This window comes from Tursiops truncatus, chromosome 13 (genome assembly GCF_011762595.2).
Source record: "Tursiops truncatus isolate mTurTru1 chromosome 13, mTurTru1.mat.Y, whole genome shotgun sequence".
NCBI lineage: Eukaryota > Metazoa > Chordata > Mammalia > Artiodactyla > Delphinidae > Tursiops > Tursiops truncatus.
In genome coordinates, this window is record NC_047046.1 from 31239248 (window position 1) to 31311336 (window position 72089).

Consider the following 72089-nt stretch of genomic DNA (forward strand, 5'->3'; position numbering starts at 1 on the left):
AGAAAAGTAACCCATCATCCCCTCGTACAAGTAGGTAATGCAGGTGCAAGTCAGGGCTCCCCAGGTAAGGAGAGTACGGCCATATCCTGAAATCTATCGTTAGCCTTTTACAGGCTTGTGACATCAGATTGATCAATTCCGGCAGACTCAGACACGGCCAGTTAAAGGAGCAGACAGACAAGAATGGCACATCTGAAAGGAAATTATTTCCCGAGTGTCAGAACATGCTAGAAGCAGGGAAACCAGTCTGGCCATGAAATATCTGGGGTAAGGTTGGTTATGTTTTAGTATAGAGTAAGCGTGAAGCACTGACTCTTTGAGATCGTGAGATGTGATGAAGAGAACAGACTCTGCAAAGACAGCACCAGGGTTCGAATGCTGAGCCTGTCACCTCTGTGTGTGTGATGGAGGGCAAGTCACTTAACTCCCTGCGACAGGTTTTCTCATCTGCCAGCTGGGGTGTGAGCACCATCTGTGTTATTTGGGTTGTTGACATTTAAGTGACGTGTTATATGTAAACTATGAGATCCTACGGATAGTGCTTGAAACAATCCCTCATTCAGCAAATACTTACTTAGTGCCTATGGGCCAGGGCTTAGCATTATGGGAAACAACAGTGGACCAGAGACAGAAGTCACGCACACACACGCACACACATCTCAAAAGCTCGTGGACTTCACATTTTATAGCCAATACTCAATAAATGTTCTCATTTTATAGCAAACACTCAAATAGTTCTATGAAAAATCTAATGGACTTTTTTCATCACGAATGTCACAAGCATTCCAGGAAGCCTAAATCCTGTCTCTCCAGGCACACTGCACAGAGGATGTGACCACCTTGGGAGAATGTTCCTAGTTTTCTAATGAACGCTTTCTCTTCCTTGAGTTTAAATACAGCTTAAACTATAGCTTCACCAGTGGCCAGTGAACCAGAGACTGGGGACCACACACAGAACCTCCCAGCCCACAAGGCCCCTCTCAGGACAGAGGCCCTGCCAGGATGGGGACCTGCCCTGATCACTGTAATTGCAGCAGGTACAAGTTTTTGGCTTCGATGTGACACTTGAGCCCGCCTGTCTTGATAGCTACAGCCCCTCTTGACCTTCAGTGGGACTTTGTCCCCAGTTAGTATGTGGAAGCTGTGAATGAAGGTATTGTTGGGGCCTCTGCTTCTTGGACTTGGAGTAGCTGGTGGCTGAGGGTTCAGCCGCTGTCTGTCTCCAACCAGTCACAGAGGTGACACCCGACACCTGAGACACTGCTGTCCCCTGTCCCAGGGGTAATGGGCCAACCAAAGTTGCTGACCCCTCCTCCAGTACGTTCCAATTTCCTACCGTTAATTTCCTTCACATTTAAGGTTGCATGCACAGCTATGCAAATTAGCAGAGGTTTATATGCTCAGGATTTGAAAGAAATTGAGCTGATCTAAAATGAACTAATGGACAAGTAAGGATTTAACTAAAAATTTAGAACACACTCCACAGCCTGCCACCAGGGAAAGAAAGGTTTAAAAAAAGAAAAAAATGTTATATATATATATATATATATATATATATATGAAATATTATAAATATATAATGGTTAAAATATTTGATAGTTTTTAAGCTACCTGTGAGGTATAGCAGTATTACATTATGGTATATATTACATTATATCTGTATAGACATATACAGTATACATGTATCTATACATACACATATAACCATGTATGTATAAGTTACTGAAACGATATACAACTTTGCTATATAAGCACAATCTACACTAATATGTATCATTTAAAACAAAATCTACACGGTTAGCTTTCTAAAAACTTAATTAATTAATTAAATTTTGGTTGCTTTGGATCTTCGTTGTTGTGCACGGGCTTTCTCTAGTTGTGGCCAGCGGGTGCTACTCTTCGTTGCAGTGTGCGGGCTTCTCATTGCGGTCGCTTCTCTTGTTGCGGAGCACAGGCTCTAGGCGCATGGGCTTCAGTAGTTGTGGCTCAAGGGCCCTAGAGCGCAGGCTCAGTAGTTGTGGTACACGGGCTTAGTTGCTCCGCGGCATGTCGGATCTTCCCGGACCAGGGCTCAAACCCGTGTCCCCTGCATTGGCAGGCAGATTCTTAACCACTGCGCCACCAGGGAAGTCCATTTATGGTTAGCTTTTGAAGATGATATATCCATGATAACTTTTAAATGAGATAATGAATAAACAAAATTATAGATCTATAGAGCTGAGATGCAAATCAAATAACTATCAGCTTGGTTCAAGTTCAGAAATTATTTTCATGTTCCGCAATTATGTTAGAAAAGCTTCAAGTTTACTTGCTGTTTGAAATGTGTTTTCTCATTGTTTTCAGTTTGCTGAATTGAGTTAAATTAAAAAAAAGTTATGACATTTTCAGTTGGTTTAGATGGAGACTCTAAAAGGTGCACAGGACTTCTTTTGGTTCCATAAAAGTTGCTGCCAAAAACCCATGAATTTCATTATAATTTAAAGATTCTAGTTTCTTCCATTAAATATTCTACAATAATAAGTAGTAAAATGGACTTATTTGAGTTTTTATTTGTGGTATCAGAGGGTAATTGCAAAGAAGGGAAAAAGTGATATAATCCACAAACTGGATCAGAAACCCCAAAATAATTGTGTTTAACATTTGCAAGATTCATGTATCCACTGTGTAAGAATTAGAAGAAAAATGTAGAATTATCTCTGAAAAAGCAGAAAAGTGATTTTGAAGTTTGACTTGCCCCTTCCCTGAATATTTTTCTTATTAAAAGAAAGTAGGTGTTATAACTTTTGTTATAACTCAACTTGAAATAGTATTACGGTTGCCTCTATCGGTAATCTGTTTGGAATATTCTGAAAGACCTCAAGTATTTTTCTGTTTTTCTTCTAATTGCTAAAATCAGTGTTAGAAAATTATAATTTTTGTATTAGTTTCAAAAGCCTCTTTAAATGGAAGTGACCCAGCACTTAAAACACCACAGTCTTTAAAAAGTAAACCTAATACCTCCTCCAGGAAAACCGTATTTTTCAACATGATACAGAGACATTGATGTTGTTTACTTTTTATGCATTTTCCTCTTAATTTTCAAAGATCACAGTGACAGAATCATTAAAATAATGGTTAAAAAGAGCTAAAAGAGACAATTGAACTAATGCTTGTGGCAGACCACCCAGGTGTAGGATAATGTCTGCAAGAGATACAGAGAACTGTAAAGTTCTTTCTTTTCCAAATTTTTCGTTCTCTGTTTTTATTCCAACTGATTAAAACAACTTCCAGTCAGTGGTGTTTTAAAGACCTTGTTTATGATTGAACATGGATTTGTAGACCCGGAAGAGTCTTCAGAGATCATTCAGTCCTGCCTTCTCACTTCACTGGAGAAGTGAGGGAAATTGGGAGCGGAATCACTTACCTGAAACCACACAGGTGGAAACCACAGGGCTTAGCCCAGCGCTCTGCCCCGCCCCCAGCACATACACATGTGCTAACGCTTCTATCAAATTTGCATTGTCCGAGGTTCCGGAGAAAAAGAGAGGGCGTATCTGGTCTCCCCACCGTGCCTCTTTTCTCAAAGGCTCAGAGCTAAGCTTAACCCCAGCCCTATCTGCCCCTCCCTGGCATTAGGCAAATGAAGGAGCACATACTAACCTTTCATGGATAGTACCTGTGCATGACATAGACCCTGGACGATCTTTCAAAATAACCCCGAAAGTTCTTTATACCCCTGTGGCCCCCTTTCACTCCTCACCATAAGTGGAAACACACATTTGTGGCTTAAAAAAAAAATTGTGGGAAAAAGGTGAATGGCTGGCTGTGTCTGTGGGTAGACGGAGGGATAGGCTGTAAAGGGGCAGAAGGAATCTCCCGAGGGTGACGTAACTGTCAAACTCAGGGCATGGGGCACTTGCCATGGATTGGGTTTTTGAACATAATTTCTCCATAAAGTAGAGTTTAAGAAAACTACTTAAATTCCTATCGTAGGAATCCTACGATAAAAGCTTCTGAATGAATGTTTCTCTTGTTATCGAATGAATAAAATAGGCTCTATTATTGTTTGATGTAGGTTTAACAAGATTGTCAGAAGGTAATTTTAAGAAAACAGCATCGCCTCTTTATACGATATGGGAAATGAAAGATTTCTGATCATCAGCACGTCCTAACATATAAGGCTGTGTCATTCAGTTCAGGATTCGTCCGTTTCCTACACAGGAAAGGACTGAAAACTGATCTTCACGGTTGTGAGAAGGAAGAAGCCCTATCTTTTTACTTCTTTACTGACTGGAATGTCCACTCAGTCCACAGGCAAAAAAAGAAATACCTTTTAAAAGCTTACTACTTTACTTATTTTCCACTTGACCTGATATCTAAAAATATATAGCAGTGCTCTAGTCTCCCTTTGTCCATCACGGCAGGTAATGAACCCACAGTCTGGTCAACTATCTTAAATCCACCAGTTCACTTCTACATTTCAGCTCGCCATTTCCCATTGCCTCTGCCAGAGTCTCTGGGGAGAGCGTCTAAATGCAGTGCCCTATTTTTGTGCAACTTAATGCTCTTAAACTTGAGCCTATCTCTTCGATCTTGGATGAGGTTTGGTGTGAAAGGCACAGAGTCAAGGCAGCTGAAAAGGCCTCTATACTTCTCCTGTAAGACCATGGAGAGTATGTGATACAAAATGGGAGAATTACAGGTTTCCTACATTAAATGGGTGGAACTTCGCACAGCTAAGAGCAAGTAAGACCAGTTAGGCCCTTTGCCAATGCGGTTGGGTCTCTCCGTAACAGAGCAGAACACCCTCTGGGGAAGATGCTGTCCCCTTGCAGAAGCAGGACACAGAGGGCAAGAAATAGGGTCTTGCCCACCCACACCTGGGGACAGGAGGACCTGCCCCTGGCTTCCTCATCTCTTCTGCCGGCCAGTCCAGGACACCTTTCCTTCTGCCCTGGCTCACTTCTTTTCTTTTCCTGTAGAAGCTCACCTGTTTATAAGTGTGACTCATGAGAATTCAGGACCATAAGCAATTTAATGATCAGAAATTAGGTAAACAAGCTAGATTTTTCTCTCTCTGAAGCCCTTTCCCTAGTGTTATCAATGATTCTTTGTGTAGTGGTTTATTTTTCCCTTTGATCTGGTGTATTTTCATAAAAGGCTGCCATGTTTTATGCAATTTTTTTCTCTACTGATATATATTTCATCTATGAACATAAAGGATGGACATAAGGAGGGATGTGCCTGAGGGTGGAATGGAGATCAAAAAGGGGATAAGCAGGGCTTCCCTGGTGGCGCAGTGGTTGAGAGTCCACCTGCCAATGCAGGGGACACGGGTTCGTGCCCCGGTCCGGGAGGATCCCACATGCCATGGAGCAGCTGGGCCCGTGAGCCATGGTCGCTGAGCCTGCGCGTCCGGAGCCTGTGCTCCGCAACGGCAGAGGCCACAACAGTGAGAGGCCCGCGTACCGGGAAAAAAAAAAGGGGGGGGGGAGGGATAAACATACAAATCATGGCAAATGTCATAAGCCAGCATTCTTGTTTTATGCTGGTGTGTAGGAGAGGTGGAATGGGGCCAGCCAAGGGAAGGACGTGGGCCTTGAAGCCAGACTTCCCTGGAAAGCAATCAGACTCTACTACGTACCTATTGGGTGACCGTGGGCACACACATTAGCTTTATTCAAGAATATTTTTGGAGAATGAATGAATATTCAAGAATATCCTCGATCAAGAATATTTTTGGAGAATGAATCAATAAAATTTTCAAAATTGAAATTCACAAAAGTAAAAATCACTTTGATTTGCAATTCAGTGTAAGTTCTAAGTTCTCTCATAGAGAATTTATTTTAATAATTTAAATATTCTTTAAATAAACTACTTAAATATCTAGCTTAGTTTATTTTAGAAATAAGAAAAGTACTGAGGACTTCAATTCTGGCCAAGATGCAGTGGTCCTGTTGTTTCCTACTCCCACCAGCCTTCCTTGCTCTTAACTACAAATCCGTGGACAGCACAGGAAGATTCTGGAAGGTGGAAGGCAGCCTGGGGAACTTGCACCTTTCTCTAAAATCTGCCCGATCGGAGGTTAATTTCTGCTTTCTTTCGATTCATGTTGACATGATACGTCTCTTCCCATTTTTTTCTTTCAACCTACCTACACACAAATATATTTGATGTTTATTTTAAACAGTATATAGCTGGGTTGTTAAATAAATTCAGTCTGCCCATCTCTGTCTTTTAATTGGTGTTTTAAGATGAACTGAATTTATGCTTAATTTAATTATTAGTATGTTAAGGCTTAATGCTACCACTTTACTGTTTGTCCTCTTTTCCTTTATTGCACTTTTTCTGCCTTCCTGGGGTTTATTTGAACATTTTTTATAATTATGTTCTGTTCATTTTCCTTTCTTCTATTCCACTTTTCTGCCTTCCTGGGGTTTATTTGAACATCTTTTAGTATTCTGTTCTGATTTGTGTAACATTTTGTTTTGTTTTGTTTTGTTTTCAGGCTATGCTGTGCAGCTTGCTGGATCTTAGTTCCCCGACCAGGGATCGAACCTGGACCCCGGCAGTGAAAGCGCCCGGCCCTAACCACTGGACTGCCAGGGAATTCCCTGTAAAAAGTTTTTGTTTTTTGTTTTTTGTTTTTTTTTTGCGGTACGCGGGCCTCTCACTGCTGTGGCCTCTCCCGTTGCGGAGCACAGGCTCCGGACGCGCAGGCTCAGCGGCCATGGCTCACGGGCCCAGCTGCTCCGCGGCATGTGGGATCCTCCCGGACCGGGGCACGAACCCGTGTCCCCTGCGTCGGCAGGCGGACTCTCAATCACGCGCCACCAGGGAAGCCCAATACTTCTTTCTTAAACCTTGGTATTACAGGGAGATTCACGTGGAGCTGATCTTTTCAGAGCAGGGAGCGGGGGGCATAATGAGAAATATTTGAAATTTTATTGAAGTAGAGTTGATTTAGAATGTTTCGTTCATTTCTCCTGTACGGCAAAGTGACTCCGTTATAGATACATATCTACTTTTTCATATGCTTTTCCATGATGGTTTATCACAGGATATTGAACATAGTTCCCTGTGCTGTACAGTAGGACCTTGTTTGTCCATCCTATACATACTAGTTGGCATCTGCTAATCCCAAACTTTGTGTGGTCTCCCCAGTTGGTTCCTATAATGATCCCTAACACATCTCTAGCAGACCTTAGTGCTCTGGGAGGGCAGGTGGAAAATGACGTCATTTCACAAAACAAAGACAAAAATGCCGTATCAAATATATCCGATGCTAGATTTTTAATTGTACTCACCCCCTCCCTACCCTTTACCGGAGGTGGTAGTCACCTGGGCCTCAAATTTAACTTTATAAGGAAACAAGAAACAAATGTTTGGGATGTAGTCGCTGTGGTGACAGTGAGAGGAATAGACTAGCTGGATTTTCCTTGTCTTCCAGAAGTTTTCATTTAAAATTCCTCCTTTCCTAAGTTGCGTGGCCGTGGATCCAGACCGTCCATCTTGACAGCTGAGTTTCATACAACATGTCCGCGTCTATGGGAATTAGTTACTGGCATAACGCTCTTAGCAATGCTGAGTTTTTCCTACTGAAATTGAAAATATGTCAAGACCCCCCAAATCTCCCAGGCAGTAATTAACCTGAGCACGCCCCTATATGGTTTTTGCTAGTCTAGATAATTTGTAAATATGGCACAATCGCTTGAAAAGTTTTAGCATTTAATAAAATAGTCAACGATGATATATAGATCCAGCTACATAAAATGCCTCTTACCAAAGCACGTACTAAAAATTATATTTAGACTGCCGCTTCCTAAGAAAACAGTTAAGGCACCATATCAAGTAGCACATACTCCTGCTATAACTGAATGAAAAGGCAGTGTTCTCTCAGCGAGACACGCCTTCGGCAATTCATTCCATTTGCAGGCGTCTCAGGTGCCAAAGCTGCTGCTAATTGGGTTTTCTATCTCAGCTGACAGTCCTGGTGGAGTGCCATGCTTTTACTTCCTTGCGCTCTTTAATGTCACGATTCAGAACTTTAGGGGAAGTGGGATTGTCTCTACCTGGTGCACAATGTAAAAGGACAGCCAGATATTTGATGACCCCCCCCCTCTGTTTTCTGGGGAAAACAGTTACTGATACAAACTGTAAAAATCGCTCCCAGAAGATTCTAAAAATTAGGCAAATTTTAGAGTGTCATCACATCAAGGATCACCCTTCCTCCATGAACTTATCAGAGCCCACAAGCACCCATCTCATGCCATTCACTGTGCAAAGCTCAATTACCTTGCCGCCTAGACTAAAATGCAGTTCCCGGGGGTTGGGGAGGTACCAGAATTCCAAGGTGGATGGAAAGGCATTTCAACCTCATTAATATTTCCGGTGAACTTCCATTAATCATGTTCCATTTCAAGGACTATCAAGAATACTTTCTGAAAAGTAACCCAATGAAGTGATTAACCAAACTGAAGCTTTAAGAGGACACATTTCTTCGAGATCTTGATTAGTGAAAGCAAGTGAACTAGGACGAGGGACTGAAGGAAGAGAGTAAGGGCCACGTGCTGGGCTCTGCTGGACTCCCCATGGACCTTGCAGCTTCTCACGTGGAAAGGATGTATTTTTCTGTGCAGATGCAGGGAAAAGGCATTGCACCCTTCAGTATGGAGTCAAAGTTTACTCATGTCGTGTTTGAAATGTACCTGTTTCTTAATGCAGTGGGACCTTCCTTTCCCCATAAGGCAGGCAGATAATGGAGCAATTTTTCATTTGTGCGATCAGGGTTCTTTGTGTATAGTTGGATGCATAAGCAAGACATTGACAAAGCGAAAGAGGGTCTGTGTGTTCTTGGTGACCTCAAGAAGTCGATGGTGATGATGTGCTGGGTAATTTGGACTCGGCTGAGACGCCCTGACCCAGAGGCTGGGATTTGCATCTTGAGTTCCGGTCATATCGTATGTATTTGATTCCCATCCTTGTCTCCTTTTTCTGAGCTGCCCATGATCTACAACAGATGGTTATCAATTTAAGACCAGCACATCACGTATTCTGAGCGGTTCACAGTGACTGCAACACAAAGCACATACTTATTAGTGACATAAATCAAGGGTTTCTGCTCCTGAATCAAGATTCATCCGTAATCTAGACCTGGAAGAGGAGAGCTGGGAAGCAGTGCTGGCTATCCCTGTGGTAAACACCAATAACTCCCTCCCCTGAACCCTGGCCATACAGTGTGGATTCTGTTTCCGTGGGAAGAAAGAGCAAACAGCAAAGTCGGCCCAGGGTTTAAATCAGTTAGGGCCTCAGAGGACCCCAGATGCGGGAGCTTTCTTAACTATGATACATTTTCATGATAGAGAAGGAGGCCTGGAAAAAAAGAAAAAAGAGTTGTGACCAGCATAACAGATAACACAGGGGCCTTCTGTACAAATAACAACCTTCTGCCTGCCAGATCTCTTCTGATGATGGAGCTAACTACGATTTGTCTCTCCGAGAGCCAGGCATGACCCAGGCCAGAAATTTTGACGGCGGCTGTCTCCTCAGCAGCAAATGGAAGAATTCAAGGTTGCATGACTTTCAGGGCCCGAGTGAGTCGACTTGAATTTGAATGCCGAGTCGACTTGAATTTGAATGCCAAGCGTTCCCCCAACGGAGGTGAATAAATGCTCACAGGGCATCTGAAAAGCTTGTAGGTGCTGGGAGGTGGTGGGGAGTTCACTAAATGAGGCAAGAACAGCCGTTGCTCATGAAACTCCTTGTAGACCCTTGACGGGGAGTTGCAGCCCAGACCCGGTGAGGCCCAACCCCTGGGAAGGTCTCCGGGAGAATCAGTGGGCGACGGCGTAGCCTAGGGCACCCAGGGCGTTCTGTCACTGCACCTGCACCCTGGACCAGGGACTCTCAGGGATGCTCTTCACCTGCGGCGGGAGCAGTGATGATTTCTTATCGGGCTCAGAATCCCGTGATCTCCATGAAGTCTACCGTACCCACTTAGAGGATTAAATTACGAACGTGGGAAAAAAAGAAAAACTAGGTGTCTTTGAGCACTGTGAATTGCCTTTATTTATAATAGAGGAGCAGGGGACGTGTCATTGTGACCGGCACAAAACAACTGCCAGGTCAAAAAAATAAGCTGTTGGAATAAAGGCGTCCCAGTGCCTGGAGCGTAACTCCCAAGACTGTGCTCTGTCGGGGCGGGGGAGGGTCAGCGTGTTGAGTGTACGGGGTTTGCGTGTGCACGCACATGTCTTCCTCCTAAACCACTTTCTTAAGGACTCCCTTGGAGGCTGTTAAGCCCTTGCTGATGTAATGTCAAATGCTGAATCCACTTTTTCCCCTCTCTCTTGTACCTCTAGAATACTCTGGTAAGTCAGTAACTTTTTGCTTACTGGAAGGAGGGTTAAAATGTGTACTGTTATCACATGCGGGCCTTTTTCTTCTCCCGAACATTTGTTCACAACATGGGATAAGCCATTTAATCAGGATCACATTCTTCTAGTTTATGTCACTATATTTAGAGATTTACATTTCTTTCTTGCAATTTCCTTCGTACACAATGCCATGCCAAAATAAAAAGCAGGTGGGCTAGGCTCCTGCACTCCCTATCAATCAGATGGTGTCTCCCATCTAGTCAAGAGCATCAAATCAGCATCAGAAAAAAGAACAAGCTTCAAGCTAATCACCACTGAGGAAGAAGAAGCCAGTGGACGCGCTTCCACCCGCTCCCATCACCGCATCTTCACGACGGCCAGCACCTGTGCCCGGGTCCTCAGCCTGCCCCCGAGGCTCTGGCAGAGTTGGCCCTGCTCCTCTCCGAAGCTGGACTCTCCTCTCAGGCCCCTCTCGTCTACCCCTGGGCATCTCTCCCGTGAAGCTTCTGCCTCTTCCTGTTCCTTTGATCAGACGCAAACAGGTTTTCTTCCCATCTTAAAACTGGCCCCACTCCAGTTCCTGCTTCATCTCTGCCCTCCCTTTACAGCAAAAGACCCCAGAAGAGGACACTCTGTCTCACATCCTCCTTCCTATTCTCTCTTGAATCTGATTCATTTGAGTTTTTGTCCCCACTTCTGCACCAAAACTGTTCTTGCAAAGGTTACCAATGGCCCCCATGTCATTTTCTTGTTTTATCAGTAGCACTGGCCCAGTTTCTCACTCCATCCACTTGACTTTGGGGCTACCATGTTCTGCTGGTTCCCTTGAAATTCTCTGCTGGCTTTCTTTTCCTTTTACCAGTTCTCTTTGCAAGATCCTTTTCATCTTGCTGACCTCTTGCTTGAAGTGCACGGGGTCCCAACCCTTTGTGATCTCATCCATGCTCATGGCCTTAAATATTATTGTAATAACCATGTTTTTTAGTTCCTGCATGTGGATGCCTTGACATCTGGGGCTTTGCTGACCCTGGAGGGACTGCCCCTCCCGGGGCTGGCAGATTCCGAGTTGTAGTAAACAGCTCTCCTGCCTCAGAGTCCACCTTTCAAATGCAAACCAACCGATCTAGAGCCACTATCCACCTGCCCTAATCATCCTGGGGCCAGGTACCAGACATAGAGACACAGCCTCTGCCCCAGAGCCCACTGAAGTTATTCCAACCAGCCAGCCCTAAACCTGCTTACCCTGCTTTGCCCTTTCTTTCTCATGGAAACCACAATAAAGGCTCTTTCCCACAACTTCCTTCTCTTTCTGTCTGCCCACCCATCTCACCTTGGTGCTTCCCCCGTGGCCCTACATGCCATGATTCCTGCTTCTACAGAACTATGAGTATAATAAACTCTTCCTTCATGATAATTATTTCTGTGTCTGTGTGTCTTACCATACCTGATTAAAACAAATCCCAGATACCCTTAAAACAGCAATAACCACACACACACACACACACACACACACACACACACACACACACACATTCATACACACACACTCACCCCAAACTCTTCGTCTCTACCCAGACCGTGAACACCTGCCTTCTGACCATCTTCACTAGAAGTCAGATAGCAGATGTCAATGCTTATATCCAGGCCCTGATCTCCTACTATTGCCCCCAACCTGCCCCTCCCCCAGTCTCCCTGTATCATTTACTGTCACCATTTACTCCCCTCTTTCTCTGCTATCTCACATCTAGTCCATCAGCAAATTCTTTTGCTCTGTCTTCAAGGGATGTCTAGAGCCTTCTTTTATAATGCCATGCCAAAATAAAACCCCCTACTGCTGCATGGTCTTCAGCTCCTAAACATATACCTAGAATGCAGTATATGTTCCATAAATAGGTATTGAATGACTGTCACAGTAAATGTATTCTACTTATTCTATGATCTGATTAACTGATCAACTAATGTATGTCCTACGTTGTTACAAATGGGGTAACATAACACTTTATTTCAGTCTTCTTAGACTTGACAAAAGATTAAAATTTCTTGGCCCAATGTCAGCTGAGCCCTGAGATCAAGATGAGATTGCTTCCAATCCAATTCCATTCTTCGTAGGGTCCAAACCCTTTCCAAAGATTTCCATGAGTTCCCAGGGAACCAGATTCTCATGCTCACCTCTGACCCCAGCTTCCATGGAAATGGGTGAGTCGGATCTTTCTGCAACATAGAAGTTGACACCTGACTCATTTTTCACTCTCACAGCCCATTCTGAGTGTAGCTCAATTTACTGAATGATTGTGATTCAAGAGGAGTGAATAATATTTCAGAGGCATGACGGTTTCAGACCGAACGCCACAAGTCCTTGTTCACTCAACAGTGGGTTTTTTAATGGCAGTTCACATCACACGTCACAGTTCAGCATCACACTTTTTCCTCCCTGTGTCCCCCATCTCTTTCCTCCTACTTTGCTACTCCACCCCTAACTTTAAAATTCTTCTCATTCTTTGCAGGAGCAGAAAACATGGACCTTCCATGTTGTAAGTAAGACCTTCCTCCTAAGGTAGTAGTTGTGGGTTTCTTTGTCTGTTTGTTTCTACTATAAATTACTTTTCATTATGAAAAATTTCAGAAAAATAAAAAAAGAACAGACAATGAACATCCATACATTACACCATCCAGATCTAATCATTGTTAATATTTTGTCATATTTCCTTCATCTATAGTTTTGTCTGGACCATTTGAAAGTAATTCACAGGTATTATGGCACTTACACCTTGAGCATCATGTTCAACAAGTGAGGACGTTCTTGTACGTAACCACAAAGCAACTTCCGCCTCTAACATATTAACAAGATTCCTTAAAAGCATCGAATGCCTAGTTCATGTTCAAATTTCTCCACTTGACCCCAAACCGTTGTCAAAGAGCAATTTTATTGATTTATTTATTTGCTTGGTTGAACCCACAGTTAAGACAGCGTTCTATTGTTAGGAAACATTTTCATTTGGTTGCATGCTTTTCCCAGCGCCTCTCCTTGTACGAAGTAGGGACAAATACAAGTAGCCAAATGTTCTTTATTAAATTACCTGTTGGAGTAAACCAGGACCATTAAAGCGGTGTCTCTATTTTACATGGCTGTTTAATGGCATAAGATGTATGAACTCATTTGTTAAATTGGAATCTGTGAACAAAAACAAATTGGAGGAAGAGCAACAGAGACAATGACTAATGGAAACAGTTTCCAGACCACAGAAGCCGGCGCTTTAGTAGAAAATATATGCAGCCCCGAGGAAAGGCTTTCCGGGGTCCCTGTGTCTGTTACCTAGCAACAAGCCCATTACACAGGGCATACCGGAGTCCAGTCAACACGGCTCAGGGCGAGCACGCAGGTGTGAGGACCACATTTCTCCTTTTCTACTATGTTGATAACTCAGGTCTATAGCTTTCTCTGACAAGGGCGAGTGTCTGAAGAAACCATCCCTGCGTAATGCTTTCCCCGCATTAAATTCCTAACAGAAGAAAATGGCTTTAGCTTAATTTACTGTGCACATGTCAATACTTATTTGTCCATATATCCATCTGATAAGAGTTAAATACACCATATGAAACAGAAAATCATCCAAACTCAAATTAGTTTTGTTTCGTGATGCAACAGTGCAAGACCCATCCAAATTCATTCCTAATAGCAAATGAAGTCTGGGTCACAGATTTACTGTTATTATTTTTTTCCTTTTAAAATTGCTTTTAAGTAAATGACTGCCTTTTTTCAGGTTTGCCCTCTTTCTACTATTAGGGTGTTAATATGAGCCGACAAGATAACTTCTCAGTCATCTGTTTTTTGCCTACAATTTGTCAGGGCAAAAACGTTTGTTTTGCTAGTGCAGTGTTTTAATAACGTAATTAGCCAATGGTCCTCAATAACAATACCATCCTTTTTAAAAGTACTCAGGGACTTCCCTGGTGGTGCAGTGGTTAAGAATCCGCCTGCCATTGCAGGGGACACGGGTTCGAGCCCTTGTCCAGGAGAATCCCATGTGCCGCGGAGCTACTGAGCCCGTGCACCACAACTACTGAAGCCCACGCACCTAGAGCCCGTGCTCCGCAACAAGAGAAGCCACCGCAATGAGAAGCCCGCGCACCACAACAAAGAGTAGCCCCCGCTCGCCGCGCACAGCAACGAAGACCCAAAGCAGCCAAAAATAAATTTATTTTAATAAATGAATAAATAAATAAAAATGCTCAAAGTGCTTTTTCAGTACTGCTTCTCACTTATCTTTTAGCTAAGTCGAGCTACGATATGCATGAACCAAACTCAGAATAGGAATCCAAATCTCCTGATCCCTGGTCTAGCTTTCCATTCATTCAACTGTATTTTTCAATTCTGTGTGTGTGTTTTTTAAGTTTTTTAACTGTGGTAAATAACATAACATTTAACATAACGTAAAATTTACCATCTTAAGCTATTTTTAAGTTTCCAGTTCAATAGTGTTAAGTTCATTCACATTGTTGTACAAACAACGTCTATAACATTTTCATCTTCCCAAATTGAAATCTAATTCACATTCAATGACACCTCTCCATCCCTCGGCATCCCCCCACCCAGCACCTGGCCATCACTGCTGTGCTTTCTGTCTCTATGAATCTGAGTACTCTAGGGACCTCCTCTAAGTGGAACCATACAGTATTCATCTTTTTGCGACTGGCTTATTTAACTTAGCATAAGGTTCTCCAAGTTCATCCATGTGGTAACATTTGTTAGAATTTCCTTCCTTTCTGAGGCTGAATTGTATGGATAGACCACCTTTGTTTATCCATTCACTAGTCACTGGACATTTGAGTTGCTTCCACCTTTTCACTATTGTGAATAATGCTATGAACAAAGGTGTACAAATATGTCTTCAACAGTCTGTTTTCAATTCTTTGGGGTATGTATTCAGAACCAGAATTGCTGGAACATGTGATAATTCTGTTTAATTTTTGGAGGAACCTCCACACTCTTTTCCATAGTGGCTGCACCATTTTACATTCCCACCCACGGTGCACAAGGGACTATGCACACATCCTCTTAAACGCTTGTTATTTTGTGTATTTTGATGGCAGCCGTTCTAATGAGTATGAAGTGGCATCTTACGGTGGTTTTGATTTGCACTTCTCTAATAATTCATGGTTGAGCTTATTTTCATATATATATTGGCCATATGTATATGTTCTTTGGAGAAATGTCTCTTCAAGTTCTTTGACCATTTTTTGATCAGGTTTTGTTATTGTTGTTGGGTGTAGGAGTTCTTTATATATGCTGGATCTTAATCTCTTATCAGATATAAGATTTGCAAATATTTCCCCCCATTCCATGGGTTGCCTTTTCACTCTGTTGGTTGTTTCCTTTGACACAAGTTTTTAATTATGTTACAGTCCAACTTATCTTTTTTTACTTTTGTTGACTGTGTTTTGGTGTCATACCCAATAAATCATTGTGAGATCCAATGTCATGAAGCTTTCTTCCTACATTTTCTTCTAACAGTTCTATAGTTTTGTCTCTTATGTTTAGCTCTTTATCCACTTGAGTTAATTTTCATATGTGGCATAAGGTAAGGGTCCACTTTCATTCTTTTACATGTGAATATCTAGCTTCCCAAAACCATTGTAGAAAATACCGTCCTTTCCCTGTTGAATGGCACCTTCCTCAAAAATCATTTGATCATATATGTGAGGGTTTATTTCTGGGCTCTCTATTCTATTCCTGTACCATACTGTTTTGATAATAAGTTTTACAATCAGGAAATGCAAGATCTCCAACTTTGTTCTTTCTTCAAGATTGTTTTGGCTATTCAGAGTCCCTTGAAATTCCATATGAATTTTAGAATTTTTTTTTTCTATGACTGTAAAAAAGTCACTGAGATTTTGATAGGGATTGCATATTTGAAAGTTTTTTGAGGTTGAAGAAACTCATTTGCCTGGTACGCTGTGAAATCTCCAAAGGTCTGCAGACAATGAAAGCGGGACTTAGAATTTACTTAAAAGGCAATGGCCACATTGGCCATATTTTCATTTTTTAGGAAAATAATTCTTGATGTTTAGAGGGCTCTGAGATTCCAGAACAACAGTAAAACTCTAAATAAGGTTTACTATTTGCTATAGGCACTATCGTAAGTGATTTAAATGCATTAAGTCATTTAGTCCTCACAACAGCCTTATGGTCTAGATACTATTATTAACCTCATTTTACAGTTGAGGGAACCAAGGCACAAGGAGTTTAAATAACTTGCTCAAAGTCACAGAGCCAGTAAAGGACAGAGCTGGTAGTTGAACACAAGCCACATAATTCCCAAGTCTATGCTCTTAGCAGCAATTCCACCCTGTGCTTTTACATTGGTTGTTCATTCATTCGTTCATCCAAGAAATCCAGTTGCAAGGCCCTGGAAATTCACTGGTGTGTGACGTAGCACTGTCCCTGCCCTCACAGGCTTATCCTCATGTCTGATGGACGTACTAGCCAAAAGCTTATGGTTGTTGCTGTCCTATGTCACTCTGGTTACACCAAATTATATTAAACCTGCAGGGAAGGTCACTGACAAACTGTCAAAGACCAGCCTTTTTGTTAGAGAGATATGACTCCTCATTCACTCACTGATTGACTTATCAAACATCTCTTGGATACCCTTACTATGTGCCCAGTGCTGGGTCAAAGTATGTTGCGGAAACAAGGATGCAAAGAACGTGCCCATGCGCTAAGGACTGGCTTTTATAAAAAAGAAGGCTCAGGTATTTGGAAAGCATAGTGAACACTCCAGCTGTTGAATTAGGAGGAGGCTTCCTTTCTGGAAAAGGCCCTTCATCCTCCTCTGTTCATCTGCCTGCTTAGGAATAGATATGCAATTGGTATACGACCTTTTATTCTGTAGGATCTATAGGGATACTTTGACCCAAGCCCCTCTCAGACAAGCCTTTCCCTTCCACGGGCCACTCAGCGACTTATCTTCTAAATCCTTAGTATTCCTCATCTACATAACTCTGGGCCAGCACTTAGGAGCATCACTCACCAAAGAGCCACGTGACTCTCTAAGTTCCACTTAATATACTATTGTGGAATTCCCTGGTAGTCTAGTGGATAGGACCCTGAGCTTCCCCTGCAGGGGGCCTGGGTTCGATCCCTGGTCAGGGGACTTAAGATCTTGCAAGCCATGTGGCTTGGCCGAAAAATATGTATATATGTTATTGTGATATAGAAATGAGAAGGCATGAGGGGCCATTGCAGCACCCCACCTGTATCCATGGCCCTCTCCACTTCAGTACACTGGGTTTACAGCTCTCAGCACCCAGATTTCCTTTCTGGAAGCATTCACTGGCCTCCAGAGTCAACTTCATCCACCCATGGTAAAAGCCAAAGTGCCGAGGGACTGTGAGTCTGGGAGCAGCCCTCAGCCAATAACAGCTGGTGGATGTCTGGAAGTGCGTCTTCTACCCTGGCTCCTGGTTTCTACAGCAGGATGGAGCTCCAGGCACCTGCCACGGGAACTACCTTGCTCTTTCTTAGCTACCTTTTCTTCTCTGTTCACTTTCTGTCCTAAAGCTGCTTCCTGGGTGCCCTCTCAAGGGTTAATTGCACCTGAACCTTTGTCCATCCAGGGGATTACATCTGGGATGCCCAACCTAAGACAGGGCATGTCTGAGAACTCCACCCCAGTTGCTCAACAGGGTCCTGGTACTGTTTCCAGTAGGCCCGTCTCATCCACACGTGCATCCCAAGCACAGCTGTTCCACGACAGATCTTCATGCAAAGAACATCTTGTCTTCCTTCAAGCAGAGACCAAGAATCTCAGGTAGGTACAGATTTGCCCTTGAGAAGCTTTCATTACTCCCTCCACTACTTGGCCTTCCTATGTCCGTTTACTCATTCCATCTGGATGCATTGTTTTGAAAGTCCAGTGTGTACTGCTCAAGCAGGACCCAGCAGGTTTGCTTCAGTGCCTCTGGTCTGCAGGTTATAACAGCTCGGGTGGCAAGGCCGTTCACGGTGTCATTGTTTTATAATTTGTACCGCGGGTGAAATCTGTGCTTGAAGCTACTTTCCTGGAGGCGCCAGCGGTCTGGGGAAGCATTTCTTCCTAGTTGCCCCTATGTCTTCTATGACGGGAAAAAATTCTGCTGAGTGTGGGGAGCGCCATCCTGACCTCCCAAAACCTCCCTTATTTTTTTAAGCTAGAATGGCTTCCATCTAGAGAGGAACGGAGGGAGATATACTGTGTTGGCAAAGCAGGGAAGAAGGCAAGCATCTGAAGATAGAAATGATGGACATGTTATTGGGGAGGCGATGTTTACAGAGTTTAAGAGGGAAACTCACAGAAGGGAGGAGAGAAACAAGCAGGAAGTGGGACCCAAAAAATCCAAATGTGCTTTCTGTCTGCTTCGCTGCTCTGCATTTGACCCCTCTGCTTGGAAAACAAACAGGAAAGAGGAAAAAACACAGACAATCTAACAGCCTCCAACGTCCTGGTGGAGAGCAGCCCGATACTCCTCACAGGGCCTGGCAAATCATTCCTGCAGCACTTCAAGTGTTCAGACGATTACTGCCAAAGAGTTGCGCTATGATTTTCGTTTCTCGTCACACGCCACACCAACTGACAGTGTCAAAATCAGAGTCTGTTTCAGACTCTGGGTTTATGAAGTGGAGGCTTAAAGATTTCTTAGGAAATGAGAGGGAGCCAAGACCAGCATTGGGGCTCTATTTGACAACTGCATTATTTTCCATATTTTGCTCCCACCCTACCCCCCTCCTTTTTTTCCCCTCAGGGCTGGTAAATGACAAAATGAGTTTTATCTCCCTACCTCTTTGAATACTCTTTAACCAAAAAATGAATTGCAGCAAAGCAAAATGCTTTCCTGTTTTCAGATTTGCGGGGCCTCCTACCATTGAGGGAAGTCAATTTCATCAGCCTGATGGGAAAACACTGTGTCCTTTTTAAATGGAATCGTCCCCTCAGAAACCAAAGTTCCAGAGAGGCAAGTTACCAACTGTGCTGGCGCTGGTACAGGATTAAAGATGGGGGTTCCATCTCTGTGTCTGCCGCCCCTCCCCATGTCTAAGCCACCAGCACACAGAAACCACCTGATGGGCTTCTCATCCAGGGTCATCAGGGCTGGGAGAGCCACGGCCAGGAACACAAACAGCGCAAAGCCCCTGCGTATCATGAAAGGAGCATCCAGCCCAGGGCCTGGGATAAACTTTGCGGAAATGTCCCCAGGATCCTAAATGTCCACAGAGAGCAGATGGGAGCCCTGCTTCTGCAAGGTCTTCTTCCAGGGACACGTCCATGTGCAGCGGCCGGGGATGAGCCTGGATTCCCTCTGAAGGAGGAAAGGCTGAGCTGATTTTACTTCTGTTCCAGTCTCAGCTTTTGGCTGTGACTCCGACGCAGAAGGAAGGATGCAGCCTGGGTGGGAAAAAAAGAGGCTGTGTTCGTTGCTGTCCTGTGGGTGTGGCTGCGCTCGGCCCTCGCTGGGCAGCTCTCCCCATCTGTGAAATGGGGTAAGGATGTTGACCTTGGGTGAATGTTGGACATTTAACGTATGCAGGCAGGGCTTTGAAATCGAGACCAAAAGCTGTGATCTGAACACAAAGCATTGTTGTTATTTCTCTCACACTTCTGTCCCAGCCCCGTTGTTCCTCACTGTACACCCTTATCCAGGTTTTTGTTCAGAAACTGTTGCAGCTCATCCGGCAACATCCACGCCACCAAGCCTCCGGCTTCCCGTGTCCTTCAGAGGGTGGCCGGTTGCCCTGACAGCACAGGGACTGCCCCTTGAGCCGACCTGACATTTTTGCTCATTCATTAAACGAAAACTTTAAAACACATACAGAGATGGTGATTTTCCATAGACACGGGGAAAATTTCTGCTTTAGAATAAAAGCTGACTTTTATAGAGGCGACTTTCATCTTCTCTCCCAATGTACGCAGGCTGGTCATGGCATCTTTCCGTAAGGATCCCAAGGCTTTGCGCTGGGAAGGTGAGTGTTTGGGGTTTAGGAGGATGGAAGGTCTCCAGTCCTTCAGGACCCCAGACCTCAGGGGCTGAGGATGGGGGAGGGGACTCTCTTTACTATCCCCTCTCCTACATTGCCGCTGTAAATATCTCCTTTTTATTATTATTTCTGCTGTTTTTCAATTTGGCTTATGGATGCGGTTAATGCTGTACCTGAATGTTAAGGGAATTGCGTCCTTGTTAAGATTCTGACCACTTGGTGAGGTTTGCTTAGGCTTTTCTTTCCCTGAAATAAACGCACCTGGTGGATGGCAAGGGGGTTATTTTTCCCCTGGATGCCCTGGTGAGTGTTTGGTGGGAGTGAGTTATAAGCACCAAAGCAAGCATCCCCTCCAACATTGAACGTGCTTTCATGTTGGCGGAGGAAGATACTCATCTCCGTCTGCAGTTATGGAGGAGAGTGCAGGGAGCCCCCCACTCTGGAGCAGACAGGCTGAGTCTGCATCTTCATCCCCTACGAACAAGGAAGGCACAACACAGCCGAAACCGATGGGAGCCCATCCCCCGGGGGGCGTGCCCAGAGTCAGGGCATGTGAGCTGCTGGGCACCAGCTGTGTTCCCATCCTGTCCCAGAGGGGTGGGTTCTGGAAGGAAGCGGTACTCATTCAGCAATCAAAATCCCAACGCCCTTGATGACAGCCTTCCATAGAGTCTTGGGAACAGAGCCAAGACATGCGTGTGTGTGTGTGTGTGTGATTTCTCAGCCAGCACTCCATCCTGCCCTTCAGAGCCCTATATCTGATGGCCCACATCTCACCTCTGCTGATGTCCCAAAGCACCTTTAACACAGCATCCTCAAAACCCACCCCACATCGTTTCCAAATTCCTTCTTTCTTTCTCCTTATTTGAGAAAATCATGTGCTATTTGGGATTAGCAGATGCAAACTATTATATATAGGATGGATTAACAACAAGGTCCTACTGTATAGTAGAGGGAAGAATATGAAAAAGAATATATATGTGTGTAACTGAGACACTTTTCTGTACAGCAGAAATGAACACAACAGTGTAAATCAACTCTACTTCAATAAAACTTTTTGTTTTGTTTTGTTTTGTTTTTGTTTGTTTGTTTTTGCAGCACACGGGCCTCTTACTGCTGCGACCCTTCTCGTTGCGGAGCACAGGCTCCAGACGCGCAGGCTCAGTGGCCATGGCTCACGGGCCCAGCTGCTCCGCGGCATGTGGGATCTTCCTGGACCAGGGCACGAATCCGTGTCCCCTGCATCGGCAGGCAGACTTTCAACCACTGTGCCACCAGGGAAGCCCAAAAACTTTTTTTAAAACAGGAAAATCATGTGCTCAGCTGCCCGAACCTGAAATACTGATAGCCCTCCTCCCACCCTGTTTCCTTGGCTGTCAGTCCACATCCACTGAATCACCGGTCACTTGGATTCTGACTTATCAATACCCTCTCCATCCTTGCCCTGTTCTCTATTCCTCTTGCCGTCAGCTCGACTCAGGCTGCCCTTCTAACCGGGATTCCTGCAAGCAGCCCCCAGTCTGGCCCTCTGACCCAATCTGCCCGTGCAACGAAGAATAACATTGAGAGTCACACCACCTTCAGATGAGGGGCAGGCCTGTCATGTGACCTGGAAGGCTTTGCGGTCTGATTCCTCTGACGTCCCCGGTAGCTCCAATGTCCTGGCTGTCGTGAATTCTCCGCACTTCCTCAAACCATCCCTGTCCGTTAAGTGGTCTTTGCTTGCGTTTTTCTTCCTACCAGCACCGATCTTCCTCGCTCTACACCTAATTCTAATTCAACCTGCAGTTCCTGGCTTAGATGCTACTTCTTTCAAGAAGCTCTTTCTGCTCAAAAACCCTCCAGGTGGGCCAAATACCCTTCCGACAGACCCCTCATATAATGCTCACTGAGCACTCCCGACCCAGAGATCAGGCCAATGAGAAGGATCACGATGGAGGGGGGGGACCTCCTACAAGTAAGGACTTTTCCTAAATGCCCGCCCCCCGCCACAGCTGACCCCCCATCCTGAAAGGACCTCAGAAGCCTTGACTCCCAAGCCAGCACCTCAGACCCTCCCCACACATTGGGCTCTGCTGTAACGGCCCGTTTACCCCTGAGTCCCCCGTACAAGACCACAGGCTCCCTGAAGGAGGCTGACTCTATATTTTGTTCATTTTTTAATTCCCAGCATAGAGCGCATTCCGAGCATCTAGTCAGCACGTACATATCTGTTCTATTAAAAAAACATCCACGAGTCTTTTTACATCCAGTTCAATGGTTTTCAACTATTTATGGTTTCCTTTCCTCTATTTCTCCTATTTTATTTTAAACTCTGTGCCTGGATGTTCAAGTCAGCACATCCACACATAGACCCACAGGTTTTTTCCCTACACAAAACTGTGGTTCATCTTACCCAACTAGAAAATAGTTACCAGTGAAGCTGGAGCTGTAGCAACCACAAGAACAGCGATGGCCAACACTTACTGAGCACTTGCTGTGTGCCGGGCGCTGTCCTAAGCCTATATTTCTTATTTCCCTTAATTATCACCAGAACCCGATGGAGGAGGAACGATTAATGTGCTCACTCCAAAGATAGGGCAACCAAGGTATAGAGGAGTGAAGTCTATCCCATAATTAGGAAGTGGTAGAGTGAGGGTGCAAACCTGGACAGACCGACTTTCAAATCCAGCCTTTGAATCAATAAGCTACTCTTTGTAGAGTCGAAATTGAGCTAAAATATGGTATTGTGAATGTTTTTGCCTGAAATTTTCTTCCGGTGAGAATCACATAGTCCTGCCAGATTTGTGTCACTAACTCTGCATAGGAGGGAGTGAATTTCAGAGAATTTTTCCCTTCAGGGAAATTTTCACTTTCTTCTGAGGACCTGGACCCAGAGAGCCAACTGCATCTTGTGAACAAAGGCGTCTCGGGTCTTTTCAGGATGGGGGGTCAGCTGTGGTGGGAAGGGTTTTAGGAAAAGCCCTCCCTTGTAGGAGGTCCCTCTCTCTTTCTAGCCATAACCCTTTTGATGGACTTTGTCTCTGGTTCTGGAATGCTGTGTAAGCATTCAGCGTAGGGTATGGATGTGAGGATTGGAAATGAGAACTTCTTTCCTGTTTACCCCCAAACACGGTGGCAGAAAAAGGCATTAGCTCAAAATGTTAAGCCTAAGTTGGGGGCTGAGACAGCGCCCAGGAGAAAAGTGTCTGAAATGTGCAGGGACCATATTTACAGACAGTACAGAGAGGACGGACAGGTTGACCCCATGGGAAGATGGAGAAGGCATAGCAGTTAGTCCAGGCTTCTGGGTACAATTGCCACATCACGACGGCACCCACTTGAGGGTATGAGGCTTTGGGATGGTCACTCCAGGATGGAGACACCCCGTGGATGACCTCCCCCTGGGGCCTACAGGGGCCCTGCTGTCTCCCATCTCCCCATGAGCCTAAGCCTTGCTCAGAGACATCCTGCCTCCTCTAAAAATCCCTTCTGTCACTGGTACCAAGCCACCTAGTAGGCAACAAGCTCCTTTTCTCTCTTCCCTTCACCTCTGATCTTTCTTCAGTTCTCAGAGACAGAAGGCTTGAGGAAAAGGAAAAGCAATAGGGTTTCCTAAAGAAGCCATAGTCCTCTACCTGTGCTCAAGTTCAGACACATCTGCTCCTAAGGTAGCAACTCCAACTGTGATGGGGGAAAGATTAGAAGCTTCGATTTGAACTTCAAGATTTTAACCAGTGGGCCAGGCTTGAAGAGAAATTACTAGGCTGATTTCTGGTGCTTTCATGCCAGAGTGTTGGGCCAACATTTCTGCCAGGGAAAGTTGGCTTCCAGATGAGGCAGCTGGCATTAACTGTGTCCAGATAAGTCAACTCTTTTGTTAAGCACCTACCCTGTGCCCGGATCTGGACTGGATCAACTCTGAGTGTCTGGCGGCGGCAATAGCCACGTTTGCCTTTAGCCTGGAGATGGCGGAAGAGAAGGCAGTGATGTCGTGAGCTCTGAACATCTCTTCCAGGGTGTATATTTGTCCAGCTCATTGGTAAAGTGGCTTCCTTTAGTGCACTTTTTATTACAGGTCATACTTCTGCCCCCCTCCATGAGGCTAAGAGGACAGTGCAAATGGGCCACAGGAAAACTGAGGGGAGGTCAAGAGTAGGCAGCTCCTGGACATCGGACTGGCGGAAATGTACTCAGTTATTTTTAAATTGTCCACACACATAGTGCTTATCATGTGGTCGGTCCCTGCGAAATGTTCAATATATGCTCATTTTAGCCCATGACACAGCCTTGTGAGTATTATTATTACGATCCCCCTTTGACAGATAAGGAAACACAGGCACAGAGAGGTGAAGTAACTGCCCATAGTCACACGATGTGGATTTATTTGGCCAACATCATGGACCAAATTCACTTGCCAACACTTACAAATTGGGAGATTTGGGGCACAACGTAGAGGAGGGAATCCGAGACACAGGGAGGTAGGAGCTTGGACCTGGACTAATCATGTGTGACCTGCGCATCCGTCCCCCACCCCCACCCCCGCCCAGCTGCCTCAGGAAGGTCTGGAAGACACTCTGCACTAAGGCATAGAGACTTGTATCAACGAGGGGAAACGCCCACGTCCATGAAAAGCTCTAGGGTTGCCCCTTTTTGTAGGCCAGGTGTGAACGCAGGGGATCTGGTCGTTCAAATGGGCTCCTTGATTTCAGTGAAGCTGAGGGAATCCTGCAGTTGCAGAGACCAGATGGGCACACACCTCATGTATGATGGTCCCCAAACAGCAGGTATACACCCAAGGCCCCAGGAGGCAGAGTCACCATTTGCAGGATGATTACTGAAGCCTTTGGCCCAGATCCAGATGCAATATCTGAAGTGTTTGTGTCTGGAATGTTGACTTTTGACTGGGGTCTTTCAAATGGTAACTAACCACACCTGGAGTATGGATTTCTAATTTGAAGGGTCCTTTAATGTTAACTGCACCTAGGGTGTTGATTAAAATGAAACCGTACACACATATGAATCCTACCGAATGCACTGAAGTATTTTAAAGTAAATTAGAGGCGATAGAATCAACAGCCTTTCTCATGTGATGATACTCAGCCACTCTGAGGGACGGGCCCACGGGCCCATTTCACCATAGTCCCCACCGCTCCCTAGAGTCTCCCTGCCAGAGCGTCGGCTGCCCTTTGTCACCGTGTTTGCTCTGTCATTTCTTTCACAGATGTTGTCAAAGGAAAGTGGAATCTTGATTGTACTAGGTCTCCACCCAAAGAAGGAAAATGAAAATTAGACCTGGGAGGGTTGTATGTTTCAAGAAAACTAGGAGAGAATATAGTGATCTTTTATTTGCATATGGTGCCTATACAATCAATGTGCAAAGCAAAGACAGTCCATTTGGAAAGAGGACAGTTTAAGACGTTGTGGGGAATGGTTATTCCAAAGATGGCTGTGGCGTTATCTCCACCCCATAGGCTCTCCTGTAATGTGACTGGTCACCCCTCAGCAACATGGGGCGTTTACAGTTGAGGAGACACAGGTGGAGGGGCTTGCTCTGAAGCCACTCAGGTAACCTGCAGTACGACCAGATCCCAGGCCCGGTTCCTCTGATCCCAGCACAGTGCTCATGTCAAAGTAAAAGGGAGCCAAGTTACAGTGGAAGCAGGCTCCTTCTAGAGTGATGCCTCATGGGGGAATGCAAGCCTGAGAGAGATTGAGAATCCAACCGGTGGTCAAATTCAAAAGGGACGTTGGAGATAAAGGCAAGCTGTTCAGATGCAAGAATGTAGAAAGTAACAAGGAGACTTGAATCCGGGCTGATCTGAGGGATTTGCTTGGCTAATAAAATGTAGAAGGAACATTCTGGGACTCCTGGGGCAAGGTCTCCTTTGAGTCAAGTCAACCCATAGAGACTTGAGAGAAAATAATAAGCTGCTGTTTGAAGCCTTTAAGTCTGGGCGTGGTTTGTTATACAGCAATAGAAGGCCAAAATCGAGTCCTTATGAGGATTATAATCCCCTTTCTACTGACTTCTGCCTGGCCCCAGTAGGCATGTGAGTTGAGGACTTCCCATTTTGGAGTTTTGTCCTTGTTGGGTACTTGCTGTCACGCACCTGTCTCAACAGGCATTTATCCATCATGAATATTCATGGTGCACACACATACATACAGTTGGCTTCCATGGAGCAAATGTTTTCTTCCTGGGGAAAGAAGAAAAATTTCCAGCCCTTCCCTAATCATTCCCTACCACAGAGATGGGTTCCTGGGCCCTATAGATGCCCCTTCAAACAGGTCTTAGGAATAGTAGTTAATTTGTTTTTCACTTTAACAACTAGGTTTGCTTCACAGTTCTTCAAAAGACTTCTCAAAAGAGGTTAAATGAAGCTGTTTCACGATGGGGTACCGTGGTCCCTCCTTGGCCATACCATGGTGGGGTAGATTCCAGGCCTTTTCACCGTAACCTCTGGTGACCCGCTAAGAACCATCCCACTTGCCATTTGCAGCAACAAGGATGGACCTAGAGATGATCATGCTAAGTGAAGGAAGCCAGACAGAGAAAGGCAAATACCATGTGATATCACTTACATGTGGAATCTAAAATCTGACACAAATGAACTTATCTATGAAACAGAAACAGACTCACAGACATAGAGAACAGACTTGTGGCTGCCAAGTGGGGGGAGGGGAAGTGGGGGAGGGAAGGATTGAGTGTGGGATTAGCAGATGCAAACTAGTATATATAGGATGGATAAACAAGGTCCTACTGTACAGCAAAGGGAACTATATTTAATATCCTGTGATAAACCATAATGGAAAAGAATATGAAAAAGAATGTATATATATGTATAACTGAATCATTCTGCTGTATAGAAGAAATTAACACAACACTGTAAATCAACTAGACTTCCATAAAATTTTTTTAAAAGAAGAACTATCCCGCTGACAGCCCTTCTCCATCCCTACCCCTGCTGACCCCTCCTCCTGGCTTAGCTCCTCATTCTGTAGGTATGTTCCTGTCTTCATCTCCAATCTGCCCTTTGCAACCGGAACCCAATCCAGTTTGTCTCTCTTTCTCTCAACAAGCTCACCCTCATCCACCAGGCTCCACCCTCCAGCCAGCTCCCAGGAGCCCTGGTTGCTTGGCCTACTTTGCCATGAGCACTGTTCTGGGATAAGGAGAACTGGGTCTGGGACCCACTGGTGCCCAGAGAAGCCAGGTGGCTTCCCAGAAGGACACCTCAATTCTGTCTCTCCCCTTCAGGGAAAAGGAAAGAGTGGCCCGAATCCTGGGCTGCTTCTGACTCCGCGTTCTCACGCCCACTTTCCTCTTCCTCAGCAGGCGATGCGCTTCTCTCTCACACCCTCTTGGTCTGTTGGACCATCAGGAGCCTTTGCGTGGTTGTGTAGGGATGGGGTTCGACCACAAAATATATCTCATCCCTCTCTTCCGAATATATTGCTTTGCCCTTCGCCCTTGGCAGTCTCAGACATCCCAGGGCGCGGCTGCCAAGACGACAGCCAGGCTTGTTGTGACTTTGGTGTTTCAGAAAAGCGATTGCTTAGCCCCGTCCCACGCTAATCAGATGGAAATCACATCATAACCTTTTTTCAGAACGCGACAAAACAGTTGAGTTCAAATAATGCCTTTACCAAGACTCTAATCTATTGTTCCAAACAATTCAACAGCATTCCTATCAGAGAAGGCCATCTTTTTCCTGCCCAGGGCCAGGGAGCCCCACTCTGGGAGACACACAGGCAGACAGGAAGCCACTCCCCTTCCTCTCCCTCCATCTGACCTCAATGCCAAAGCCCGGCTCCGGAAAAGGCCTCGGTGATCCCAGATGCTCCGGCCCCTCCACTCAGCGAGAACTGGGGGCCGCTGGGAGTGGCTGTGTCCCCTGAGGTCTCGCCCTCTGCACAAAATCTGGTCACTGTAAGCGGTCCCCCACTCTGGTGTTTATCTCCGTCTCTTTCCTGAGTCCAGCCAGGCCCTCACAGCTCACCCATGCGATCAGCGCTCTGCTTCTTCCCCTGCAGATATGCTTGGGAGCAACTTCGGGATATAAAGCCTTCAAAACAATGAGCAGCGTTTGAGCTAGTAGGGCTGAGTCCTGAGCAAACAGCTGGACCAAATACGTCTTTATCTGTGACTGTCTCCAATTTAAACAACCCCCAAGATGTTTGTTCAAAACCCCGGTCAGATCTGGCTGTGCTGTGTTGATGAATTCCACGCCACCCCGCCTCCCATCAGCTGCAGGGAGAAAATGACGTCTTTTCCTGAAAGGAGATTACTTTCTTCTCTTCTTGGGCTGCACTCCCACCAGAGTCAGCGCCGGCTTGGTTTTCTGAGGGCAGTGGCTCAAGGTAGCCCTGGCACCGGTTCCCAGCGGGGCTGGCGTTCCCAGCCTGCGTTTCTGGGGTTGAACACGGTGAGAATGCTGCTTCTCCCCCAGGCAGGAAAATCTAGCAAGTAGCTGCCTGTCTGCCCAGGCCTTTCTGATCTCCAATTCGGTTTTAATTGAATACTTTGCAGAAGATGCCAGGGAACAAATTACAAGAAGAAAGTCATCAGTGATATTTACATGTCATTAATGAGGCCAATGAGGGATCCAAGCAGAAAGTTCTAGAAGGGGAGGCAGGGAGGAGGGCAGAGCTGACGCACAGATGGGGGCTGGAGAGCAGCCCAGGGCAAGAGCCACCTTGACAGCAGGTGCGTGAAGAGTTGTGACACGTATGCCTCACTGGCCGACACTGGGAGGTGAGCAGCTGGCAAACTTTTCTGATGGTTGCTACCAGAGAGGTAGAGGTATCCAGCTGTGTTCTAGCTTCTTTTTTTTTGCTCAGATTCAGAAATATTTCAGAGAGGTGAGGTTGAGTACAAAGTAACGAGTGCATAAATAACAAGGGACCCAAGATGTACGTGTAATAAATACACCAAGTGCCCTTTCAGGCTGTGACTTATGGGCCCTCCTGCCTGCCTGTCCCGGTAATTCTGCTAACCTGGATGGGGAAGCCGCACGGGCCCCCTGTGTTGCTTCCTTAACAGGAATAGGTGCTTGGCTCTCTGCAAAGGGCTGTAACTACCAAGCCCTGGATCACAATATAGTAGTGCAGCACGGAGATTCGAGTTCCATCCTGAGAGCACCCTGAGAATCAGTACATTGCTAATTATAAATGTGGCCGCCAAGGCCCCAGCTTCCTTCTATTCTTCTTACATCCTGCAGCTGGCCAAACTTAGGAACTAATTACCAGATTCCTCTGGAACGGCAGCTGGTGGCTTGATAAGGCGGCATTTGGGGTTTGGGCTGTGAGAGACGGCATCTCTATCACGCTGAGGTTCTGCCTAGGTGATCAGGAAGACACAAGAGCACATCTTGCTCCCTGGCTCACTCCAGGTGGATAAAATGCCACCCTGCCTGATCCTTGGGCATCCCTAGCTCAGCTATAGTTTTGTCCCAAAGTACCTGTCCTCCTGTAAGTGTGACTCCCCAGAGTTGGAGGGTAGTGTACAAAGTGGGTCATTTCATCCACCCAGAGGCAGGATTAGAAATGGGCAGGTGGGCGTGATCTAGAACAGTCTTTTCTAAAAGTAGAGCTTGGGATCACCTTTCAGGAAATATGCCTATTGGCTCCGCCCAGCGCACGAGGCAACAACTCAGCCTCTCCCCTCCGTGTTGGGGACAGAGCACTGTCACTGTGTCCTTCTAGCCCCGAAGCTCCTAGGTGGTTAACGGTTCTGGATTTTTTCTTCATTATTATTTTTAATATGGCTGGAAATCTGCCCAGCTGTATGTATCCTGCAGAGAATCAAAATGAGAAAACCTAACACTACCCGTCCAGATTTCTGAGAGCAGATAGAAGGACCAGTGGACTCAGGGTCAAGATCCTGCATTTAAAGCCACTCCACCCCTCCCTCTCCCTGGCTATGACCTTGGGCAGGTCACTGAATCCCTCTGGGCTCCAGCTCGTTCTTCCTGTAAAATGGAGGACACACTAGGAGCTTTTCTAATCATTATTAGATATTCAATCATTTAACAGCTCTGGGTTGTCTATTTGTGTCAGGTGACATGCTGGCTGTTGAACCAAACAGCTCAGGCCATTGCCTTTGAGGGGTGTGCCCTGCACACGGGGGTACAGATGGGCCCACGAGCAAACGGTACCATCCCGCAGCGCGGCAGACGCAGGGCAGTTCGCCCAGCTCTCCGTGCAGGGAAGAGCTTGCTGTCCAGATCAGAGAGCTGGGTCCAAGGTCACGCCCTTCCTGGGCAGTAGCATCCAGTGACCCAGAGAGGAGCCCGCAGGGTTGGTCAAGGCTCCGGGGGCCTGGACTGCAGCTGCCTCCTGGTTTCCAGTCCAGCCGAGCGCTTTCCTTTCACAGGGGCCCATCTCCACTCCACGCCTTGTTCTTCATCTCAGTGTCTGCTCCAGAGAGCCGAGGGCAGTACACAGAGAAGGGTCCCGGGGGAATGTGGGGAGGGGAGGCCCAGGGAGAGGCCTGCAGCCGCTCCTGTTGTTTCTCCACTGCTGTCCTTGCCAGGGAAGGGCTGCACCCCAAATACTTCCTGCCTTAGTTTGGTTTCCCCCAAAGCAGAGCCTGAGTCAAGCACTGGGTGCAGGGTTTTCTTAGGTGATGCCAGGGAACGGGAGTAAGAAATGGGAAGACGAAGGTGGGGGACGAGGAAAAGCCACCTGTGGGCACTGTTGAGGGGTCCTACCCAGGGCGGCTGGGCTCAGTCCTCCAGGGACCTGCTAAGGAACACGCAGGATTCTCCTTCCATTCCCTTCTCCTCACCCACTCGCAGTCCTGATGGCTGAGGGCTGCCTCCCTCTTCCAAATCCTTCTCCCATGTCTGGTTTCCCTTGTCTCTGGGCTGAGTGAGCTCTGGGGGCCTTGGAGAAAGACCTGAGGCTGGAAAAGCCGAAGGTGCTGTGGGCACCTGGAGTGGTCCCACGGGCAGCATTGCAAGGACCATCTCCTGCAGCAGCAGCCAAAATGAGAGGTGGCCAAGGGGGTAGCAGGGGGCCCCGGGGTCACCACAGCCTGTTAATTCTGCCCCTAAATTGGGTTGCTGCTATCCCCTTCACAGGGCCACCCAAATCTTCCCAGGAGTGAAAGCCTGAGGCCAAGCCGGGTGTGGACGTGCTACTTGGACAGCAGAGGAGCAGCAGCAGCGCCTTGGTCTGGCCTGAGACCTGGGTGTAGTCCGCAGCCAGCAGCACACGGGCTCAAACGCTGGCTTTGCCACTTAGCTACTGAGAGAGCTTACAACAGCTACAGCCCGTTTCCTCATCTGTAGAACGGGGATAATCAAATCACTCGCCCTGGAGGTGGTCATGAAGCTCCCGTGAAATCTCGCTGGAAATCGCTTTGCACAGGGCCCAGCCCGGAGGCTGAGATGAGTACTCGTCAGCTGTCACTGTTGTTGGCTCTTTCACGGACTGTCTTTCTCGCGATGGGAGTCTGAACACTGCTTCCCCAGCCCACGCTCCAGCTGCAGGGCATCCTCTATTGTCTATTATCATAACGGCCACAATGGCCAGCGCAGGAATGCAGACACATTTCCCCCGCAGTTGTGAGAAGTAGCCCTGGAAGTATTTCCTTCTCTGTTTGTGTGTAAAAGGGCAAAAGAGGCGTTGCCGGCATAAAGAATAGATGGCACGCCTTCCAGCCTCAGGCTTCCTGGGCGAGATCCCTTGCTAATTCAGAGCCTGTCTGAGGTCACTTACATCCACAATTGCTCCAGGGTAACTGCTTTAATGCTTGCACTCAAATCACCCCTTATGCTCCATGAAACAAACTGCTTTCCAGTCCTCTTTCAGCAGCTTTGTGTTGTGTTTACATTTATTTATTTTTTATTTTATTTGCGGCTGCCTTGGGTCTTCATTGCTGTGCGCGGGCTTTCTCTAGTTGCAGGTGTGTGTGTGTGTGTGTGTGTGTGTGTGAGGGGGGTGCCCCTTGGATGCAACCACATCTAATCCAGCCTACCCTTGGCCTTCAAAGTTGCAGGACCCCATAAAGCCCCAACTCATACTGTTTGCCCTGGGCTGAGTTGAGTTGACTTTACTTCACTTATGAATGAAACAATTCTTATATATTTTTTTTCTTTTTTTTTTCTCAAATAGTCTTCTGGAGAAATGCAACTCTGGCATCTGGATGGAGAAGCAAGCAGGTGCACTGTTATAAACATGCGAGAGAAGCTGATCCGTGGATCCAGACCAGGGAGGCGTCGAGGAAATGGACAGATGTCTGGATCTTTGGCTAAGAGCCAAGATAGGATTAGGAGCATGGTTCTCCAGGGTGTCCAAAACCATTTAGGGAGAGGGGACTGAGGGGTGCACCCTGAAGTCCCAAGTCTGAGCCATTCCACATGACTCCAGGAGCTCAGCATTGGGACGGTTATTTCCTGTGTCATCTCCGGCAAGAGCCGTGATGTAGGCTATTTCCAATGAAATTGAGTCCATATAGCACATTCACTTTCATTTAGTTTTTTCTGTGATTTTTTTCTAGCCAAGTTTTAAGAAACCAGGGAGGACCTTTCTGAAGATCGGGATGCAGTCAAATTCTGCTCCCAGCCCTGTGGTTGCTGGGGTGGGGAGGTAATCAGATCCACCTGGGTGTGAATGGAACTTTGGGGAGAACCATCGAGGAAGAAAGAAAATGAGAAAACTAAGTTATTTAGTATTTGCTCTAGGTGCCTGCTTCTGCATATCCAGTATGTTTAATTCTATTCAATCCTGGGAGGGAGTTTACTTATTTTTTTTAATGAGGAGATGTAGGCTGAGAGAGGGAGGGTAAGTCACTTGCCACTGCCTTAGAGCTGGCAAGTAGCAAAGCTGGGATGGGAGATGGCTTTCTCTGATCCCAACATCCACGAACTATCCAGGGAACAATGATGCCAGGCCAAAGACAGCCCCCTGGACCCCCCCCCCCGACTCCTGTTTGTAGAGGCCAGAAGTTCTGATAGAACTGAAAACACTACAGGCTTTCATTTGTGATCAAAAGCAAAACTTTTTAAGACTTTGAATGAGAGAAAGAGCCCCCCAAAATCAGGAAAGCTTATGTTCCTGGAGACAAACTTCATCCATTTCATAACTTTGTGCCTGGTGGCAGTGAGTCAGAGGTCAAGGGTGGGATATCAGTATGGCTGGAGTAGGAGTAAAGTATGAATCTGCCTGGGAACTTCGAGGCCCTGCTTTTCAGTAAATACTGAACTGTACCCAAATGAGGGAGCGGTGATAAGAGTCAGGACTTCTAAAAAAAAAAAGAAAAGTTTCCATTTCATTTCTCCCTCTGTGTATAAAGTGATAGAGAATGAAGAAGAGATAATAGCAGATAATGCAAAAGGGTAATATAGTAGAACAAAGGCAGCACACACTGAAAAATGTTTTGAAAAGTTAATGGTGGAGAAAGGGTTTCCTCTTTTGCATGCTCTGGAATTATGGGGGTGAAAATGGATGGGGGACACTGAACACTTCCTGGCTTTATAAAGGAAAATGAAGGTGGGAGATGAATTTCAAGGAGAGAAAGTCGAATAAAAGTCTTACAATGGAATACCATGCTCAGTGAAAATAACGAGAGCTACAAGTAACCACATGGATAAATCGCAGAAACAACGTTGAATAAAAGTTACATGTTGCATTATATTGTTTACATAAACTTTAGAAAACCATGGAAACCAGTTAGTTCTATATATTGTTTAAAGGTTCATGACCATGTAACGTAAGTATAGTCACGCATTGGATGAATAAATACCCCATCCAGGATTGCAGTGACTTCTGGGTGGGGAGGAAACAGGATATTTTGGATGAAGAACAATACAGGGGGTTTCCACTGCTTTTGATAGTCGTTGGTTAAGCTGAGTAGGGACAAACTGATATTTGCTACTTAGTCTCTGTGTGTTTTTGATATCTAAAATGTTTCCTAACAAGTAAGAGAGAGAGGTAGGTGACAAAGATGAATTTAGCATAGGAAAGCAAAGGGCAAGGGGGCCACGGAGCTGGAGAAGGATCCTAAGATCCCCTTAGAATGGTTTGTCCAAAGTATGAGGTCCTGCCGTATTACATATTCGGCTATCAGTAAAAGGCAGCTTAAATGTGACATTTGGAAATTCTTTTTGCTGATGAATCATACACTTCGTACGTCTTACCTCTCACTTTATGCAAATACAATGCCAGTCACACAGTGGAAAAATCTCTTGTGGGTGATTCATTATGAGAAACTGATATGTTTTCTTTTCTAGTCTTTTTATCTTGGCCAAATTATAAATATTTTAAATGTCAAAGACCAGGAAGAACAATGTCATGTGCAGTCCTTTGGGGAGACAGGTAATCCAACAATAGAAGGCAGAATTCAAGATGAACAGAAGTATTGCATTCAGTTGCAGTCAATCCCCATCCCTGCAAATTTACAAAAGCAGAAACTTATGTTACTACACCTTTGGGCTTTATATTGATTAAAATATCATAATAACCTTTACCACATAAAGAACTTGTATAAATCCAAAAGAAGGCAAATACTCTTTAAAAACTGAGCAAGGACTATGAAAAGACACCTTACAAAAAGAAACATAGATGACCAAAGATATATTAAAATGTTGAATTCCATTAATGGTCAAAGATATGCAAGATTAAATACTGAGGTCTCATTTCAAGTTTTCACTTGTCAAATTGCAAGAGATTAGAAAAACTGAAAAGATCATCTTATCAGAAGGTTCCCTGGCATGCTGTGATACATTGTTTTCCTTAGGACAAGACCAGTTCCATATGGATAGGGAAATATGTCTTCTGAAATATGCTTCTGAGTTGTCTTTGTAGTAGGACTGGCAGTGTACTGGAAAATCCTACAAAATATCTCCAAATTAGCCTAATATAGATAATTAAGTTTCTTCTCCTGTTCAGTCATTAGATAAGATGTTGAGGGCGTTTATTAAAATGCAGCATATTATCTGGGTGTGGCAAGCCCTTAGCCATTATCAGCTATTAAATCCACTGCTAAAATTAGTTTATCCAATTAGCTGCTAATTAGCAACTAACAAACTCTTTTTCCTCTAAATTTTTTTAAATAAATTTATTTATTTATATTTATTTATTTTTGGCTGCGTTGGGTCTTCATTGCTGCACGCAGGCTTTCTCTAGTTGTGGCGAGCGGGGGCTACTCTTTGTTGTGGTGCATGGGCTTCTCATTGTGATGGCTTCTCTTGTTGCGGAGCACGGGCTCTAGGCGCACAGGCTTCAGTAGTTGTGGCGCACAGGCTTAGCTGCTCCGTGGCCTGTGGGATCTTCCCGGACCAAGGCTCAAACCCATGTCCCCTGAATTAGCAGGCAGATTCTTTTATTTATTTATTTATTTTATTATTATTTTTTTAACCCACAGCTAGTTTTTTTTTAATATATAACATCTTTATTGGAGTATAATTGCTTTACAATGTTGTGTTAGTTCCTGCTGTATAACAAAGTGAATCAGGTATATGCATACGTATATCCCCATATCCCCTCCCTCTTGCGTCTGCCTCCCACCCTCCCTATCCCACTCCTCCAGGTGGTCATAAAGCACTGAGCTGATCTCCCAGTGCTATGCAGCTGCTTCCCACTAGCTATCTGTTTTACATTTGGTAGTGTATATAATTCCATGCCACTCTCTCACTTTGTCCCGGCTTACCCTTCCCCCTCCCCGTGTCCTCAAGTCCATTCTCTATATCTGCATCTTTATTTCTGTTCTGCCCATAGGTTCTTCAGAACCTTTTTTTTTTTCTTAGAGTCCATATATATGTGTTAGCATATGGTATTTGTTTTTCTCTTTCTGACTTACTTCACTCTGTATGACAGTCTCTAGGTCCATCCACCTCACTACAAATAACTCAATTTCGTTTCTTTTTATGGCTGAGTAATATTCCATTGTATATATGTGCCATGTCTTCTTTATCCATTTATTTGTCGATGGACACTTAGGTTGCTTCCATGTCCTGGCTATTGTAAATAGTGCTGCAATGAACATTGTGGTACATGACTCTTTTTGAATCATGGTTTTCTCAGGGTATATGCCCAGTAGTGGGATTGCTGGGTCATATGGTAGTTCTACTTTTAGTTTTTTAAGGTACCTCCATACTGTTCTCCATAGTGGCTGTATCAATTTACATTCCCATCAATAGTGCAAGAGGGTTCCCTTTTCTCCACACCCTCTCCAGCATTTATTGTTTATAGATTTTTTGATGATGGCCATTCTGACTGGTGTGAGGTGATACCTCACTGTAGTTTTGATTTGCATTTCTCTAATAATTAGTGATGATGAGTAGCCTTTCATGTGCCCCTTGGCCATCTGTATGTCTTCTTTGGAGAAATGTCTATTTAGGTCTTCTGCCCATTTTTGGATTGGGTTGTTTGTTTTTTTGATATTGAACTAGTAGGTGGATTCTTAACAACTGTGTCACCAGGGTAGTCTCTCCTCTAATTTTTTTATAGTTTTGAGCAGAAAATACAACTGCAATAGCAGAACTCATGATAGATATACACCAAACTATGACAAATATACACATATAGATTTATATTATACATATATAATGAAACGCTGTAGAAATGTATCAACTTTAGGTCTCTCTCCATAATAAATACTCCTTTATTTTCTTTTGTAGTAAAATGAAACTTATAACAAAGTTAATTTGGCATACTCAATGAGATACATGGTTATTTTTGTACTATGCAAAAGTGGTGGGAACCCCATACAAATTTGAAAATTTTTCTCCTTTCTTGTTCTGTCAGTTTCAAAAAAAAAATCTATAATCAGTATCAAAAAGTCTATAATCAGGAACCTCTATACTGTTCTCCATAGTGGCTGTACCAATTTACATTCTCACCAACAGTGATACATGCACCCCAATGTTCATAGCAGCTCTATTTACAATAGCCAAGACATGGAAGCAACCTAAATGTCCATTGACAGAGGAATGGATAAAGAAGATGTGGTATATATATACAATGGAATATTACTCAGCCATAAAAATAATGAAATAATGCCATTTGCAGCAACATGGATGGACCTAGAGATTATCATACTAAGTGAAGTAAGACAGACAAAGACAAATATCATATGACATCACTTATATGTGGGATCTAAAAAAAAAAAGATACAAATGAACTTATTTACAAAACAGAAATACACCCACAGACATAGGAAACAAACTTATGGTTACCAAAGGGGAAGTGGGGGGAGGGATAAATTAGGAATTTGGGATTAACAGATACACACTGCTATATATAAAATAGATAAATATATCTATTTATATACATATATAAATATATCTATATTTAATATAGATATTAAATATATAAATACATATATAAATATATCTATATTTAATATATAAATATATCTATATATAAAAACAGGGACCTACAGTATAGCAAATGGAAATATACTCAATATTTTGCAGTAACCTATAAGGGAAAAGAATCTAAAATATATACATATATACATATCTGAATCACTTTGCTGTATACCTGAAACTAACACAACATTGTAAATCAACTATATTTCAATAAAAAATCAAAATTAAAAAATCTATAATCAGTATCAAATTAACATTCTTAATACAATTAATATAAAATATTTAAACTTCTTATACATAATATCACTCATTCTTGTTAAGAAATAAAGGTTTTCAATGAGGCTTCCCAAACCCTCCTGTTCCTTGGCTTTTGACGATGGCCTAGAAGCAGGTACCAAACATGACCAGGTGTCTTGGGTGTAGAGGATCTTGATGCAAAGGTACTCTTGGCTTACAAATTTATGGACTGTAGACTTAAGGGTGGGAGGGAAGATCTAATTAAGAGTTGATGGCACAGAGGGAGAGAAGGATTGCAGGGAGAAGAGGGGCTGAGTCCTCCAAAATAACGTATCTTAATAGTCATGAATGATGGGAAGGGACAGAATAAGAATGGAGAGAAGAAGATGGACCAACAGAAGTGTCCCCCTGTTCCTGCTGACCCAGTGCTGGAAGGCATCCTGGAAAGCCCAGGACACGTTTACACTCCAGCCTGAGCTTAGATGTCACTTGGTACCAGACAGGACAAAGCCTAGTCCTGCCGTCCCCATACTATGCCTGTCTCCCCGCCATGAGCCAGTTTTCCTTTAGGTGTAGGCAAAGCCGAGTGAAGAGAATCATGAGGGAATCCATGCCATCTGCTGCCTGAGAGATTCAGCTCAAGAAATAGCGCCGTGCTATGAAGTCAACTGCTCTCAGGAAAGAAGCCTCCAGTGATTGCATTCCCCTCGCCAAAACTCCACCGGGAGAAAAAGACAGCATAGCAGGCCTCCAAGGGGAGGGCAGCCCGCAGCACGGGCAGGACCCATCCTCTACGGGACCGGGTCGGGAGTCAGGCAGCGATCTCCCAGAGCAGGAGATTGGCACAGAAGTCAGAGGCTCCTGTTCTGTCCCGAGCCAGGCTTGGTGAAAAGTTCAGATGCAGCTCTTTGTCTCCACCCCGTCTCCTTCAGAACCTTGAGAAGCCGACGGAGGCAGCTGCTGTGCGATGAGTGGGGCTGTGGGGAGACAGATGGTAAAAATGGATTTTTAACAGCTTTGCTCACATTTATGAATGAAATCTCTTTTTGGTCTTTTTTGAAAATGTGTTCAGATTTTTTAATTGCTTTGAATTGCTCCTTTTGATGTCTGACTGGTGTTTCTTCGGCATGTGATGCTGTACTGAGAACTTGAAGGTTTAGATTTCTTTGGGTTACACGCATAAAATGTAACTCCCATGCCTCTGGTGGAGGAGAAATTAGCCAGATGTGTTCTCTACCCACGCACACAGGCTGAAAGCCACCATGCAGGGACCACTGGGCTTGGAGGGCCAGGTGCTGGGTCAGCCCTGGGCAGAGAGCGTTTCCAGGGCCAGGCAACTTTTCATATTCTGGACTTTCTCCCCAGCAGACCCAGTTCGGCTTTCCTGTACCTGGGCGTTTCCTCTGCAGGGATCATCTTCTCCAGTGGCCAAGAGAAGAGTCATGATTAGGTTGGAGGCCTGTCCTCACCTGCCATACATCACTGGTCATCGAGACAACTTTTTCACAGCTGCATTTCCAATGCCTAGAATCGTGCCTAAATATTTGTTGAATGAAACCACATGGATGGGGGGTATCCCTCAATGCCCTAGGTTTCACATAGGCTCTTTCATAAAAAACTTTCAGAGTGTGCATTACTTCATAATAAAGACAAAACAACAGCTGGGGTTGACACATCTAAATATTGCACAGGATACAAACAGGCCAGGAAAAAAAAATGGCCTAGAGAAATAGACAGGTTCCTGAGAGCATTTTAAGTGGAGGAAAAGAGGAATCCGTGCCGTTGGCTGCCTGAGAGATTTAGTCAAATACTGCTGCGCTGTGAAATTAATTACTATCAGAAAAGAAAGCCTCCAGTGATTTTAAATTATATTGCATATATCTGTGTAGTATATTACAGTACATTAAGAAAGTTAAAGTAAATTAAAAGGCCTAAAACAATCCACATATTATTTTGAGATCCCAGTGGCATATTAATTATGTCTTCTGCTCTATTCATTGGTCTCTTTTGTAAATACAGGCAGCTTCAGAAGTAAACCACTTGATGAATACATAGAAACATAGAAACAGCCATTGGTTCTCTGACCCCTCACAATGTCACAAGGGCTGCGGCCACCAAATATTCTGGTTGCCACTCACCCTACCAACACTCCAGAGCTGCTGCTTGTGGAGCCCCCTTTGCTAATTTCCAATCTCAGTGTCTCCCCTTTATGCCTGAATACCTCCGGCACTCAGGTCTTTGGACCATTCCAACTGACGAATCAGGCTTTGACGGTGAGCCTGAGCATGTGCCCACCCTGAGAACAGTTGGACCAGTTGTGACTCAGGGCAGCGTGTTTAGTAAGAATGTGGTTCTGGAGGCCTCAGACCACCTGTGTTAACTTCCAGGCTCTGACATTGGTTAAAGGTGTGAGCTTGGACAGTACAGCGACACTTTGCCTCAGTGTTCTTCTCTGTAAAATGAAAACAATAGTTATAACTGATCTTATAGGTACTATTATGGGCTGAATTGTGTCCCCTTAAAATTCGTATGTTGAGATTGTAACCCCCAGGACCTCAGAATGTGATGTATTTGGAGATATGCCTTTAATGGGATAGTTGAATCAAATGAGGTCCTATGGGTGGGCCCTAATCCAATACGACTAGTTTCCTTATAAGAAGAGGAAATTAGGACAAAGACACACACAAAATGAAGGCCCATGTAAAGACACAGGGAGAAGATGGCCGTCTACAAGCCAAGGAGAGAGGCCTCAGAAGAAATTAACCCTGCTGACGCCTTGATCTTGGACTCCTAGACTCCAGAAGTGTGAGAAAATAAATGTCTATTCTTTAAGCTCCCCGATCTGTGGTATTTTATTAAGGTAGCCCTAGCAAACTAATACGGGTGCTTTTGGGGGATTCCATGAGATGAAGCGTGAGTCAAAAGATGCTCAACCTCACTAATTATTAGAGAAATGCAAATCAAAACCACAATGAGGTATCACCTCACAGCAGTCAGAATGGCCATCATCAAAAAGTCTACAAATAATAAACACTGGATATGGTGTGGAGAGAAGGGAACCCTCTTGCACTGTCGGTGGGAATGGAAATTGATACAGCCACTATGGAGAACAGTATGGAGGTCCCTTAAAAAACTGAAAATAGTGTTGCCATATGATTCTGCAATCCCACTCTTGGGCATATATCTGGAGAAAACTCTAATTTGAAAAGATACATGCACCCCAATGTTCATAGCAGCACTATGCACAATAGCCAAGACATGAAAGAAATCTAAGTGTCCATCAACAGACGAAATGGATACAGAAGATGTGGTGTATATATACAATGGAATATTACTCAGCCATAAAAGTAATGAAATAATGCTACTTGCATTATTGTATTTGGAGATATGCCTCCAAATGGACCTGGAGATAATCATATTAAGTGGAGATGATCATATTAAGTGAAGTCAGAGAAAGACAAATATATGATATTGCTTATATATGAAACCTTAAAAAATGATAAAAATGAACTTATTTACAAAAGAGAAGTAGACTCACAGACATAGAAAACAAACTTATGGTTACCAGAAGGGATAGCATGTGGGGCTGTGAGGGATAGATTAGGAGGTTCGCATTAACATATATGCACTACCATATATAAAAGAGATAAACAACAAAGACCTACTGTAGAGCACAGGGAACTATATCTGAATCACTTTGCCGTACACCTGAAACTAACACAACATTGTAAATTAACTATACTTCAATTTAAAAAATGCTTTTAAAAAAGTTAGAAAAGTGTCTAGCATAGCTGATGTATGATAAATGTTAGCTCTCATTTTTTATGTAGGCAAATATGTTGCTAATTCTAAATAACTTTCTTAGAATCAAGATTTAGATTACAGCCTGTTCATACTGTGCATATTATTATGTAGTAGAATCACCTGGAAATTTGTGTTTTTTACATTAAGCATTCATTTGTTCATTCACTCATAAGATAGATGTGTATTCACTGCTGAACTTGAGGCAAGAACTAGGGTGCCAGGAGGACAGAAGGGGTTGGCCACAGCTCGTAACCCTTCCTTAAGGAGGAGCTTGCAGCACCTCAAATGGTCCAATATGGGGCTCGTTGTCTTTAGCACAACAGAGTGGAGGCTGTAGGCCGTAGGGTTGAACATAGCAATAAAAGAGAACTACTCTCTGTCTGCAGGGTAGGCAGAAGAAGGATTCTCTGGACCCTCTACCCAAACACACTCTGGCAGAGAAGGACTGCAACAGTCACTTATGCAGTCCTTAGGGAGGCTGGCTGCATAGCCAGGTTAGATTTGTTTAAACAATCATTTATCTTTAAAGATAATTAAACAACAGGAAAAAAACCATCATCTATTTAACCATTAGTTACTATTTTCTGAGGCTCCTCATTTCTTTGTGCAGATCCAGATTTTCATCTGGCATCCTTTTCCTTTGGTCTGAAGGACTTCTTTTAATAGCATTTCTTGCAGGATGAGTCTCCTGGGGTGATGAACACATTCAGCTTTTGTATGTCTAAAAATATCTTTATTTTGTTTTCATTTTTGAAAGATTTTTTTGGGGCATAGATTTTAGGTTGACTCATTGCCTTTAGAGATGTTTCTCCATTGTCTTATCTCTGACATTGGCTCTGACAAGAAATCTGCTGTCATTCTTAAGCATGTGCCTCTGTACATGTACATACGTATCATTTTTCTCTGGATGATTTTAAAATTTTCTTTATCACTATTTTTGAGCAATTTTGTCTTGATTTGTCAGTGTAGTTTAATTCATATTCACTGTGCTTTGAGTTCATTGAACTTCTTGGGACACTAAGTTTACAGTTTTCATCAATTTTGAAAAATTGTTGGCCATTGCTTCTTTTTTTTTTTTTTTTTTGCATTACGCGGGCCTCTCACTGTTGTGGCCTCTCCCGTTGTGGAGCACAGGCTCCGGACGCGCAGGCTCAGCGGCCATGGCTCATGGGCCCAGCCGCTCCGCGGCATGTGGGATCCTCCCAGACCGGGGCACGAACCCATGTCCCCTGCATCGGCAGGCAGACTCTCAACCACTGCGCCACCAGGGAAGCCCTGGCCATTGCTTCTTTAAATAATTTTTCTCCCCTGCTCTCCCTTGGAGATTCCAATGCCATGTATATTAAGGTGCTTTAAGTTGTCTCACAGCTCAGTGATGCTCCTTTTGTTTTTAAAAAATACTGTTTCTATGGTCGTGTGGATAGTTTCTGCCTTCAAGTGTATTGATCTTTTCTTCTGCGATAGCTAACCTGCCACTAATCCCATTCAATGTATTTTCAACACAGACAGGTTAGTTTTCATCTCTAGAAGTCGTGTTTGGTTGTTTTTATACCTTGTATGTCTCTGCTTAACTTTTTGAACATATAAAATACACTTTTAACAACTGCTTGTCCTTGTCTGGTAATTCTAACACCTGTGTCAGTTCTAGGTCAGTTTTGATCGACTGAGATTTCTCTTCATTATGAATCATATTATCCTGCTCTCTGCATGCCTGGTAATTTTTTTAATGGGATGCCAGAAATTATGAATTTTGCCTTTTGGGGTACTTGATATTTTGCATTCCTATCAGTTTTTTCTTGAGCTTTGTTTTGGGATATAATTAAGTTGTTTAGAAATAGTTTGGTTGTTTCAGGTCTTGCATGTACGATTTGTTATGTGGGACAAGAGTAGTGCCGTCCCCCACTGAGGCAAGACTCTTCTGAATGTTTTACCCAGTGCTCTGTGAATTATGAGATTTTCCATTCTTACTGGTGGGAACAGGCACCATTCCTGGCTCTCTCTGAATGTCAATTACGAGTCCTTGTCATCCTTTAAGAGAAGAAAGGGTGGTCCTTTCCCTGTCTCTGGGTTGTTTTCCTCACCCACACGCACTGTTCAGTACTCAGCTGAACATGCAGGGGTGACCTGCAGATCTCTGGAGTTCTCCTTCAATGCCACTCTGTCCTCCCAAAGTCTGTCCTGTAAACTCTGGCCACCTTCTTCTCCTAGATTCTCAGCTCTGTCTCCTCAAGTCAGTGAGCCTCCTGGTTGCCCCCTTCCTGTGATGTGCCCTGGGGACTCTCTCAAGGCAGTAAACTCAGGTGGTTGCAGGGCCCCCATCACTTGCTTCCCAACTCATGGCAATCACTGTCCTTCATGACTGATGTCCAGTGTCCTGAAAACCAGCACATGGTGTATTTTCACAAAAAGTATGATGTCTTATGACCTGGCCTCAGAAGTTACACCTCATCATGTCCACAAAATCCTGCTGGTTAGAGAAAGCAGCCCTCACCAATGGGTGTGTTTTGGGGAGGGGGGCATGAATTTCTGAAGTCAAGGGTCTCTGGAGGCTCGTTACCTCCCACAGGCAGTGGGCACACAAATGTGGGGAGTGGGAAAACTAGATTGAGTGGGCAGGTTGGGGCCAGATGGTAGTACCTCAGAAAGAGTTGACAAAAACAACCTTTCTACTCTGTACTCTGTAAACACCTCTGTCTGCATTGAGATTTCATCACACTGCTTCACTATTATTTAAGTGCTAGTCTCCACTAAATTGAGAGTTTGCGGAAGGAAGAGACCATTTGTTATCCATCCTGCAGTGATGCCAGATTTAGAGCAGGAGCTCACCATGCTTTCTTAAGTGAAATCAGAATGAATGGGCTAGAACAGCCCTCCAGGGTGGCCCTGCATTAAACCACTTTGGCCAAGCCTGCACCCGCTCCCATCACCCAGCCATCAGTCCACAGTGGGACAGGGAGTGACCTCGGGGAGGGGCTCTGTGCCGCTCCAGGTACAATCCCTGAGGGCCCAGCCACAGTGTTCCCAGTAACAGGGCAACAAGTCCTTCTCCGACAGGACATTTGGGTGACACAGCACAGAGTCCACATCACTGCCACCCCTCATCTCCATCACCACGTGGGTTCGTTATTTGGGGTTCTCATCACTTTTCTCCTGAATCACTGCAGCAGGGTCCTAGTTTTTCTGCTCACCTTCTTCACCCATTTCCAATCCATTTTCCACACAGCTGCCGTGATGCACTTTCTAAACACAGACCCAGTCGTGCCATTCTTCATTTTAAAACCACACGATGGCCTCTCATCACGTGTGTGGTTCAGTCTGGACCTCCAGCACCCTACACCCTGGCCCTGACAAACTCCTCAGAAATGGTGCCGCTTTTCACAGGTCTTCTGGTTCTTTCTCTGCCACATGCCTTTCCTCTCTGACCTGACTTTTTGCTTAGCTGATGCTTCCTGCCCTGTCCTTCCAGATTCACCTCCTTTATGAAAGCTCCAGGACTCTGCTAGCCTAGGTTAAGTGGCATTTCAGTATGTTATTATAGCCCTCAGTATTTGCCTTTTGTAACATTCATTACACAGTCCTGTAAATGTCTGTGACCAGAGACTCATCCTGTTGAGATTATAGACAGACAGCTTTCTCTCTTTCCCCAGCACCTAGCATACAGCTTGGCATATAGGGGGCTCTCAAATGTTTGGACAGTAAATGAATTAATCAAATGGTTTCGGACTTCCCTGGTGGTCCAGTGGTTAAGACCCTGTGCTCCCAATGCAGAGCTCGGTTCGATCCCTGGTCAGGCAACTAGATCCCGCATGCTTCAACTAAAGATCCTGCATGCTGCAACTAAGACCCAGTGCAGCCAAATAAATAAATAAATATCTTTTTTAAAAACTCTTAAAAAAAATAATGGTTTAAAAAACACCCCAACCCAATTTTATTCTACTGGTTACCAGCCACCCCTTTTGAACATCGGACAGACAGTTTTCAAAAGCAGGAATCAGCCTGTGAAATGAGGCTTATTTATGGATGAGCTGGACTTCCTAGTAAAAATATTGAAGTTGAGCCCAAGAGCTACTTCGGCTCATTATGGAAGATCTTCCTTGTGGCGGCTGAGGAAGGCCCTAGAGGGAAGGGAGTGGCTGAGTGTATCCCTGCCCCTCCCAGGGGGCTGCAAGCTGTGTGGATGTCTTTCCTGTACTGGTTTCTGGGTTTCAGGTTTCTAGACTGGCTGAGATAAGGAAGTGACCCTTGAAGCATCCCTCCTGTCCCCACCCCCAGCCAGTGCTGTCCAGACTCTACCTTCTCACTTCTTCCCTGAAACAAGAGAGAATCTAGAACCCTCCCAGCCACCCATTCTTGTTAACAGACGTTCAATGCCCGCCTCACCGATCACACTGATGGACGGAGGCGATCCTGTCCCCAAGGAGCCGTTGAGATTTCCTGAAAGACCTGCACGCAGGAGCTTAGAGGCAGTTGTATGAGTCGCAGTGATCTTTCAATATATTCTCACACCACATTTAGGATTACTTCTGAAAGGATGCTTACACAGAATCCTGTCTTGCTTCAGATACCACTGGCTTTTTGGAAGTCACAAAGACACTTTGGGAAACTTTAAATAATTTATTTTACAAGGCCATCCCCTGTCCTGGGAGGTTTTCATGTTGAATTCTATTAACTGCTTTTGTCTTTTGTTATAATGCATATATGAACAATTAAAAGCCATTTAAAATAATTGATTCAATTCACTAAAGCCAACAAATTAATTAACTGATGCATAATTAATCAGAGCAGCAAGGCATCCCTTCTTAAGGAACCAGAGAGGAAAGCTGTGATTTGTGTGTTCGTGAATGGAGTAGATAACAGTCAGGTGTGCTCTTGGACCAGATACTGATACAATCAGGGTCATAATATAAGAGCCAAAGGTGATACTCCAGGCTCAGGGTCTTAAGATAGACACAGAACTCCGGCTGTCAGAGAGGGGAGGGTGAAGGTCCTGAGAGCACGTCCTGGTCCATGGAAACATACACATCCTCAAATCGTCATCCCAGGAAGGTGGCCCTCAATAATTTGTTTCAGGTCCATGAGATGAATACAGACTGAGAATAAGCATTTAGATACTTTTATAGGAACTTGACAGAGTCATTTTATGCTTGCTGAATCTAATTTAAACTTAGGGCTTATATTTTTATGTCCTTTTTCATGTAATTTTTCTAGTAATTCATTTTTATCACATTTAAAATATGTCTCAGGGTGCAATGAATTATAAATAGTAAAAAAAAAAAAGCAAAACAAAAACAAACTGGTCCTTTACCAAGATATTTCTAGAACCAGTGGTTTGGATCATTCCAGAAATCTTTAAATTCAAACCTTGCAAAACACTGTCTGGCCTGAACATGTTCTAGAGGACGTACTAAGAGCTCTAATATTCCTTTGCAACTGAGGTGGAAAACAGGATTGGTGCTGCCTTGCATCTGTCTCTCTGGAGACGCTCCTGTGCTCTGCAGACCCAATGCCATCCAGGCAACAAGTGGAACGAGGATGTATCAAAGCCGTGTATGCTGTACATAATACAGCTGCACTGATGCTCATTTTGAACATGTGCTCACAGAGAGGGTCATGAGTTAAGTGAAAGGTAAGATTACGGTACAATGACCAGCCACAGCTGTGCGTTAGAGCCCATTCTACCACCGTGAATGAACGGTCCTAAGTCCCATGATAAGAGTGGCAGGGGCTGAGGACCTATATCTCAGGGCTCTTAGCAGTGAAATAGCAGAAAAGAAGCCCGAAAGTCATCCTTTGTGATAGTAGGATGTTGGTGAACATGTTAGAACAGAGCGAGTTAGTCATGCCCAGGCTTTCCTAGTAAAATGGAGGGAGTACAGCCACTTACTCAGACTGAAATGGACACTTGTTGGATCTGATTCAAGCTGTCCTGGGGTCGTTGTCATGGGACCATCTTCTAGCAAGTTTATCTAGAGGCTTTTTTGGTGCTAAAGCAGCTGTAATAGTTTCTGTAGCCTCTTGGATGGGATTCCAGGTGGGCCTGCCTTGTGACTTACAAGTATCGTATATGAACATATACACCCCAGGGGATGACTCCCCACAAATCCATTCGCTACTTCCCATTCCTTGAACTTCTACCATGAACAACAGCTCTGACATGGGCATGAAGAAGGCTGACCCTGCTCATCTTCATCTGTGTGCAGATAAGTTACACGTTGTGAGGACAGGTAAGAAGCCTCTGGAAGGAGCCTGCCTGGCCCTCAGTGCACCTCAGCAAGGGGGGCTGCCACGTGACCCAGCACATCTTCCCTCGGGCTGCGGGCTACGGGGTGGACCCCCAGGCAGTGACCGGCCAGCCGGACAGGTGCCAGGCCACCCTGTCTCCTCAAGTCAACCCTGCTCGTCAGTGAGGAACCGTTCTCCACTTACAGAGATAACACAAGTTCGAATGTTTCCCTTCTGCTTCCCAGGGATACAACCCAGTGACTCATCTCTTTTACATGAATATGGGTCTAAAGATACAAACATCAAGGGTGGGAGATAGGGGTTCTGAATGTCACACGTGGTCTGTGACCCCGCAGCCACCTTGCTCACCCCTCTGTGTCGCTGTTTCTTCTGGGTAAAGTGAAGGGGGTGCTTGAGACAGCCCTTCGGAGCCCCTTCGGCACCTCTCCTGGGTGTCGGTCAGCGAAGCTGTATTATACTTCCCAATTCTCAGTTTGCCTGTCTGCAAACCCCACTGTCACTGCCTGATGGCAACTGACTTCGTATGAACATTAATGACCTTCGCATTCTCTTTCCAGCTCTCTCGAAGCATCCCTCATGTCATACTGTCCTCCCCCCAGGGAAAAAAGGGAAACGAGAGCTTTAACCAGCTTCTGGGGACTGTACATAGGCTGAAACTATTTGATGACAAAACCAGGAAGGAAGTTCAGTCAACGTACTTTTACATGCAGTCGGTAAAAAAGTATTCAAGAGATCCTGTGGAAGGATCACAGATACCTGCTGAGCTCCTACCGAGTGCTAAGTTCCTTGGATAAATTGAATTCACGTCCTTGTTCTGAAGGAATTTGCAGTATATTATGGGAAGATAAATGCATGAATCCGAGTAGCTCCAATTCCAATTCAAGGTCAGAGGGGATAAATGCCACAAAAGGGATACAAAAGTATCATATTAGTTCAAAGGAGAGAAAGTTACTGGTGGCTAGGAAATCAGATGCCCTTACGCTCTCAATGCTTGTTGTAGGAAGGCTTTGTGGAGGAGTCTGGGTGGTGAGTAAGTAGGACGTGGATCTATGAAGATGGGCTGGGGGTGGGAGTCTGGAGGAACATTCCAGAGCAAAGGCAGGAGCGGGGAGGGGAAGGTGGCGGGTAGGTCCCCGGGCAGTGGGTGGCCCATTTGTTTGACTTGGTTCTGAGTCATGAGGTTATAAACGCTGGCTGAGATCTCAGAAAGCCTTGAACTCTGGGTTGCATAATTCCTGCCCTATTCCTTAAGTTCTTAGAAAACATTGCAAGTTTTGCAGGAGGGAAAGATACGTAGGGGAAAATGGGAGGAGAGCTGGAGGGGAGAGGACTCAGTGAGGAGAGTCTGTTACTAATGCAAACTAGAGGGGATGGTGGTCCAGAGAAGCGGTTTCAGGACAGAAGGATCACACAGCCTCCAGGCTGCCTGGGACTCTCGTGCCCTCAGCCTGCTGTTCTGGTGTGATTATGAAGACCTCTCTCTTTACAAGTGTACCAGTTTGCACAATAAATGATAGAATCACTCTAGTTAAAGCGGAGTAACTGGAAAGGTGGGATAGAGAAAAAGAATCAGGTTTAGGAGGAAAATGAGTCTGGTTGTGGACATACTAAGTTTGAGGTAGTGTTTGGGCTTCTAAGTAGGAATAGATAACAATAATAACAGTAATAATAACAATAGCCAACAGTCCCTGAGTACTTCCCCCGTGGCAAGCTATTACCCATTTATTCTTCACAATGACACCATGAGGCGGACACTATTATTATCCTCATTTTATGGAGGATGAAACTGGGCAGAGAGTCATATGAGTAGTAAATAGTTGAAAATTCAGACCTTGACCTCAGGAGGGAATTCAGAAGGGAGACAAGAATCCAGAAATTATCCACCAAGAAGAGGTAGCAGAGGCTGAGAGGTCCAGGCAGGTTGCCAAACAGAGAGCAAAGCAGAGGATGAGAGTTAAAGAACAAATAAGGACATAGCAGGAGGAAGGGGAGGTCGGACAGCCCCAAGAGGAACATGGGGTTAGGAAGAAACCAAATGACAGCATCGCGAAAACCAGGCAAGAGACAAGAGAATGACCGGCTTTTGAGCGCAGGACACTCTGGAGAAGTGGGGCTAGAGGGGGACAGTCACCAATGCTGGATTGGTGGCTTCTGACCCAACTGCATGCCTGTGAATTTCTCCATCGTCAGAAAGGTTTCCCTCGTACCAGCTCACCAACCCAAGCACAAATGGTGGCCCATTTGTTTGATAAGGACAGATGTCAAGTTCCTGGCAGTGTTCTGCCTGGTGTGGGGATTGCGTCCCAGGCTCCTGCTCTGGGGGCAGCAGCCCACCTGAAGGCCGCTGGTGGCTCTGGAGGTGGACCGGCTGACACAGGAGTGAGAAAGGCTGTGTGTGTGTGCCAGGGGTCACTTCTGCCTGGAGCTTCCACTGAACTAGGTTTTTTAAAAGAAAAGTGATCAAGCAACTCCCTCAGAATGGGAGTAGATAAGAACTGTAAGGCTTATCTCACCTTTGACTATTGAAGGCAACTCGCTGACCTCCAAGGGTAGGATTTTGCTAATCTGTAAGCCTAACTTGGCCTGAATCTCACCCAGATTCAGTGTACGCTGTGCGTGCCAGGTGGGGATGAAATGAAATCTCAGTGTGGTTGTCATATCGTGTGTCTATTACTATTTTTTATTTTCATTGAAGTTTAGTTGAATTACAATGTTGTGTTAGTTCCTGGTGTACAGCGAAGTGATTCAGTTATACATATACACATTATACATATATATGTATATACATCTATATTCTTTTTCAGATTCTTTTCCATTATAGTTTAATATAAGATACTGAGCAGAGTTCCCTGTGCTATAAAGTAGGTCCTTGTTGTTTACCTTTTTTTTTTTTTTTTTTTTTGCGGTAGGCGGGCCTCTCACTGCTGTGGCCCCTCTCGTTGCGGAGCACAGGCTCCGGACGCGCAGGCTCAGCGGCCATGGCTCACGGGTCCAGCCGCTCTGCGGTATGTGGGATCTTCCCGGACCAGGGCACGAACCCATGTCCCCTGCATCGGCAGGCGGACTCTCAACCACTGCGCCACCAGGAAAGCCCTGTTTACCTATTTTATATATAATAGTGTGTATCTACTAATCCCCAAATCCTAATTTATTTCTCCCCTCATACTATTAGTATTTGGAATCTTTGTCTTGTGTACTTTTGAAAGTAGCATGCAATTAACCTGACGTTCCTGCTTCTCTTGGTGGTACATATAATCAATGACTGTGCTGAAACTATGGGCCCTTCCAAATCTGGAGTAGGCTAGGATTTATTTTCTGTCTCAGTTTCAATTTCTATTCTTCCCCATCTGCACGACCTTCCTCCTTGAGGAATTCAGTCCTTTAATGATGAAACTATCTTTTGATTCAGGAGAGAAATGGAGGGCTTCTCAACCTCAGTGCTATCGACATTCAGTACTGGATCGGTCTTTCTTGTGGAGTCTGACCCTTGTGTTATAGGATGTCCAACCGCCTCCCTGCCCTCATCCCACTAGAAACCAGCAACAACCAACCCCCTCCCCAAGCTGTGACAATCAAAAATGCCTCCAGACATTACCAAAATCCCCTGGGAGCGCAATCTTCCACATTTGGGAACCACAGTGATTAGCTCATTCAGACTAAGATGTTAGTGACTGAAATATGTATTTCTTTGATGAATATTTCCATGTTGTAAGTGGAACCAAGGAAGAGCTATGCAGACAGGCAGAAATGTCCATTTCTCTTTTCTTCTGTGACCCAATTAATCTCTCATTCATGCTTCCTGATGGCAGAAATACAATCCACCTAATGGATAGACTTGGTCATCTTGGGGATTGGATGCACTCAGTTCAATTCAGGATTCCTCGCTCAGTCCTGGGACGTGTACACAGCGCTGTGATGCCCTTCAGGAGGGAGCAGCAGTGTCGTTGGGACTTGGTACTCCTTGTGCTGGTACCTGTGGTGTCATGCGAGCATCCTCTTTGCTTCTCCTGTGGACTCCTCCCTGACGCGTCCGCTGGGTTCTACCGTCACTTCAAAAGGGCTTTCGCCACTCTGCATTTTCCTTGTCCTGACCACAGACTCCTCTGGGACGTAGGAAACTTGAGAACTTGCTCCCTGTCTTCTCTGAGATGGAGACAGACTCTCCTGGCCCGGACGCACCCTGCTCTGTTCCTGTCCACTGCTGGCGACGCAAGCTGGTGTCATTTCCCTCGGTCACTGGGTCCTTGTGCCCAGCTGGGCTCTCCCCCTTTCCACCACCCCCAATACAGGTAGAGGGGGAGGCAGCCAGTGCCCACCTATCTTGCTTTTCCTCTCCCCCAGCTTAGAGGAGGGAGAGGGAAAAAGAAGCCTCTTGAACTTAAAAGTTAAGAATTTAATGCCTTTGTTTGGTTCTGCAAAGGCAACTTCCCCCTTAGACAGTGATGAATCGCTGCTAGTTGCCTGGGCTGGAAGAAAGCCCTCGGGGCCTCGTGGAGAAATTGACTGGAAAGAGAACACATGGCTTAATGCCCTTCCCACCCCCCACTTGGCACCCCTCCCCTCCTCTGTCTGCGGGTACCGCGGCTCTGGATGTACAGATCAGGCAGCATTTTCCAGGCACGTCCTCCATAATCCAAGAGACATTGCACTGGATTACTTACTTTACCTAATTCCATCAGGCTCTTTGATGGGTGAGTATGGGCAGCAGGAGGTACGGAACCTAAGAGAATCCATTTCTCATCATCAGTCATCAACACTACAGTAAAGTGACTACATAAAGTGTCCCTGCAGACCTGAGGATTCTCATGGGAGATTTGGGAGGGTGACGACATGAATGCAAATATTACTAAATGTGTGCATTCGACCTATAGAGAGCAATAATCCCCTCTATGCTGGGGACACATAAGACCCAGTGAAAAATAGCTGTGTCTTCCTGCATTCATAGTTAACAAGAAACAGCGTCAAGCGTCTATCCCGCAGTGGAGAATAGCTCATGTGGTCTTACCGTTACCAAGATTACTATCTCACACCCTCTCTTTCTTTAAGCCTCCATCTCCTCCTACACTAACACTACCCCGTGATGCACTTGCTTCCACTCTCACTGAGAAAGTAGAAACAGAGAGAGTGGACACACACTGCATCCTCTGCACTTGCGCCCACATTCCCTGCCTCTGTCCCATCACTGTGGTCAGGACCAGCTCCCCTCTTTTCACAGGATCCCACCCCCTCTCCTTCCTAGAATTCCTTCATTCCTTCATCCTCCCCGCTCTTTCCTCTCCTGTCAAAGCCTGCCTTTCTACTCTTGTGTCCTCATCAAAAGAGGGAATATACTATCTTTCCGCTTCAATATCAAAGGAAAAGAAATAAAAACTCTCTCTGGACCTTGCTTCTCCTCCTCTACCACCTGATTTCTCTCCATCCCGTTACGGCAAACTCCTCAGCAGAGCTGTCCATCCTCACCGTTCACCCACTCACTCCAGTCCACATTTGTCCACGCCATCACAGAAACTGCCCGGATCCAAGGCACTGTGAACTCCAGGTGTGAACTCAGTAGTCAGTACCGCTCACTGCTCGAGGTTGTTGACCACTTTTCCTTCTTCATACACTTTCTTCACTTGGAACCCAGAACCCCACAGCTTCTCTCGTTCTCCCCTTCCTGCTCAGTCTCCTTTGCTATTTCCTCTTCTCATCCCCCTGGATGTTGCAGCATCTTTGGGTGCTTTCTTCTATCTACACTCATACCCTGGGAGAGTTCAGCCAGTGCATGACTTTAAGTCCACGTATATTCTGATGACACCCCAAATTTATATCTCCAGCCTGGATGCCTCTCTTGGATGTCAGACTTGTACGTACATTGACCGGCTTGAAATTTCTGGCTGGATACCTGCAGACATCTAACAGCTGTCATGTCCATGGCCGAGCTCCTGACCTCCCATCCCTCCCCTCCCCCGCCTCGATCCTGCCCCCCCCACCCCACTGCCCCCCTCACTTCATCAACAGCACCGCTATCCTTCTGGTTGATCAGGTCCCAACCAAGGAAGAATTCTTGACTCTTTCTCTCAAATCTACGTATGGTCCAATCAGCAATTTCTGTCAGTTTTACCTTCAAAATACATCCAGAATCTAAATGCTCCTCAACGGCCCCAGCGCCACCATCCTAGTCACCCTCCGTCCTGTTATTGAAATCACTTCCTCCGTCTCGACACCACACACGAGGTCCGTGCAAACATTTGTTAGACCAGTGGGGCTCACATGATTGGTCTCAGAACACTTTATGTCCTTAGAAATAATTGACGACCTCCAAAAGCTTTGCTACCTCAGGTATACCCATTGATATTTACCCTATCATGATTTAAAACTGAAAATTTAAAAATAATTCAGTAAAAAAATAACACACCCATTGCACATTAACATAAATAATTTTATGAAAAATAACATTTTCTAAAACAAAAACAATGCAGTGAGAAACGTAACAGTATACAGTTTGAAAAGTATGTTTTGCAGATCTCCTTAAGGTCTGGCTTAATAGAATTTAGTTGGATTCTCTGATCTGCCTCAGTTTTCAAGCAATTAGAGGTTATGTGTCGTGTAGCCTCTGCAAAACTCCACTGTATGCTCATGAGAAGATGAGAATGGAGAGGGAAAATTAAGCCTTACAAAACTATGAAAATATTTTGACTTCATGAGGGTCCCTGAAAAGGTCTCAGGGACTCCCAGGAGATAGGAGACCATGCTTCGAAAAGTGCTAAGTTAGATGATACCATGCCTCCTCCCGGACCCCTCAGTGGCTCCCAGACACAGGAAGAATAAAAGGCAGGATCCATCTATCTTATCGGGGACCAGTATGATCTGTCCCGTTCCCTGCCTGGCCTGGCCCTCTCCTTCCTCTGTTCCTGCCGTAGTAGCTTCCTTCCCAGCCCTAAACCATGGTCCTGCCTCAGGACCTTTGCCCTTTCTGTTTCCTCAGCCCAGAAGCTCTTCCCCCTGGTGTCTTCACGGCTCACTCCTTCACATCCCTCAGTGTCACCTTCTCCATGGTCTTGCCTGGCTACCTCTCTAAAACTGCCATCCTGTCACCTCTCTCACTGGTCCATCGATCACCCTTATCCCTGCCTCCACTTCATTTTCTCCTTAGCGTTTATCTCCATCCAACTTACGACTTATTTTACAATTCATTTTTGTTCACTTCTCCTCTACTCCCAACCACATCCTATAATCATTTGTGACCTTAAAATAGGAAATATTCTAAATATCTATCAGTGATGGGTAAGTTAAATAAAGGATGTTGCCTCTGTTCTATGCATCCCCACAAGAAAGCAGGCAGGGAGTTCCGTTGTTCTGTTCACTGATGTCTTCTCAGCGACCAGGCAGGGACATCGTGCCTTGTAGGCACTCAATGGAGTTTGGAGAGTGAATGAGTGAAGGAGCTAGTGAGTGAACGACTAACCCTGTGAGGCAGCGTTATGATGTCTGCGTCCCAGCTGGGGAAGCAGAAACCTAGTGAGGGTGAGACTTTCCGTGACTCATGGAGCTGGTGAAGAAGGAGCCTTGGGTGCAGGTCTGTGACTGTAAACCCTGGGCCCTCCCAGCCCTGCAGCCCCACCACGCACGCCGGGTGCACCCTCCATCCTACAACCAGCCTCCAGCCTACCCGGAGAGAAGGTGTTTCCAGGTTCTAAGTGTGCCCTCTGTGCTGGAATAGCCTTCAGGGATGTGGGGATCCAGCGCTCTGGTCCCCCAGGTGAGACAATGACCCAGAGATGTACCATGACTTACCTGGTGTCGCAGACCCCAGAGCAGGGACTGGAACCCATGTGAGACCCACCAAGGAAATGCGGGTCACAGAGGACTTGGTTTAACCCACTACAGTCTGGTCAGACATTTGGCTTTTAGAGGATTGATGATGTCACAGTCACATGGACGGTCCGGCATAGTCTCGATGCAGAGACATGCACTGGGGTGCCTATTTTCGTGGAAACGAGTCAGGACACATACTGGTGCTGTAGAGCCACCTTCCTCAAGGTCAAGGCCAGGCTGCTGGTCTCAGGTGCCCAGAGGCTCCGCTTGACCTGCTTTCCTAAGGGCAAGGGCTTAGCGTGGACCATGTGTTTTTTCCTCCATGCCAGCACTGTGCTTGCCTCCTTACCCACCTTCATGATCCCATTCACCGCCCAGGACAACCGTACAATCTGCTTATTATTATTATTTCAACCCTCGAGCTTAGAAAGGCCAAGTAACTCGATTCAATTCAGAAAGACGATGAGTGAGACATGACGTACCTTATAAAATAGGTGTGCAACACGCCTGCCATTCTAACCTCATAGGAAAAGCAGGAGACAGGGCTTAACCTCCCAGAAACCAGGGCCCTCAGAGCGGTGGGGGTGAGACAGGAAAGGAAGGAAGGAGGTCTTATCTGGTGATCCTTTTTTATACTTCTCTTCCTGTCTTTTAGAAAGAATTTAGAAAGTGTCATATTTGTTTTAAAGTACTCTAGGGAAACAAAAAGTGTGTGTGTGTGTGTGTGTGTGTGTGTGTGTGTGTGTGTGTTGGGGAGGGAAACAGATGAAACAAGAGGGACACAATGTTGATAATTTTGAACTTAGGTACTGGGTTTGGGGTTTATTATATTATTCACTTTAGTTTGTGTATGGATGAAATTTTCCATAATAAAAAGAAAAAAAGGAAAAATGATTCAGCTAAAAGAATGCTCATCCAATAATTGTTTATGATCGCAAAATATAGAAAATATTCTAAATATCTAACAATAATGGGTACATTAAATAAATGATGTTACATCTGACCTGTGCATCTAGAATAATATAGATGTAATTTGTTGATGTGGAAAATATCCACCATGTGCTAAATAAAAATAAAAAATAATTTTCAAGAAAAGATGTATATTAAAATTTCATTTTAATTGTACATTTATAGTTTAATGCTTGTGTTTCTCTCTGCATTAAAAAAGTCTGGAAATATTCTTTGAAGACTTAACTTTACATATTTAGGTAACATATGAACTCTCAAACAAAGTATGTATCACCACTGCAATTAATTAAAAAAATTTTTTTAAGCAGATCATAAAACAGCATGTATAGAATGATTATATTTTCATTTAAGAAAAAAAAGGAAGGAAAAAGGAAAGACCAGAGCCTGGATGTAGGATGCAGACTAGGTCTCAAAATTCCAGGACCAAAGCCAATCAGCTGGAAGGAAAGTTTGGGAGAAAAATCTGGGACCAAATACATTGCTGGTTGCACAGAACATGAGCAACCCTCCACCCCAAAACTGGGAAGGGGGCTCTAGTGCCCAGTGCAAGGCAGGGCTCAGTCAAAGCTTGTTAAATTTAAAAAGCTCTTCTCTGCTCTGCTCTGTGCATTCCCTGAACAGAGGGGGAGGATTGAGTTCATTATTTCTTAGATTGGAAAGTTCTGATGGAAGGAAGCCTCCTTGGAAGAGACAAAGGCAGCAAGGAGCAGAACAACAGGGGAAGGCGCTGCTGAGAGCGGTCCAGGCATCTGTCTAGTGACAGCTCTGCCGAGGGATGAGGGACAAGGGGACGGACGCTGCAGATGTACTCTTACTCCAAGGGAGGCTGGGGTGGGGGGAGGTAAACAAGTGCATTAGAATGTGGTGGGCACTCGGGGGGGCTGTAAGTGCAGACATAATCGGAGCCACAGATTCATGTCGTCCAGCTAAATGAAAAATCTGTAATTCAGACCATGAAGTCAGCAGCTGGGTTTGCTGCTTTAGCAAACATAAATCTAAGGTCAGAAAGCTTACCCTCGATGTGATGTGGGGCAAGGTTCTCATCTGCATCCTTTAGCCATCAGCTACCAAGATAAGCGAGTATGTCAATGTGATACTAATGGGGCTCCGTGGATCCCGTTACTCAAGTGTCTCCAATCAATTAGGGGTTTTAACTTCGTCATCCCAACATAAATATCCTTTAATACGCAGTTAAGGCCACTGTTCATCATCATGATGGCTTTATCATGGCATGTGGGGTTTTAATGCTGCTCAAATTTTAACAGAGAGGAAGACAAGACATTTGGGACTGAGGAGGAGATGTCCTGGCCCCTTGACCCACACAGGTACCAGGGAATAAAGATCACGCCTGCCCTCTAGATGCTCGGTACCCAAGTGGACCTTGAGCTCGTGGAAGGGAGGCATTCCAGGGGACAAATCTTTCTCAGCAGCCTTTTTTTTTTTTTTTTTTTTTTTTTTGCGGTACGCGGGCCTCCCACTGTTGTGGCCTCTCCCGTTGCGGAGCAACAGGCTCCGGAAGCGCAGGCTCAGCGGCCATAGCTCATGGGCGCAGCCACTCCGCGGCATGTGGGATCTTCCCGGACCGGGGCTCGAACCCTGTCCCCTGCATCGGCAGGCGGACTCTCAACCACTGCGCCACCAGGGAAGCCCAGCAGCCTATTTTGAGAGAGAAACTCTGCGAGGCCTGAGACTATGTCTGTTACAGTGAATAAATAAATTGAAGCCCATCCCCTTCTGACAAGGTTTCCAAAGTTAAGTAACATCAGTAAATGTCTAAATGCTAAAGAAACGCAGATTGGACTAAACATTACAACCTCTGATTTAGGATGGAACTGCATCCAAGGCAAAGAGAAAAAAACAGTTCTATAATGATTTTCACCCTCTTCCTACTGTCACAATCCTTTCCCTTCTTCCCTGCTTAAAAATCTGCAGCTGGGGGACTTCCCTGGTGGCGCAGTGGTTGAGAGTCCACTAGTGGACTCTAGGGGTCACTAGGGCAGCGTGCCGAGTGCTGTGTGCTGGGGGCACAGAGGAAGGGGCTGTAGACCTGCCACCACTCTCCTCCCCTAAGATCGCTGGCAAGATCCAAGGTCAAATCCAGATGTGCAGTTAATGTGCCTCCGTGAACCGTTGCTTCTTTGTAAACCTCAGTGAAATCACACATTAGACTTCAACACCAGAGCTCCTTGAGAGAAAAACAAACAGACACCCAGAAGGGCATAGCCACTCAGCTGTCTCGCTACAAATCTGCTATCCACTCACTTACTTTGTCATCGTGATCGGTGCTGTGACCAACAGTCCACCTCTTCCTGCAGTGGATGGATGGCGGCGGCTCTGTACCAATGCATCCATCCCCAAAAATGCGAAACAGAGACCACCGGTGACTCGTGATAAGGCAGAGCAGCATGGGAGAAGCTCTGTTATCTCCTGGGAGATTAGGGAAATGTCATTCATTTTATTTCACCTCCCCCAGCACAGAGCCTGGCACAAAATGCAATTTCTACAAAGGTTGAATGAGGCAGAGAGTCTGCGGGATGCAAATGAGCTTTAAGGACAGAAGTGAAAAATTAGGTTGGGGACATCAGGAGACACTGACAGAGCTTGGAATGCTATACTGCTGAGTGAAGCCCTCCCTCAGCAGCGAGGACCTGAAATGATGAAAAGTTTTTGAAGGGAAGGGGGAAACCATGAAAATCTCTTGGGAGAAGGATAAGAATGGTAATAGTCTCACCTGCCTCTATTGGGTGTTTACCAGACCCCGGCACTGCCTGATTGCTTCATCCTGATCAGCTCAGTTGATCTTAGCTGCAGCCTTGCTAGATGGGTACTTTCATTTCCACTGCTTTATAGATGGGGAAACTGAGGCACAGAGGATGAATAAGGAGACACTAACGTAGGGCAGAGCACTCAACACCGGCTCCCAGACCCTGCCCGTCATATCAACCTCCTATTTGCATGGGAGGGAGTCAGGTTGGAGAAAACAGAAGCAAATATGAGGAGACTATGGGCTTCTAAGACTCTACGATGGTGGGGAATAGAGAATTCTGGAAAGGAGTGAAGAACATAGAACAAAAGAGACAAATAAGTTCCCTTTCTGCCCAAGTCCAGCTTTGCCATCTGCTTAAACAGCCTTTGTGCAGATTTTCCTGGAGTCTCTGCACATCACCCGGAAGTCAGGACTGCATAAACACACAGCAACAGCATAAACATTCAGTTTACAGGCCAAGTAACCCTGCAAATCCTCAGTTGCGTTTCCCTAGAAGGTTCCAACCCCAGGACAGCAGGCTGCCTTTCTCCTCGAAGTTGTTTTGAATACAAAACGATCTGATTGTATCTAAATATGTTTTATCCAATTTGACCTCAGTGATGTTCTGCAAACATTAGCTGGTGTTAAAAGACATAGCAAACAGTCTATTTAGAGAGGAAGCAAATCATTCCTTCTCTCAAGAGGTTTTCTTCTTCAGATTTTCTGGAGTGTATCAACATGGATTTTTAGAGCTGCTGATGGATTGATTGGGAAACCACTTTGTATGCCGGTTCAGACAAGTGGTGACTTTTTTTTTTTTTTTTGAGAAAAATGAAAACAACCTAAATCTATTTGTTTTCCTTTCATGGGCTCTTAGGTCTGAAACCCAGCTTCTTTTCGTTACATGTCTTCATTTCGTGTTCCCAGGATCTGATACGCAGGTGATCACTGCAGACTACGCAGGTGATCACTGCAGACAGCTGAGCCCGGCCTCCCATCCTGGGGGGAAAGTGCTCAGTGTGTACAGAAATGACCCACACTGGGGCCACCATTGGCACCTCTCAACCCATGGAGAGGCCCCCATGCGCTCTGCTTAGAGAGCGGCTTTGCAGGAACTTTGAAAGAACAGCTCGTGTCTGGCCTCCCTCCTATAAACCACGTCTTCTGAGATCCTGGGTCCTGGCAGCTCCTGTTTCCCATAATCATTCCCCATCTTTCCCCCTCAACCCGCCAATGTGCTTCTGCTCCTCTAATTCACCTGTTTTTATATCTTAGCATCTTTTCCTGGTCCAAACTGAGGGCATTTTGGTCCACGCTCTTGTATGCTTCGTGTCACCATCCAGCATTCTTTGGTTTGACTGTTGGTTTTTTCTAGAAGGATGTCGTGGGCCAGCTGTCTACCAAGAATAATCCTGACTATGTGACTTTGTTATTAAAGTAGATGTTGCGTTACCCTGCATCAAGTTTACCTAATTTAGGAAATTATATTATCATCCTTTAACTCAGTAGTTCTACTTTCTTCGGAGAAGTCAGAAGGATTTCTCCTCTTTGTGGCATGTGTTAAACTCACTCTTTTCCTCACACCTGACAGGGAAACATCACCTCATCCAGGTCCCTGCCTTCTCCTCCCTTCCAGGCTGCTCTGGTTCCGTGCCATTTGGCGAGTGAGTGTTGAGGACGCTCTTTTTAAAATACAAGTTGGATTCTATCATTCCCCTGCTTAACCCCCGGGGTAGCTCCCATACCAGTCCCTCTGTGATTCCTTCTCTAAACTCACCTCCCACGCCTGCCCCCTTGTTCACTGGGCTTCTTTTGGCTCCTTGAACTTGTGCAGTGCTCTTCTGAGAGTGAGATCCCAGGAGCCTCCAACATCCGCCCACCAGGGGATTATACTAGACCATTCTACTGGCTCCATTCCCCTTGTCAGGAAGTGGCTCAGAACAGACAAGCCTACACCTACTTGGGCTAATGAGGAGGGAGGGGGATTCAGCAGGGGGGCATGGGGAAGGACGTCCTCACTCCTAAGGGAGACGAGGGGGAGGTGGGTGTGGATATCTCAGCCATCTTTCCAGTCCTGCAGAAAAGCAGGCTTGGGATGAAACAATATGAGTTTCCGGTTTGGTTCGGGAGCACAAGTGTGTTAGCCTCACAGAGAATGTGGTCATGAAGCAGCGGAACGAACAGGACCGTTGCTGGATGGCTTATGTTTCTGGATGGCTTACGACTTGAGGGCCTCGTGCTTGCCTCTTCGGCTGCTAGATCTGATTTCATCCTCATAGAATCGAACAAGGTGGGTACCATATTCTAGATGCGGATGCCAGGCTTAGCCAGATGCTACCTAACTCGGCCAAGGCCAGGCCTGCACCGGTCCTGAACCCACCCTCTGAGCCATTTCTCTGTCACTTGAGTGTCACTTTGGGGCCCAGGGGGGCCTCGGTGTCCACGGGACAGAGCAGAAGCTCTCTCTGGAGGGAAGGAGTGACCTGGCATCCGCTCTCTATCCCACACCCCGGGCTCAGCATCTCGGGAGGTGGCTGCTGCCGCCAGCGTCCCAGCCTCCCGGTGGCAGGTCCCTGGGGAGCCATGCAGCGAGCTCACTTTGAGAATGACAGTGGGGTAGTTGAGATAAGAAATAATGCAATTCTCCAGGTAGAACTGCAGTCTTCCAGCCCATATAAATGATTCCTTTAGTAATTTTGCCAAGGATTATGCGTTATGTGTGCTTGGGGAACCAACCCAGCCTGAGAATCTGTCAATATATCTAAAGAAGAGAGCATGTAATCAGTCAAGCATTCCAAAAAAAATGTAGTCAATGATTTTAACAGCAAGTGGTTTTGACTGTGGAAGCATTTAACTATAGTTTTTCAGGGTTTTTTTTTCTTTTTCCCCAAGAATCACCCAGAGCAATTTCTTAAAAATTAAAATGAAATGTTTCTGGGATAACAAATCATCCAGTATTCTGGTTCAGAGCTGTATCACTCTCCAGTTAATGGGTCTGAAGAGAGATCTCAGAAGTTTCTCCAGACTGCCGTAGAGAGCCTGCAGCCAGAGGGAACACAGGGAGGTGCTGTCAGGACAAAATCGTATGGGTTACAAGCCAGCTTCTTCATTATGCCCTGAAACACCGGGGCGAAGACGAACAATAGGAGGGCTTGTAGGGAAGGGGGCCTCCAGTCCAAGGGTGCACAGGGTGGGGGGATGAGGGCGTCTTGGGGGAGATGTGGTGAGTGGAGCTGTGTCGAGGCTGGACGTTGCATTCATGCAGTCCCCTAAGCTCTCCGCCGGCTGCGTACCCAGATCTGGCTTGGTTAATATAATGTCTGTCTTTGTACGGAGCCATTCATCATTTTGTGGAGAAGCAAAAGCAGAGATCTGTCCTGGAAGTGACTTTTCTTTGGAAAAGAAGATATAATGATTTATTACCAGGTTACTGTATTTTGGACACTGGCTCAAATTTGCAGTCCTCCAGGAAACATTACTGACAGAGCCTTACTGGTTTCTAAAAAGTATCCACGAGCACCTTTGCTACAGGAATGATTTTGAAGAAGGAGAGATGAGAAGAGTGACCACACGCTAAGGATAGAGCCACACGCTGCTCTTGGGGGTGAGATGAAGTTGTCCCCAAACCACCATGTTATGAAAGGAGGGGCAGGATGGATTTGACCTTGACTGAACCGTCTCAGGCGTCCCTGAGAAAGTCACCCACTGTGAGCCCTGCAAGGAGAGGTTCTGGCCCCCCTGGCTTCCCCGTGACCTCTGTCTCTTCTCCATCCTTCCTGGCTTTGTCACACCTGTCACAGGTGACTTGAAACAAACGCCAGGTCCAAGTTCCTATCCTGCCCACCTGAAATTCTCCTCTGGCCTCTTATCAGTTTCTATTGATTAAGAGTCCAAGGGCCCTGGTCGGTTACAGGAGAGGTTGTCTTCAAGTAATGGCCTCCCTGCCCCGGTAGGAAGTAGGAATAGAGAGTGAAGGGATGAGAGTGGCTGTGTTGGCTGTCAGGGCCGGGAGGAGACTGGGGTGGGGAGCGCTCTGTAACATGTTGGGGAAGGAACCTTCAGAGGGGTGATGATGGTGCCCTAAGGATGCTTACCATGTGCCTGCCATGTTCCATGGGTCCCTCATTTAATTCTCATAAGAACCCTATGACTTAGGTACCATATCATCATTTAAGACATGAGAAAATTGAGGCTGAGAAAGGTTAAGTTACCCTGTTCATCACTCAGCCAATAGGGGTACAGCTGGGAGATACAGGCGAGGGCTACTCCAGGAGGGAAGCCTACAGCAGACGGGTCCCTCTCCTGACTCCAGGGGCGTGGGTGCAGATGAAGGTCTCACTTAAAACAAAGACGGCACCGGGCATATTTCTGGGTCTTTGCTAGGTTAGATTTTGTATTTGTCTTGCATTTTCCAGGTGCAAGGTTGGTAGGGGAAGAGAGGAAAGAGGGATGGAGGGCGTGGCCCCGAATCCACGTTTTGTTTCCCTGTGATTAAAGACCAAAAATAATATCCTGTGAGAAGTCTGTTTTGAAAACTCAGAGTGCTGCCTACCCAGAAAGACTGAGCTTTGAAATCCAAAACAAGTTGAATGAAATGTTTTAGAGCCAAAAGGGAGAAAATTAATCCACTTATATAATACAATATATACTAAGGCACCTGCAGCGTAAAAAGGAAGGGGAAAAAAAAAAAAACACAGGAAGAATTGACCCTAAATTTCCTAGGACACAAATGGATGTGAGTTTTTTGAAAAAAAAAAGTTATTTGAAGGGGGATTCTATTTCGCCTTAAAAGACAAATAGAGGGAGAGGGAGAGGGAAGGAGAAACTGTAATCATAAATATGTTAAAAGCTGTTCTGGGGTTGACGAGAGTCAGGGGTCCATTTTTCTTGTGCCCTTGTGTGGATCTCCCCAGAGCTTATGTGGCAGGGCCGGGGGGTAGGGGCGTCATGGTGCTCAAGTGATTTCTTTATAATCTTTCCCAAAGCACATATCAGTGTTCATGATATCAAACTAAAAGCATGTAATCCATTCTATAATGATATTTGTATCAAAGGCACCACAATTTGGGAACTGCGAACACGGACGGGGTATGTAATTCGGTGATTAAATGATACGGATTTTACAGTGGAGAATGTATTTTCAGATTTTAATTAGAACCAAAATGAGCTGTGTGGATTCTTGTTAACTAACATGTATTATCTGGTACATTATAATATTAATAAAACTCTTTTCTCGTGTCACGTCCGAAGGAGTCAGGGAGCCAAAGTGGGCGATCCGAGAGAATGGGGTTTCTCCAGTGAGTCCCCCGTCCACGGGCCCCGAGGACAGGCCTGTGCGTGACGCGCACACAGCTCCAGAGGCCTCACCAACGGGCAGGTCACCCGAGATGCCCACAGGACGCGGGGGATCAGACACCTGATGGGAGCTGGACAGATGACCTTAAATTCCCTCACGGCTCCGTGCCGGTCGGAAACTATTGTTCCTGAAGAGGTTACTCTGTGACTTTCCCCCACGGGCAACTCTCTGTTCCGCAAGGTGGGGAGAGACAGGACTTGCTGTCCTGCCTGAGAAGAGGACCCCTTCTAGGTGCCGAAAATGCGCCATCAGCAGAATTGCTGTTTACTTAGATAGTCTCCAGCCCAGCCACAGGCATTTCTTGGCTTACTATTCATACAGTTTTTAAGCTCTTAGAACAAGTCCCCCTGGGCCAAGACAGATCAGCACCTCTGCTAACTGAGCAAGAAGCCTTAACCAGTAAGTTTACCCCACTCGTTAGCACGAACCAGTCTCAGACCCTCCTCAGCTCCTGCCTGTAAGGAAGGGAGAGGCTTCCTTGGTCGTGCCGTGAATCAGAAAGGTGGGTTGGCCTCATCCACCTTACCCTTGGACCCTGAACAAGACACAACTCTTCACTTCAGGGAAAAAAAGAAGAGAAAAGGGAAATACTACCTTTTCATTGTTGACTAGCTACCCCGACGCCACTTGTACATATGTCCTCTTATTTAACTCTCACGAAATCCCGACAGGTAAGGGTTGCCATCTCTACTTTACAGATGAAGAAACTGAGCCCGGAGAGGTTAAGCAAAAGGCCCATGATCACATAGCTCTAATTCAGAGGTGATGTAGAGAATGGACCTCCCTTCCATGTAGACCTTCAGCAGGGTGATGTGGCCCTGCCATCGTCACCTTTCCCCCTTTCTCCCAAGGAAGGTAGCTCCCCAGGCCCCAAAGAGGGGATCACTCACACTGATCACGGACCTCCAGGAGCTGGTAAGCTGGCAGGCCTGCACCATGGAACCTCCCTGCCCCCCACCTCCTTCTCCGTCTTTGCCCACTGCATCCGCAGGTAAATAGATGATTGAGAAAACAAACATGTCTCCTGAGGTTTGTGTAGTTTCCGTCTCTGCAGACTGAGCGTGTGCATTGTTCCTCACTGCTGAAGAAGTTTTCACATAAATAAAGGTTCCAGTGTGGGGCTTCCATGGTGGCGCAGTGGTTGAGAGTCTGCCTGCCGGTGCAGGGGACACGGGTTCGTGCCCCGGTCTGAGAAGATCCCACATGCCGCGGAGCGGCTGGGCCCGTGAACCATGGCCGCTGAGGCTGCGCATCCGGAGCCTGTGCTCCGCAACGGGAGAGGCCACAACAGTGAGAGGCCCGCGTACCACAAAATAAAAAAAAAAAGATTCCACTGTGACTCCTTTCACCAATGTTAAAATTCCATTTAAAAGTAAATTGACTTCCTGAAATATATGTACTGGCAGCAGTGGCTACCACAGCTGGTATTACATTTTACATTGAACAGTGCTGTTTGCTTGACAGATTCCATATTTTTTCATACATAGATCAATAGAGTGATGTTTGAAGAGCTTGAATCCATCTCTCATCCTCTCGCTACCCCGACCCTGTGTTCTGAAACCCATAAAGAAGGAACTTTCTAACAGGTGTCATTTAGTGGGAGACTATTATTTACAGCGTTTGACTGTAACACTGTCAACTGTAAACTCAAACAGGAAATGCTGGGAGGGAGAGCGAGGAATCTGGGTGGGTCTGAAAAAAAGCATTCTAATGAATTTTTAAAAAAGAATTTGTGTGTGTGTACACTTGTATGTGCATGTGTGCTTGTGTGTGTATGTGTGTGCATGCATGTATGCTTACGTAGGGGGTGTGTGTGTGTGCATGCGTGTGCCTGTGTGTTTGAGACTAATTCTATGTAGTTTTCCCATGACCCTCTGACCCGACCGTGGTGGCCATGGACGTGGCAAGGAGCCCCCAGCCGAGGCAGGAACCCTCAGGCTGAAGGGGCTGAGAGAAGCAGGGAATGAAAAGTGGTGGGCAATGGGGGAGTGGGAGTGGAAGTGAGAGTGTGTGTGATGGGAAATGGGGCCTCAGAGGGATGTGAGTTTGGCCTTGGCTTGCCAAGCGTCTCCCTTTGAGATCAGCATTTGGCTTTGAGAAGGAAGAAAGCCACCTGGTCTCAAGTCCCCACCCATCACTCAACCCTCTGCTGATCAGCTAATCACATTCTGGGCTGGAGATTTGGTTCATTTTCTAGTGGGTGGAGCTTGGGACTGTGCAGGACTGCATGCGGAATAACGGGAGTCTCCCTGGCTCCATTTTTTTAATGTAGCAGGAAGTCAAAACTTTGGCTAGAACCTTTTTTTTTTGGTCTTTGAGACTAACGACCTATCGTTTGTTGTTACCATAGAACGACATGACGTGTAGCGTTATTTTCTAGAACTGGTTGATGGGTCTAAGACAAAGAGTAAATCAAGAACTTTCTGGGGCCTTTTACTATTTAACATTGCAGGAAAAGTCAGAGATGCTGAGTCACGATAGAGGCCAATGAGGAGGGGACGGAGAGGAGAGAGCGGGCCTTTCAAGCTGGGAGCTGACCCCGTTGTCTGTGTTCACATGGCCCAAAGGACAAAGCCAAGTCCAGAGCTGCTGCAGTAATTCTGATATTGAAGCATGTCTCCATGATTCCCCTCCCCAACTTGCTTTTGAAAAAAAAAATACTTTCTTTTATCTTAATGTGAAACATTCTGTTTGCTTTACGTATATAAAAATTCTCTGAATATTTCACCTCTTCCCTGGGCTTTGCAGTGCCTAGAGTTTCACATCATTTATTCTTTTCAGTAAATGATATTCATTGGAAAGGGAATCCTGTGTGATTTTGTTTTCATTCCTTTGCCGTCCGATGTATTCTACTTTACAGATCAGAAACGAGGGTAACTCCTGAGACTTTCCAGGGGAGAGATGTCTCCCTGCCTGACTCCACGGTCAAGGAAGAAATGATCAAAGCCAGCGGATCAGGCCCCATTCTCGGGCGGGTTGAACTTGGAGATGAGCATAAATTCTTACAAGCGAATGAGGACTCTCTGTTCTAGTTCTTATCTGTCAGGGATATAAATATATGGCTTTTCTTTGTGCAACAGTATAATCTGAAATTTAGGTTTGGAAAGAGAGAAATGTGACTACTCGGGCATCAGTCCTGGACAACTGAGTCTTTGTCAAGATCCAGCCCAGCCTATTGGAGTTCTACACTGGGATTTGGGTCTAAACCAAAGGCAGTGCCAACATCCTTAGTCCTTAATATAATTATCATCATCCTTGAACCTCAGAGACTTAGGAGAGAGTTGTGATGATGGGTTGGGTTTTAGTAGTCCTGGCTCCCTGAGTAAGTGCTCTCAGAATACCATTCCCCGTATAACAACTCTACCAATCGGTCCCAGGATATTGATAGTTGGGGCATAAAGAGAATTCAGTCCACCAAGATGCATGGCTAAGAACTGAATGAGAAGAACCTGGTTTAGATTCACTGGCTGGAAGATCACAGAGAGAATCAATGCAGTGAAGGCAGAGGAAACTAAATTAGTGTACTGTTCCCTAACGAGGCTGGAGGGAGGGAATTAGCATGTGGCTGGCTCCAGGGAGGTCTCCGATGAATTTTTTTTTTCAGCTTTTTTTTTTTAAACATCTTTATTGGAGTATAATTGCTTTACAATGGTGTGTTAGTTTCTGCTTTATAACAAAGTGAATCAGTTATACACATACACATGCCCCCATATCCCCTCCCTCTTGCGTCTCCCTCCCACCCTCCCTATCCCACCCCTCTAGGTGGGCACAAAGCGCCGAGCTGATCTCCCTGTGCTATGTGGCTGCTTCCCACTAGCTATCTATTTTACGTTTGGTAGTGTATATATGTCCATGCCTCTCTCTCTCTTTGTCACAGCTTACCCTTCCCCCTCCTCTTATGCTCATGTCCATTCTCTAGTAGGTCTGCGTGTTTATTCCCGTCTTACCCCTAGGTTCTTCAGGACCTTTTTACATCAGAGCACTCTGCTCTTGCCCGGTAGCGGAGCACAGAACACCGCCACTGCTGTCTAGACTGTATCCATTCCACAAGATCCAGTTCAAGTCCAAAGTCTTCCCTATGGCGCCAGACCCCAGTGATCCTTCCAGAATTATCTAGAACACAATATGACGGCTTCTTCTGTTTAAGGTTTTCTTTTCTATTCTCTGTGATTCCTCTTCTCGACTAAGTCATAAAGACGACGTCTTGAGGCTTGTTGCCATGGTTTACATCTCTCTGCGCCCCACGGAGCGGAGCAGAGTGCTTGTGCACGGCCTCTGCTCATATACTATTAATGGGTTTTTGAATGGATGGTCTAAAAGACCCAGGAATGGGAAACCCTGCCTGTATTTTTGGTAAAAAGGAAAACGAATTCCTCAAATCTTCATCTTCAGATCTCTGATGCTTCTACCTCCTTATTCCAAACTGCACTTAAATGAGTTAGAAAATAACCTAGTTTGGGAAAGAAGGTGCATACTGTATTCCATCAATTCGAAATGCACTTTTTTTTTTCATTTTTAACACTGATGACTCTTATAATTGGCAGTATTTCTTCCCTTTCTTAGTGTTACGTAATAATAGTGCTTCCTATAATGGACGATGACGGAATACAGTGTGTTGGTCTCTATCATTCGTCACCTGCCTGTCTAGTAACTCATCTATGACTCCATGCAGCGGCCTTCACTTAGCAAATGAATGTGGAAGGCGTCCGTAACATATGAAAATGCGACAGTCCCCACCATGTTCCTTCCTCCTGCTGCTACTGCCATGTATGTTCATAGATGAAATAGAAGGAATAGTAAGAAAAGTGCATCCAAAGGAAGACACCTAGACACAGCTGGACCCAGGCACAGCTGGACCCAGGCACAGCTGGCTTACTTACCTACTTCCATTTCCTCCTCTTTTTATTATCTCTCTCTGTTTATGCAGCCTGAAATTTCACCAATCCGTGATTTACTGGGATGTTGGGGTTAGCAATAATCACCTACTTTAACGACACAAATACCTGAGTTAGTGACTCGTCGACCTCAGTGTGTCTTAGTGTATCTAGCAACTTCTTACTAGTCAACTGAGATCAGCAACACCAGTGTTGGTGTAGGGGGAAGGCGTGGGAGAGGGGAATGGTTGGCATGAAGAACTGGGGGAATTGAACGGGTTATTCTGCACTAGGCTTCCAAACATGAGGTCTGCTATGGACCCCTTTGGCCTCAGTGGAAGCCTGGGTATGTTGGAAGCTGGGATTTAGGGAGGAAAGGTGAAGTTGGAGGTTTCCAAGCTGGCATCATACAAAGAACAGAGAGAAAACACTTCTTGCTCTTGCTTCTTTCTGTAGCACATGTGTGGTGAATGGGGGTGATGTACCTGGCTGTCCAGAATCCAGACTCCCTTCCTCTTTTTTCCTTTATTCAGGTATTGATTGGTCCTTCCCCCATCAGTCCAGGAGTTTCAGGGAGGTCTTACATCACCCCCACCTCCTGATTGGCTGAAGTCAATGAACACACCCTGTCCCAGAGAAAGTGTTTAAAAACGGACACATGACCCAATTCGGGGTCCTGAGATGTGTGTTTCTGAGAAAGAATCTTCTCTCTGCTTCTGAGGAAGCTGGGAGACGAAACGCTTTCCCGTAGCTTGGACAGAGTGATGTAAGGCTATGGTGTCCATTCTCTTTTATGGTTGTATAGATTCTTGTAGGTTGACCTATAAACCTAACTGACGTATATCATTTCTATAATAGAAAATATTCATCTTGGGGAAAACAGTGGACTTCAAACAAACTTTTGGAAACCAAGCTGTTCATCAATCTAAGAGTAATAGTGACAATTTCTGAATAATGAGAGTCATTGATATGTATCAAAGAAGTGAAGATCTTTTCTACAATTTTTCAAAAATCTGCGAGTGACATTGTGTCCTGAAGTGATATATGAGATTAGAAGGGAATATGACATCCTGATATAAAAAATGCAAGAACGGAAGTGATTTATGAAGGGCCAGCTAACTTCACGTTAACTCTACTGGGTGGGCAGTGAATTATTTTGGACACCGTGGTGAGACACATCAGTAACTTTTTAGGAAAGTACCAAGTTCAGGGTCCAATGGTCGAAGGTGGGAAGCTCTGGGGAAGGGGAGTCTGCCCAGCATATTGGAGAATAGGTCTATTTCAGCTCAATCTGGTCTGAGGACGGGGCCCCAGGGCATATGAAGGTTGAGATCCATTTGGACCCAGTATGGTCCTAAAGGGTCTGCTTGATGGGTGATCTTCCCGCCCACATAATAAATAAACAAAACAATGATTAACAGCCCATGGCTTCAGAGGACTTTCCAACTTGTAAGACGCTTTCACATTCATATTTCAGGTGCACTCGGGAGGTAGACTTCCTGTTCTAGAAAAGCAGCAAACAGGGAAGGAGGAGCTCAGGGTCTCACAGCAGAGCTGGGACCCCAACACCTTTTTTTGATTCCCAAACAAAAAACTTCAGTTCATTAACTTATCTAGATGTTTCCACTATATCTTGCCTTGAGTTTTACCAAGAAAATTGAGACCACCTGGTGGGAATTCCCTTGTTTTCCATCTTCTGCATTTTGACGTCTCTTCACAATCTTCCGTACTCTCTAAATTTTCTCTTGTCTTAACTAAAAGGAAACGATGACCCCTCCCATAGGTAGACTGAATTCAGTGGCTTGCGTTTCTCCCTCTTCCACCTGCCCGAGACCACCTTTGGTTTCTTTGTCTCCTGCCTCCTTTCCCTTTGTTTACCTTTTGTGTTAAACTCTCCTCTATACGAAAAACAACTTTTATCTGTGGTTACCTTGTTCATCCTTCTTCTTCCTTCCCCTCCATCCCTTACCTTTTAGGAAACGTGGTCTCCACGGCATCTTCTCCCTTCCCCACACTTCCAGCATTTCACTAAGAGTTTTAGTTCTGCCTTCATGATGCCTCCAGATTTTTTTCTTCTTCTTCACACCCAAGGAAACCATCTTCATTCAAGCCCTTATTATGCCTGTTACGGACTGAAGTGTGCCCACCCCCCAAACTCACAGCTTGAAGTCCTAATTCCAAGTACCACACAATGTGACTGTATTTGGACATAGGGCATCTAAGGGGTAATTAAGATAAAATGAGGTCATTATGGTGGGCCCTCATCTAATACGACCATGTCTTTATATGAAGAGATTAAGATACACACACACACACACACACACACACACACACACACACACACACACGAAAGACCGTGCGAAGACAGAGGGAGAAGACAACCACCTACAAGCCAA